The sequence below is a fragment of the Lynx canadensis genome, chromosome C2, assembly GCF_007474595.2.
Source record: "Lynx canadensis isolate LIC74 chromosome C2, mLynCan4.pri.v2, whole genome shotgun sequence".
Taxonomy (NCBI): domain Eukaryota; kingdom Metazoa; phylum Chordata; class Mammalia; order Carnivora; family Felidae; genus Lynx; species Lynx canadensis.
The window spans coordinates 47,627,640-47,699,728 of NC_044311.2; the positions used below are offsets into that span (position 1 = coordinate 47,627,640).

Below are 72,089 nucleotides of genomic sequence, written 5' to 3' on the forward strand. Positions count from 1 at the left end.
TGTGCTGTGATCCTGGCGTCCGTGATTAGAAATGGATGGAGGAGGGCAAAGGGGCGAGGACTGGGGACAAAGCAAAGTAAGGCCGGATGACTCTGCAGAGTGTGTGGTGAGTGGGCACTTTTATCATGTACCCCTTATATCCATGGTTGAGGGTATGTTCTCTGAGTGATGTTAAAATCACCAGAAGGCTGCTAGTGGAAGACAGGATCTATTTACGGCAATATTTTAGTTAGTCGGTAGCCCACTGAAGATATATCAGACACTACAGGTTAGCATTCTGGAAAAGACATTCATTATTAAACACTTAACTAACAAAACCATCCCCGGTGCAGTAGAGTGCTAGGGCACTGCTGTGTTCCACAACATGTATTCCATGCTGGCACGAGGGAGAAACAAAAGGCAGAAGCATTTTTAAAAATTGTGCTCATCTAAAAATAAAAAGGAGTTCTGAGAAGGGTGACCATGTGAAAATGGCTACAAACAAATAATATTTGTTGAGTTTCCTATGTTCTTATGCTGCGGGAACTGCACTGGGCAGATATACCCCCAGTTTACAGATGATGCCATTAAAGTCTAAAGAAGTTGTATTAGTTACCTTTCGCTATACCACAGATTATCCCCAAATTTACCAGCTTAAAATAAGGAACTTTCACGATCTCACAGTTTCTGAGGGTCTGGACTCTGGGAGCAGTTTAGCTGAATGGTTCTGGCTCACGGTCCGTCCTAAGGTTGCAGTCAAGCTGTTGGCTGGGGTAGCGGTCATCTGAATGCTGGAAGAGGATGTTAACTTCCAAGTTCACTTTCTGAGTTACTGGCAGGCCTCAGTTACTCACAGCAGTTGGAGTGAGGACCTCAGTTCCTAGTCCCACAGGCCTCTCCATAGGGTTGTCTGGATGTCCCGAAGATGTGGCAGCTGACTTCTTCTAGATTGAGAAACCCAAAAGAGAACCCAAGCCAGAAACTGCAGTCTTTTATAACTTAATCTTAGAAGATAACTTAACCTTTGAACTTCTATCATGGTCTATTGGTCATACAGATCAACACTGAAACACTGGGCAAAGGGAGTGACTATTCAAGGGTATGAATGCCAGAAGGTGGGAATAGTGGGAACCATTCTGGAGACCAGCCACCACAGAAATTAATTATCCAGTTTCACATCTAGAAAGTGACTGAACCAGATTGTGAAAATACATATGTCAGACTAAAATTCTAATGCTCTTTCTATTTTATAGGAGTTGTTGAACACCAGGAATCTAATTGTTTTGTTTTGTTTTGTTTTTGCAGATTTTTGTGTAAAGTTGGGTTACCCAAAATGTTGTATCATGTACACAACCAGACTTGAAAACCAATAGGCTTTGTAAATGTGATTTTCACTGAAAAGATAAGGGATTGTACTTATCTCTCACCAAGTATTTATTGAACAGGCATGAAAAAATGATGCGCAAATTCAATTGCCTGAAAAATCCTCAGTTTCTGAAGACCGATCTGATGTTGGGGGTAAACGCTGTAGGCTGACTTACCCAACACCATTCTCTATTTATTTCTCTCTTGTCTCCATCACTGTAAAAGGTGGAAAAGTTAAATGAGAAATTTTCCAGGCTCCTTTGCAGCTAAGAGAGCATTCAATGCAGTACTGGCCAAGGAAATTTAAATGGAAGTCTCTTGATGCTTTTGTTTCTTAATAAAACAGAAGGTCCTCCTTGTACATCCTTGGCCCCGCCCTCCCAGCTCCACCTTCTTCCTGCCACAAAAGCAGACTTGATCTCTGTGTCTCATTTCTCCTTACTGAACTATTGAACCAAATCTGGAAGAACTCCAATTCCAGACTTCTTGTTATGTGAGAAATAAACTTTTATTTGTTTAGCCTCTTCATCCCTTAGTTGGGTTTCCAGTTAAGTGCAGCCATAAGTATTTCTAATTCTTTCAGTGTGAGGCAACTTTAGAAGACATTAAAAATAAAATCAGCAAATCCTGAGGGAAGGAGGGGGGGTTAGAAAAGTTTTGTGGTTTGTTAAGAAAACTTAGTTCTAAACAATTTGCCATGTAACCTAAATTCTTACATTATACCAGCCGAGGGGTAGGACAACCACAGTGATGTATCTTATAATTATTATTTTTCCTTAGATTCTAACAACAGTGTGGGAAGTTAATTCTTTGCAGATAGTGCTGTAAACTTCTAGGGGTATCTCTCATGCCCTTTCCCTGACTGCTCTGTGGGTTGGACCATTTCCTTTGCTTCTGTGTCAGCTCACTATATTGAAGTCTTTGCTGCAGCTGCAGCTGCCGATGCCCAAAGTGACTGCTTTTTTCTGCTGGTATCCACTGAGGATATGCGCTGCCATAGAGGTCCATCCCAGGACCCTCTGCAGCTGCCGTAGCCACCAAAACTGCAAGCCCTGGCGTCAAATGTTGCAGAAGCTGTGGGCCAAATGCTGCTGGCACCTTACCATCTTAGTGGTCCAGAGACTTTGCTATTCTATTGCAGTCACTTTCCCCTAGGGAGTCTCATCAGGGCAATCCCAAAAGGCAACCTGAGAGGTAGACATTCTATTGGCCAGACATCTCCCTTTCTGATGATTTCTGCTGTCCTTGAATCATATTTATGAGGCTCAACCATCTCTTCTCTTACTTCAGAGTAGTGCATTCACTGGCCTGATTTACTGTCCTGGACCTTCCTCTCCTGGCTTGCACACACCTTAGGTTCAAGCTATAATTCTTGAAAAAAAGAAGAATAAAAGTCACATAAAGTTGGCCTGATTTAACTTGTAGCTTTATACACTAGTAAAGTGTATCTGAATTAAACATAATAAAAATAGGCTATTTAATATTTGGGAAAGTACATAGCACAGTCCCAAAGCAACCTAGAGGTCACCTGTTGCTTACAGAGCACAAGTAACACATGGAAAGTCAAAGATAATCTTGCTTGTCCAACCCAACCTCTTCACTCCATTTTAATTTACATTTAATGAAGGATCTTTCCAGAACCACAGGCTCACCAAGGATAACAAAACTATTCTGTTTTACAAAATTATTCAGCTTACCCAGAGGAAATACAGTGGTATCTGTGGACATTATTTCTATCTTCCAGCCACCCAATATTAAGCCCCTGGGTCAGCCTATACAAAACGTGTTATTCAAGATAGGGCCTTTTACTCCATATGAGGTTTAATGAGAAAGTCGATTTATCAGACATGTAATTTTCAGAAATTCCTATTCCATTATTACAATGAATATACAATTTTAAATGTTGCTTATGCCTGGTATTCTATTCAATCAAATGCTGAGAAGAGTTTAGAGAATATTTTAGCCTAAAACCATGTCAGCAAAAGTATCTTTTTTTTTTTTTTTTCCTGATAAAGAGTTTGCAGCCTTGAGAATAATTCCTTTCCCAAACACAGTAGGAGACATGGAAAGAGTCAGGGGCAGATCTCTTATAAGCCCCAGGGGAAACTTAGGGGAAAAGAGACAGAAGCCTGGGTGCAAAGTGACAAAGACAGCACAAATGTGTTAATGATGCAGAAGTCACTGCAGGCTTTGAATGGTGCTGACACATCAAAGGGCACTGTTTGCCACAAAGAGGAAGATCATTTCTGGATAGGGACAAAACCATTTGGGAGAATACAGCCGAAGCCCTTGATTCACTAGTTAATTGTGCACACAGGCTGCTGTGTTCTGCCGCCCAGAGGTCATGAACCTGAACATGCTTCATCCCACCTTCTGGACAAACAGGCAAATAACCCCAATCCAGGCTGTCCTCAGGGACTTTGTCAAGAAAGGGACTTCATACATGAGAAACAAAAATTCCCATCAAAACCCACTAAGTAAAAAGAATTCTTTGAGGAATAAATACTTAAGATATTTGTCTCATTCAACTTTTCATTTCTTATCTATAGAACACCAGAAGCCTACATTGAGCTTTAAGTTAAAGGAGCCACGAGAAAACTAGAACTCGTTTTCCACATTGTAAATAATTCTATAATAAAGACAAGAAAACTGTAATAAAACATGAGGGGCTTGGGGGGGCAGCAATTTGTTATTTTTACTTTACTCCTTCTGCTCTTTTATACATTCCAAATTCATTACATACGAATATATAGATATAGAGATATAGCTATATAAGAACATGTATTAGGATGTATATAAGAATATATATATATACACCGCTTATCTAATGAAAATAATAACTGTTTTTCTTTTTTTTTTTTTAATTTTTTTTTCAACGTTTATTTATTTTTGGGACAGAGAGAGACAGAGCATGAACGGGAGGGGCAGAGAGAGAGGGAGACACAGAATCGGAAACAGGCTCCAGGCTCTGAGCCATCAGCCCAGAGCCTGACGCGGGGCTCGAACTCACGGACCGCGAGATCGTGACCTGGCTGAAGTCGGACGCTCAACCGACTGCGCCACCCAGGCGCCCCATGTTTTTCTTATTGTAACAGAACACCCTATACAAGTATAACATTTTCTAGACAAATATTCCACTACTCAAAATGAATCATTTTCTGAGCTTAGGTACTCAAGGTTTGATTTTAATTTAGGACACAATAGAAAGAAAAACTCAAGAGACTACGTAGGTAAGGCAGTTTTATTGAGTTCATTTAATTTCCCATTAGTAATGAAACTTTTAATCACATAAGTCAGTGGTTTTTGTGTGTATTTTCACTAAGGTTGGCATATGGGAGATACTTGGTGATTTTATAATTATTTGTATGTATTGATACAAAGCCCTCAGGAATCTTAACAGAACCTGATCAGACAGACTTAAGAAGAGTTATTACGATCCTTCTTAAAAAAGAAAGAAAAAAAAAAAAGCCAAACTGGCATCTTCACAAATTCATGTAACCCAAATTTAGCAGCCTAGCGAATTCATGCTGTGTAGCTGCACAGTCACTGTTAAAAACAGTTTCATTTCTACCCTGATTCCCAAACCTACACCTGACCTCCCTCCTTTCAGCAGGTGCCTTGCCATTTTTATTCAAGGAGCAAAGGTTGTTTGTAACTTGAACTTTCTCAACTGTTTACACTCTCAACCCTAGTTCAGTTCTCTTGGTTTTTCTTGCCTGTTGGAGAGAAAGGATGTGTCCAGCATTCCCACAAGGGTCCTCAGACTCCTCCTCTGTCCTCTCCTCAGAAACTTCCATTCAGTGGACATCCTATTGCTTAGATTTCAATCTCTCCATCTTTACTGATGCTTCCTTTCCAATTAAAAACTGAAAGGTGACCATAAAAAATGAAACCTTAAAAACTCTAGGAAAAAAAAAAAAACACTAGTTAAAATGCTTACCTATAGATGGCATCGGCTATAACTACAAACATGATGAAATGAATCTCTACTTTCTATGTTAGAGGACAGGTAGGTACTTATGTTTTTGAGGACTTAGAAGGTTCATATTCTAACAAACCATCTAATTCTTTGAAGGCCCAACCTCAGTGTCACAGAAGCTCAGCAGTCCCGCTGTGTGAGCAAAGGCCAAGGAATGGTACCCTTGTTTATGCAACATACAGTGTCAATGGCTAGGCAGTCCCTACCTGGTAACTTTTACATTAGATTGTTTTCTAGAGATGCCTTTTCACATTATGTGCAAAATTAAGTCTTCTTCAGAGAAAGGGCTTATCCTTGGACACTTTGGTATCTCTCTCCAAGATAGCACTGTTTTAGCTCTTCCATCCAAATAAAGGTAGACTCTGCTCATCTTGAAAGTCACTGTTAGGGGCACCTGGGTGGCTCAGTCAGTTGAGCATCCGACTTTGGCTCAGGTCGTGATCTTGTAATGTTGAGTTTGAGCCCTGCATTGGACGCTGTGCTGACAGTTCAAAGCCTGGAGCCTGCTTAAGATTCTGTGTCTCCCTCTTTCTCTGCCCCTCCCCCACTCACACTCTGTCTCTCTCTCTCAGAAATAAACATTTTAAAAACTATTTTTAAAAAGTCATTGTTATGACTCAGAGAGACTGAAACATTAGTATACATTTTTCTAAGGCTCTAGGAAGCATTACATCTCACCAAAGATTAAAATAATCTTTTACTACAAGTGGAGTCTGGAAAAGGAATAAAATGTAATTCATATATTCATCAATACTTATTGAGGGACTCCTATATAGGCACTGTATTGGGTGCCTATATAGACACAGGTGGCTCCAAAGTTAAGCCTGATATGGACTCTGCCCTCAAGGAATTCACATGGTGCTGGGTGACAAGACACAAACATGTAAACAATTATGGTACAAGATAGATAATGATTCATGCTGTGAGGTCAAGACATCTAAGATTTCATAGGAGGAAGTGACCAGCCTTAAAAATGTGTGCATCAGCAATATCCTTACTTCATTTTGAATCCTAAAATCCTAGTGCAAATCTTTCTGTGGAGATCATCTGAATGTAATAAAAATCACTATTGAAGAATCTCTAATAGAAATTATTTGAATTATGGCACCTTTCTGGTACTGGAGGGGCGGCCAAGATTCAATAATACCCGTCCACAAGGCTACCTAAAGTCCTGAGGATGTGGTTTTCCAGATTCTTCTAGATGGGGCTGTCAGGCTACCCAGGGCAGGGTAGTAATTGCCATGTATTTATGGGACACTGCAGCTTTAAAAGCATGTTTCCATCCATTATCTGTTAATTATTATCCCTGATGACAGTCTGGCACCATGTAAAGGGCAGCCAGGACACCAGGGTTCTAATTCTGCTCAGTTCTCTCTGATGCAAAACGAGAGGTCTGGTCATTTGTTTGTCTCCAAGGTTCCATGTGTAGCTAGGCGGGTAGGGCATATTTTATCATCATTTTATAGACAGGGAAACTTAAGCCAGTAGAGCTCAAGGGATCTGCCCAAGGTCCCAGGTAATAATTGATAACCAATTCTTGAGATTAGACCTCAGACCTGTAGACAAAGTATTTTCTACTATATCATGCTCTACTATATCATATCTGTGGGCAAGAGGACAAAGAGAGGCCCACATAGCATTTAATCTATGTATTTAAGTTATAAATCAAGATAATGAACTGTTAACAAAATGTAATCGCTGCTCTCACCCTGACAAACACTTCTTTACAGGGACCTGGATGGCCAGGTGTGACTCATGAATTCCTGAACTCTTCCAAGGAAGAGGCTGGAAAGTGACAGGTACGAAAGCTGACTCCACTGAGCCCCCTTCCTGCACCCGGTAGGGGCCCAAAGTGCCTGGGAGTGCACACGTCAGCCCCAGGTCCAAGCACTGTCCACACCCAAACAAAGAGCCATTCCTGGACACAAGACAGAGTTCAAAGGCCCAAACAAATCCTGGAGGAGGGTTTGGTACTATTTGGCCAAGGGATTCCAGAATTCTGACTCCCTGGAGCATGGTCTAGAAGAGGGTGCAAGCTCCTTGACCCCGTGGGAGGGGGCATTACCAGAGAACCACAGGGCTGCGGGCAGAGGTCCCTCTTGCTTGGGTCTACAAGACAGTCTGATCACACTACCTTAAGATTGAACCTAAGAAAGTGTAAACTCCGAGATCTTTCTTGTGAGAAGGTCGTATGGCCTAGTAGTTACAAACCAAGTTCTGCAGCTGCACACCTGGGTTGGGATCCTAGCTTGGCCACTCACGAGCTGTGACATTGCAGTCAAGTTACTGAACATCCTAGGACCTCGGTGTCCTTACCTTTACAATAGACATAATAATAATTATTATGTAGAGTATACGAGACCTGTAAAACCTCTGGCAGACGTTAAATGTTGGGTACATGTTGCGGGGGGGGGGGGAGGGCGGTTCTCTTCAGCTGCATTAGGTGAATGTGCCTCTGAGAGTTTTTTCTGGAGAATTACATAAGCATACTTACATCCAGGCTCTCCGATTATCAAGGTTAAACCGTGCTCTCCACTAAACAGTGGGGGCCAGGGGCAGAGCGGGCACCACCCACCCCACCCAACGCTTCGGCTGCCGCCCACGTCCCGCCGGATCCGGAGGCAGGGGACTTCAGGCAGCAGACGCTGCACGTTGTGAGCTACAGCCAAGGAGCTCGGGTAACGTTAACTCGAAAACGTGGCCGTGAGTCACTGCGAGACTAAGGAACCGAAACCAAGCCTTAGCACACAGCCTGCTTCGTCCGTCTGATGCGCAGGGTTACACCAGTGGGAAGTGGCACCGGGTTAAAAAAAAAAAAAAAAAAAAAGCAGGGCACGGAGCAGGGGTTGACGCAGCTCAGCCCCCTCCTACCCGCTTCACTTTGGCGCTCACGCAAACTTCGCTGAGTCTTCTGACAGGTCTTGACATCTCTCCTCCGCGAGCAAAGAGGGAGACTCAGAGCAAGTCGAGACATCTCCCGCGCACCTCCCGTGAGTGCGAGCCCAGCCAGAATTGCAGACCGCCCGCCCAAAACGAAGATGTTTTATAAGGGCAAGCCCGGGCATTGCCCCACCCCTCCCGGTGACACCAACTCAAAGAAGCCCATTTCCACACCTAGTCCCCCCACTCCCCTGCCTGCAAAACACTTGCAAACTTTGCCTTTGCTTGTGGACCAAGAACTGTGACCAGACCTTTCTCCTCCCTTAAGGGACGGTCGTGACTGGACATCGAGAAGTCAGACTCTCTCGAAAACACCAACAAAGAACTATATTTAGCTCTGAGCTCTCCGCCTAAATTCCTCTTATTTTTTCACTCAGAGCTTCAAAACGACTAGGTTGGGGAAGTGGGAGGAAGAGGGCGGAGGAGCAGCAGAGAAAGAACAGCTGTGCCTCCGCCTCTCAACTCAATCTCTATAAATAACCAATCACCAGCCTAGACTACTTTTTAGCCAATGAAGCAACCCAAACTGGTAAAACCTTGGCGGCAGCCAATGGAGGAACAGCTAGGGGTGTGAGATTTGCGCCCCGGAACCAATGGGTCCCGAGTCTCGGAGAGGTAATTTGAGCTGGAGTGTGGGTGTGTGGTGCAAAAGCTTCCTATTTCTAAGCCCGAAAACCTGTTCTGCCCACTGAGCATGCCCTGACTAGCTTCGGGCGCCGCCACTTTTGGGATCGGGTTTCAGTCCGACCTCCGGGTTTCCGCCCCAGCCGAGTGGGAACGTGGGTGGGACCCGCCAAGTCCCAGCCCGCTAGGGCTCCGGTCGCCAGAGGCGTATCCTTTCCCTGTTGGGACAGCATTTCCAGCCTAGAGTTCCCGTCTTCTTTGTCCGGGAGATGAAGCGCAAAGAGGAGTGGCCAGAGGAAGGCCGAGTAGTGCTTCAGAGGCGAAGGGTTTAGGACAAGCTGTGCCTTGGGTGGAGGAAAATGCTCCGCCCTTCACTCTCCTACCCAAATGCCCTTTGGCTTTCCGGCCCTGAGACGCACAGCCTCTGGGGCCTCGGAGAGCGCAGTCCATGAGCTTTTGATAACGGGAGTGGGCAAGAGCACAGCGCACCCCATTCCCGAGGCGGCCCACCGCGCCCACACGCCTCTCGCTCCGCCCTTATGCACGCACCTATCCTCCCACACTTTCGTCTTCTCACCTGAGCCTTCCCAGCACCTCACCCCGCAACACCTACACACTCCCACACATCTCTCAGCCAGCTCCTGGACCGGAGCCTCGCAGTCCGCTCCGGCAGACTCAAATCGCTAGCCCCACCCACAACTCCGCCCCCGCCGGGCCCGCAGGAAAACCCGGAGAGGCGGATCCGGCTGGCGCGGCCGCAGGCTCACTGGGCATGCTCGCCGGGGCGGGGAGGGCCGGGCTGCGCGCGGCGAGTAGGAAGCCCTCGCCCCGCGGAGGCTGCGGGAGAGAGCGCGATGGGCCGCGGCGGTGGGCGCACGCTCTACGGGGACTCATGCCACGCGCGTCCCGGTCCGGCGCGCAATTAGCAGCCACCTCCGCAGCCCGCCGCCACCGCCTCTTGGCCCTCCCGGGCGGCCGCGGCGAGGAACTGCAACCATCGCCTCGCACGGGCTGTCGGCATTGTCCTCCCGGTCCGCCGCCAAGGCTGCCGCTGCCGCCGCGGGCTGCTGCGGGGCCCCGGACCCGCGCCCCAGGGACGCGCCGCCGCCTTCGCCGGCCGGCTCCCGGCCCCCCGTTTGGTGAATTCTGAGCCTGGCGCTCCCAAGCCACGCTCTCGTAGCTTTTTCCTGCAGAGCCGAGGAAGAGGAGAAGTCCAGCAGCCGAGCCCAGGCTTTCCCCCGCGCGCAGCCCCGACGGGGCCGCGGCAGGCGCGGCGAGAGCGCCGACGGAGCCATGAGAGAGTACAAAGTGGTGGTGCTGGGCTCGGGCGGCGTGGGCAAGTCCGCGCTCACCGTGCAGTTCGTGACGGGCTCCTTCATCGAGAAGTACGACCCCACCATCGAGGACTTCTACCGCAAGGAGATTGAGGTGGACTCGTCGCCGTCGGTGCTGGAGATCCTGGACACGGCGGGCACGGAGCAGTTCGCGTCCATGCGGGACCTGTACATCAAGAACGGCCAGGGCTTCATCCTCGTCTACAGCCTCGTCAACCAGCAGAGCTTCCAGGACATCAAGCCCATGCGGGACCAGATCATCCGCGTGAAGCGGTACGAGCGTGTGCCCATGATCCTAGTGGGCAACAAGGTGGACCTGGAGGGCGAGCGAGAGGTCTCGTACGGCGAGGGCAAGGCCCTGGCCGAGGAGTGGAGCTGCCCCTTCATGGAGACGTCGGCCAAAAACAAAGCCTCTGTGGACGAGCTGTTCGCCGAGATCGTGCGGCAGATGAACTACGCGGCGCAGCCCAACGGCGACGAGGGCTGCTGCTCGGCCTGCGTGATCCTCTGAGGCGCCCGCGGCTGCCGCGCGCCGGCCGCGCTCTGCGCACAAAAGCCAAACGCACCCGACTCTAAATGTGATTCCTCTTCTTGCTTTGAGATTGGAGACGACTTTGCATTGGCCGGGGTGTCCCGGGAGCCCGGCTGGCCTCTACGGCCGGCGTCCCCTGCCTCCGCCCTGTGTCCGAAGGGGTGTCCCGTCCTCACCATCCGAGACCCGGTGGAAATGTGGCTCTTGGCAGCATGTACGTTTCTCATTGATTTTGGTTGACGCATATTTCCCCCGTTTAAATAGCCGTTAGGGCTCTGTATTATTGGCAGCTTGACACCGGCAAGCGAAAGTTTCAGCCTGGAAAAAAATGGGGTGGGGAGGAAGAGGACGGGGAGAAGGTGGAAAGGGAGGGGGGATTTTTTTTTTTTTTTTCTTCCAACAGCCCTTTTCTAGTTCCAAGTTTTAAATACATGGAAGGAAGTCCGGGAGAACCAAATGAAGGAGCAGGAGGAAGGGAAGAAACTTTTGGTTTTTTTCCTTGTTTTCCAGGAGTAGCTGGAAATTAAGATCGGGTTCCTTTTCTGCCAGCTTGGAAGGGCAACCCTGTGACTGATTGTGATTCTAAGGATGTCTATGCAAAGTTGGATTCTTGTTACAGTGTATCCAATCTGAAGTATGCACATCTGAACTGGGACTGTAAACACTGATGCCAATACAGTGTGGGGTGCCAGAAAGTGTCTGCTGATATTTGTGGAAAAAAAAATCTATTTTGTTTACCTACTGTATCAAAGGGGAGTCTGGGGGAGAACGGTAGTATTTTTTTTTAATCAGCTGTGAAAAAAAATGTTACAGATCTGCACATTTTTTGTGTGTACTATTGTGTGTGTGTGTGTGTGTGTGTGTGTGTGTGTGTGTTTAAGTTTAGCCTTTTGTTCTTTTTGGTTGGCAGTGACAGGTTTTGATGACTAGCTCTTTAAAATACAGTACAAAGACTTCAAAAATGTGATTCAGGGCCCCCAGCACCCCTGTGTCTGCAGAGTGCCTTCAAAACTCAGCTGTTCCAGCCGGTGCCAACCTGTGAACTCCCCACCATGTCCCAGAATCTGCTATTCCCCAAACCACTTCCCAGTTTCCTTTCTGTAATCTTCCTGAAGGAGCCAGGACAATAGGGCCTGTTGTTTGGTGAATTTTAGTATTTCCAGCCTTTAAAATGTAATTTCCATGTCTTGCAATGTTTTTTTTTCCTTTTTTTTTTTTGTTTTAATTTTGCTTCATTTTGTTCAAATGTTCAGGTATTTAGCTCCCCTTTTATATTATTTTTTTAAAAAAATTTTGGTTATCTGTTCTAGAGTGTTCCTCCAGAAGCAAAGAGCAAAGTTTACTGTTGTGATGTACCAAGAGAATTCCAAGTAATTGTAATTTTTAATTCCAGACACGGCGTTTAATCATTGTCTCTTCGTTTTAAGACTTTTAATACAAATGTCATTTCTAAAGAAACAAACCCAAAACTATTGTTTGTGTTTCTGTGTTTCACATTCAGTGATTTAATAGAGGATCGTGGCCGAGGTGGATAGGGGCAGGTGCATGATGTTCCCCCCCCACCCCCACCCCCACCCCATGGAAGTATCTCAGTGACAAGTTGGGTGACATTATTCCCAACTCCTTAAATATGGGAAAAATCATAAAGGTCTAGGAAGCCCTGGGGGTATGGCCATTACCATTTACTATAATATAAGCAGGATATTGCGTCTGTTCTGCTGACATGGTGCAGTTTACCTCACTATAGTAGGGAAGGGGAGAAACCGGCTGCTAATACTGCCTTAGATTTGGTGAAGTCACCATCCACCTGACCAGGCAGGGTAGCGCCTTTAACTTTTCTTTCTTCTCCTTTTCTTCTTTAGCGCTTTTAACTTTTCTTTCCTTTTTCTCCTTTTCTTCTCTTCTTCTTTAATGTTTTGTTTGATTACATCACATACCAAGTCAAAAACACGTTTGAGGAAGAGGACTTCCCATTCTGAAGTCGCACCCAGTAGTGTTTTCCGCAGTACACTTGTATGGGTTGTAGACGGTATCTCAACACTTAAGGTTTTGATTTGAAAATAGATCATTAGATTAAAAAAGAAGATAAAGAAAAACTAAGACAAACCCCTTACTCATTAAACTGCAATTTGTGTACCATTTTGACCTGGTGACATTTTCTAACAGTAGGAGGCAGTGTGAGTTTCTGACTCGAGTTTTGTTTTACTTAAAGGCCGCTTTACTAATATAACTTCTAAAGAATGAAAGATATAGAACTATATATCAAGAGCACATTATACATCTTTGCTGTGTGAAGTGTAGCTGAAGTCTTCTGAAGGGTCTTTTGACAGATTTATACTGTTGGGGAAGCCACAGGCATTTATAAAGCTGTACTAACATCTTGCCTTAAAATGTGCCCTTGACCAGGTGACCTCTCACTCACTCTTCCAGAGTGGAAGAGGAATAGAGAGTTTGCCTGTGATGGTCCTATGGCCATTTTTTTTTTCATTCTTATGATCTCCCATAAGTTTAGAATCAGACTCAGTTGGAAGGCAGTATGTATACTGTAAATAGAAAAGGGAAACAACTCAAATTTATGTATTGCAAATATTAAGTCTTGCATTTGAGTAAATTTAGTTCTTCGATAGGTCTAAAGTGTTGAGATTTCTGAAGACATATACCAAACACTATGTGAAGGAATTTTTTAAAGGCATTTGGTGACTGTTTCTTTTTGTTTTGTTTTTTAGAAGCCTTTTGACATAAAGTGCTGCCAACTATCTAACTAACTTAAGACATGTATATAGTCCTGAAAGGGAATATTTGAACATGGAAGTTGGGGAATGAATTAGCTTGCTGGGTGCATTAATCATCTTCACACAGGATTTAGTCACTTGCATGACTAAATTCTTTATAGGTCTAAGATGCCAGGGCAGAAGATTTTAATATGCTTTTACTGAGTACTGTAAAATAAATGCTTTTTGGATTCTCAATGAAAGCAATTTTGTGTGTGCCTGGAGCAGAAAAGTAGTAGTTCTGAGTTTTGTAGCTTCTTCCATTATTTTCTTGACAAAATCGGGAGACATTGGGGGCATTGTTTTAAAGAATATGTCGGTTTATTTGGCTACCAAGAACCCCTTGTAGTAGTATGGTGTGAAAAGATAAGAGCATTTGTTTCCATGGAAAAGTTGGGCAGCCTTGAGAGTGTTCAAGGAAATGAGGGAGCTTGCTGTGAGGCCATCACCTGCCCAAGAGAAACTGGGTGAGAAAGGAACCTTTATCTTGGAGAGCAAAAGTTAACTTTTTAAACTTGACCCCTGCTGCTTTTTAACAGCTTTTCCTTTTGGTCCCTGTCATCCAAGCTTTATGTCATTTCAAAGTATTATTTCTGTCCTTCCTTGGTAATAGTCTTAGAAAAGTTGAAGGTATCATCAGAAGTCTAACATTGTCATGTTTGGGAGTTACGGTTCCTAAGTAAAACAATTTTCCATGTTGTTAACTGTAGAAATAGACTTCATTGAATCAACGTTTTAGGATCAGATCACTTTGGGGTTAGAATTCTTTAAATCTGTGAGACTGTGCACTTTTAACCTTTCTGTAGGAGGGGACCCTAAAATGCTTCATTTTTTTGGCCTTTTCTGGTAGTTTCAAAAGTGTTTTCACCAACATATTAGTGTGCCTTTTGAGTTATAGTTCAGTATTCCTCCCAGTAGGATGGGAAAGTGAGAGAACACTGCTTGTAGCAGCTGGTCTTGAGAAATAGTTGCAAAATGCCTGGACCTCCACTATCACAAAGTGTGTATTCATTTTTACAATAGCTGGAATGAACCATGTACTTATAAAATAAACAAAGACTTAATTTAGAGATCACCACTGTCATTTAATTGGGAAAAACTTGCTAATACAAATGTCCTTGTGAAAATGTAGCAAAATTTTAAACACTACTAGTAGAATGTGGTATTTTTTATTACACTATTTTACTCAGACTGCTAGGAATAATTGAGTGCATTTGATTGAACATGGTACTAGTTCCAGAAAATATATTTAATAACAATGGATTATGATGGTTTGAGAAGGCTTCAGGACTATCCATCCAGTCCAGAGGTTTTTAAACTTGACTGCATATCAGAATCACCCGGAGGTTAAAACAGGTATTGTTGGGTCTTTCTTCTAGTTTCTTATTTAGTATGTTTCAATATAATCTCATAATTTTCATTTCTAACAAGTTTCTAGGTGATGCTAATATTGCTGTTCCAGGGACCACACTTTGAAAACCAATAAACTAGTCCAAATTCCAAATGAGTGCTACATCAAGAGCCATGTAGACATTTAGGGACAGAGACCCAGGTCATACATTTTAGAGTGCTGCCTACCATAAAGTCACAGAACAATCTTGACTGCAGCTTATAGCTGAAGAGGGCATAGACCATTTACAGTCAGACTGTTAAACTGTGGAGTGTGGAATGGTATAACCACAATGCAGATAGAGTGTGTGACCATTTTCATGTTATTACGTAAACAGTTTGGCTGTGGTTTTCAGTGCTAACCTCAGAAGTTGCCTAAAACAAGAAGGTAATAAGAATAGGGGCATGGCCTCAGTAATCAGGATCAACTTTTCTTCCCCTCGAAAATACTGAAAAGAATGTCTTAGTATTTGTTGTCTCTTTGTTTCAAGATTAAAAAACAAGGCTTTTAACTTTCCACATATCCTAGCAAGGATTCTAAAAAGAAAAAGTGAAAGAAATACTAGAGAATTTAAGTCTTCGTGTCGTGGTGAGCACATGCATGTGTCTGTATGCTTGTACGTAAATACGTGCACTCAGTTTCTTAGATGGACTTTCCAGGAATCTGTTGGTTCATTGTCCTATAGTTGCAGTTATTCATTCTGGGACAGCATATACCATAAACTGCCATGCATCTTGTTTTCTTATGCATCCTAATCTTTTGGAACCGTGACCTGTTAATCTGGTTTGTAAATTGGAGGGGGGGGCGTTATTTGTAGACTTCCTTTGGTTTTAAACAGACACCTTTGAGGAAATATTTTCTCAGAATAGGAGAATAGAAAGTATGTGCTTTTTCGTCCCACTGACTAAACTCAACATTTTTGAAGTAAATCATCTGACAAAATTATATGTGGCTATGTTTATCAGGGGTTTGAATATGTTTAGTTGGTTTATTTGTGGCAATGGCGCAAATGTAACAAAAACATTGCTTTTTTTAACAGAAAAGAGAAAGATTAGTGATGCCTTCAGAATACCAGTGACCAAAAAAGGCCTGACATTATTTCTTGATTGTTAAAAATATCTTTGCAGTGGAAGTTTGTAAACATAGCTGCAACTGATTTATTCATTATTCAACAAGTATTTATTGAGCACATACCATTAGCTGTGGTGTAAGGACTAATGCTTAAATAGGAGGGAGCCAGGCAAAAGAGCAACATAGTCCTTTTATCACGGCCAGCTGTGAAAATAGCATATATTAAACAATAGGAGTATATGCAGAAGTTCAGCTCCACATGCCATCAATTATAATACTGTGAGTCTGTCTGGCAGGCAAGAGAATAGGCAAATTTGTTGAGAATTGGAACTTTCCTTTAAAGGATATATGGATATTGCAAATAAAAATGAATCCCATGAGGTTTGAGTAACTAATAGTTGTTTTGTTGCATGTGGAACTCTGTAATTTTGTGCATCGTTTCCAACTTCCGTTTTGAGGTTAGCTAAATTTGAACATTTAGAAATAGGAGATCAGTTTGCTTCCATATTTTCATGTCAAAGGGAAGAAAGAAAAATGGAACAAAAGACATGAGATTCGTTGTTACTGTTTGTCAAAAAAAAAATGAAATGAGCACACAAAAACAGAAAATACAATTGAAATTATTTTCTTTACAGAAAGAAGAAATTGTTGGCACACAGTCTTTTGGTGTTCTTCATGAGAAGAAGATTCAGGGTAGGGTATCTCTTTTGTAGGAGATAATCTAAAAATGTGTGCCAAAGAATTAAGCTGATGCTTTAAGTTTGCTAAGCGTATAGTGATTTTCTACAAAAGCTCTTGTTCTCATGTCTTTGGTACTTATTGGAAGAAGGCAATCAACTCTGAGAAGGAAGTGTTGGGCAACAAGCTGTAAGAGGTGACAATAATAGCAATTATTGTAAAATCATATAAATTGAAGGGAGTTGTAACTATTAACCTCCTGCAGTTTGCAAGATGATTTCTAGTGACTGTTTTATGTAGACTATCTCCTGAATTAACAAGATACTTTTTCAAATGTGGAAATTTAGAGAATTACAGAGAGCAGAATAGTTCATCTGAAGGTACTTCACTGCGTATTTTTTTAATCTGATTATAGGACCACTTACGAGATGCAAATTTATTACTTATAGTTTTATAGCTAAAGCAAAGGTCTTAATATTTTACATCTGACCATTTGTAAAAAGTTTCAAAATTTGGTTTTAGTCATGAACTCAGAATATTTTAATGTTCCTTAATATTATACATTTTAATATAATATTTTTAAACATTCTCTTCAAAGACTAACCTTATATTGAATTATATCTCATTCAAGAAAAGAGCCTCCAAGGAAATCTGTACTAGCATAATTCTATATGAACATACATGTCAACAAAATATGTTTTAAAATATATTTTAGACAGTTTTTCATTCTACATCCATTGTAAGCGGGTAAGGGAACTGCAGAAGTATATTTCTAAGTTTGATTTCAACATCGTCTATCCTCTAGGAGAAAAAGGCTTGAGTTTGGAGTTCTTTACTCTGAATTTGGCTATCTTAGTTTTACTTCATCATAGTACTTGCTGTTTTTCTTTGTGTATACCATTCCATTCATCCACGTGTGATTCGTGCAAATGGTTTTCTCTGTCACAAATGTAATCTGTATCAATTGATATAAAAAATCTAAGAACTGATTACCTAATGACTATATAAATGTGTTTTCTGTGTAATAGTGTAAAGAGAGAAGTCTTTTTCACACTATGTAGTCCAGACTGAAACAGATCCAACGAGTTAGAAAAAACTGCCCACTAAACAGACATTACCTTCAGGTTTGGGTATAGAGCCTGTGTTTCGTTTTAAAAACTAATGAAGGAAGTTTTTTAAAAAATGCACTCAGTCATGGGAATGTTCATTTTAAGGTACTTGGGACTGCCTAAAAATATTTCCAGACTATCTCTTCTTCGTCACTGTTGGGCAGAGGTCAAAAGATGAGAACCCAAATGCATTCTCTTATTTAAAGGGAATCTTTTACCTTGAAAGGCAGGGACAACAATAAACAAAAACCTAACCCAAAGAACAAGACTTTTTCCTACATTTTTGTATAAACCAGCACTTATTTTATTATTGAGGAAGCATAAATAGTGGGAAGGGTGATAAAATATTTTCCTCAGTCATTTTGGTAGCCTTCAGCAGATGGTTTGGTACCCTTGACGTTAAGGCAGGAGAGTGTGATGGAGCTGAGAGGGGAATCAACCGCAGGGCAGGCTGATATGGAAGTGTTCCACATCACACCCGCACTCCTGCCTGCCTCCAGTGCAGAGCATTTCCTCCTGTTCAAATTTGTGATTCATTGTGACTCAGGATTTACTGAGGCTTAGTTCTGCTACTAGCCAAGGGTGAAGAAGTCTATGGGATGGCGTGGTAATGCTACCGTAATAAATTTGACTCTAACTCAGGGTTTCTCAACCTCAGGACTATTAACGCTTTGGGCTCGATAACTCTTTCTGTGGAGGGCTGCTGTCCTGTGCATGTTAGAATGTTTAGCAGCATCCCGGCCTCTACCCACTAGATGCCAGTATAACCCCCGCAACCCAGCTGTGACAATCAAAAATAATCTGCAAACATCGCCAAATCATTCGTTGGGGCCAGGGGCATAAAAGCCCCTGGTTGAGAACCATTGCTCTGAATTTGTCCACGTAAAAATGGAGGAGGCAGGCATAAATCAGAGGAGAGAAAGGTTGGACCTATAGTAAACTTAGAAGACTTTTCTTTCTCCAAGAAACTATTGTGAAATCCAAGATTAAAAAAAAGGGGGGGGGGATAATCACTTTGATCAGCTCATTAAATCCATATGAAAGAGACAAACACAGTATTCGGGGATTAAGATTTATCGGGCATTTTACTTACCTGGAAGAAAGGTTTGCTCTGGATGGGGTGATAAACTTGGATGGTCAGAGAGCACCTCAGGGCATGCTGACAACTAAGTAGAGGAACCTGGATGTATAGGAGGAATCCTGAAAGGGAGATCAAGGGCAACAGTGTTTCAGTTTTGTTTGGGGTCCCTTAAACCTCCATCGGGAGACATCTGGGAGGTTTTCAGCCTTACTCAGCTTCCTCCACTTCACCTCACAATCTCTTCCCTGTTTATCCAGGCCCCTATTCAACATCTGGACTCCTCACTTTGGGGGAGAAAGGATGTGTTTTATGCATCCTGTCCCTCTTTATTTTGCCTTACTATTCCTCCCTCCCTCCTTCCCTCCCCCCCCTCCCTTTCCTTCCTTCCTTTTTCTTAGCTACCTTCAGAATAAATGACCGTGTGTCCAGGGTGGACTCCTGCTGGTTAACTGCACACACCTACTTGTGTCCAAACCCCTTAGCCGGGCTGTCAGGAAGGAGACAGCAAAGGCAGTGGTGATTGCTTTGTAATGAAGTGCCTCTGGAATCTGGAGTCTCAAGCCAGCACATGTGCTTTGGCTGCCAAACCCTGAAACACAGCGTTAAGTATCCTGTCAGCAAGTTCATTAATGTGGAATTAACTCAGTGACCACGGATATTTGATTAACTCTGAACCAGACATGGTTGTTTTTGTTCTTAAGTTTTAAGTGAAATAGGTATTTTCAAACCTGTGCAATATACCCCTAAAAACTTTAAGCAGCCAGCCAATTAGACACCCTACCTGGTGGGACAACTGTGATTCTCCATTTCATAGCGGGCACACTTGGAAACCTAACATTCCTAGTAAGTAGGAGACATAACAGTTTTGTCACTGAGCGAGAACAATCTCCAAGCCCATCAAAAGGCTCCAAGCAGCCAGAAGGGGCTCTGTAAGAAAGGTAGGCAGTAAATGAAATAATTCTGTACAATAAAGTACTGTTTGGTGAGAGTGGATGAGTGATTTGGATGCTTTACAAACTTGCTTCCCAAATTTAGGAATAATCTTGTATCAGAACGAATGGTGTTAACAGAAATCCTTCATTCTCTGTAGTATCTTTGTATTAAGTCGAAAACGGAAACATCAGATTTAATTGGCAATGTGATCACAATTTAGATAGAACAGATTTGGTTTATCTAAATTTCCTGTTTTTCTTATACTTGGTTTTCCTCTTTTATAATCATCTGTGCTGTTCTGCAACATTTTTTTTTCTTATCTCCAGCTTTTATTGGCTTTGCGGAGTGTTATGTTTTCTGTCTAATTAAAAAGTTTATAATGAGGGGCGCCTGGGTGGCGCAGTCGGTTAAGCGTCCGACTTCAGCCAGGTCACGATCTCGCGGTCTGTGAGTTCGAGCCCCGCGTCGGGCTCTGGGCTGATGGCTCAGATCCTGGAGCCTGTTTCCGATTCTGTGTCTCCCTCTCTCTCTGCCCCTCCCCCGTTCATGCTCTGTCTCTCTCTGTCCCAAAAATAAATAAACGTTGAAAAAAAAAATTTTTTTTAAAGTTTATAATGATAGAAATATTCAGTTATGAATCATTATAGCCAGTAGCCAAGAAAATATATGTGTTCATAAATTTAAACACATAAATTAATTGTATAGGATCTTTTTGCAATGTCATTATTTGTGTTTACCTTTTATAGCTTAGAATGATTTTCCAATGCGATGCTTTCCATGGAAAGGAAATTCTCCCTTTTCTTTGATTAATTACCATTTGACTACTGTTTGAAAAAAAAAGTAGTAATTATTAAAGTACTATCATGAAGGCTCTCTAGTTTACATTTTGTAGCAAATTACTAGCAACTTTTCTTTTTAACCTTTTCCTCAAAGAAGTATCATTTATGAAGAGGAAAAAAAAAGCATGAATGGAATTACCCAAAAGTCATACAGTAGTTGTTTGGATTTATCATGGCGGTGGTGATTTTGGCAAAATATTTGCCCTCTTAATTACAAGTAACATAATTGATTTGTACTAGCCTATAGGGAAGCATCAAAAATGCATGCACAGTGGGACTATAGTGCCATTTTGCTGTTAACAATTTTGGATGCTGTATAGAGTAATAGCACACTAGAAATAAATAAACAAAATGTTGGCTTCCTAGAAAGTATTTCTGTTTAGTCATTTTAAAATGCAATTTAAAAACTCTATGATGAAAATTTTTCAGCATGATATCATAGTGCCAAACAGTGAGAATTGCCAGTTTTTACATTACAAAAATTTTCCGACCATCCAAATTCTTTTTTTCCCCTTACTTCCCAAGTATGGCTCATTTTGACTATTAAACACACAGTCTTTCATTTGCCAGAGAATCTGAACAGATTTTGTTGTCTGCAATTAATTCAAAATGTCGTTTAAAGTATTACATACCCGGAACCTGATTTTTACATTTCTACTATCAGCATACAAACTTTGTATAGAGTCTGGCTTCACTAAGCAGTAGGACATTCTATCAAAATAATCAAATAAGGAATATAGTAGAGAAAGTGAGCGAATTTTATGATTATTGTCCATACCAGTGCCACTGAAATTTCATTTCCTTATTCAATTTGTGAAACAGGTATTTTCTTGGCTATTCTTTATATGCATTTTAGAACAAAAATAAACTATCTGTAAGCTTGCTATTTTAAAAATTGATCTTTCAGAGTATTTTTCTCTTGGTATTATTCTTTAAAATATAGTTGACCTGATTAGAGCTAAAGCTTTTGCCCAAAATACTAAATCATAGTTCCTATAGCAACCATAATTTACTCTCTTATATAACTCCCTGATTCATGCCATGGTTAATATATGCAATATAACTCTAATTAACTTTCATCTTTCTTTAGATTAAGTGTGTGGTTTCCAGAAATAGAAGGTGGAGGAAGGTGGAGATTGATGCTGTGTTTGTAGAATCTGCAGATTGAGAACAGGAAGATTGCTAAGTAATAGAAGGAGGGTTTACTTAGGATTTCAACCATAATATTTTACATTTTGAATCGTGAAAAGAAATTATATTAAAATGCACATTTAAATTCATGATGTGTAGTGCGCATGAATGAAGTTTCTTAACTGATATTATAGATCTTGAATGTAGAGTCTCAAAAAATAATTATCAGAAAACATAGTTATAATACTGTATTATATAAGATGATGAAGTGAAATATATATTTAAGTAGTTATTTTATTTTCGCTACCTGTAAACCATGAAGAATGCATTCATGTAGTCAATTACATATGGAGCACCAAATAAGCACTGTTCCAAGAATAAGATTCCATCTATGCCTTTAATACATGTAATATGTTTATATACTAAATTTCATTGATTTCCTTCACTAGAAGTTAAGTCTATAAAGGCAAAGACTCATTCTTTTATCGCCACTGCCTAGAAGAGATGCTGGCATTCAACACTCAGTATTAGTTGAAGGAAGGAAGGGAGGGAGGGAGGAAGGAAGGGAGGGAGGAAGGGAGGGAGGGAGGAAGGGAAGAAGGGAGGAAGGAAGTTAGGAGGAAGGAAGGAAGAAAGGAAGAATTAGTCACAAGGGGAAAGGAAGTAAGTTTGACTAGAACGCTAAAAATAGGTTACAATTACCAGAAAAGGTAGAATACTTAAAAATTCTGCATCAACTGTGGACATATATTATAGAATGAAAACGTGTGGCCTGTTCTTTTATTCATTAACCCTGAAAACTTATAGCTTGGAATAAGAATGCTATTATAGTGTTAATGGGACTCAAATTGTCTGTAAAGTTGTCAGGAGCAAAGTCAAAAGAGTTCCAGACAGAACTTTTGGGAAATTAGTATATTTTGTTATAAACCTGTGCCCTGCTTTGCATTCGTTTCCAAATGCAGGTATGCCTTGGTTTATGCAGTGGATATGATTATCAACGAACTATATATAAATTTAATCATATTTAAGGTAAAATTAAGAAACTTACTTTTTAGTGGACCCACCTCTGAATCATTTGAAAACAGATAAATTATTCTAGAATACAGATAACCACTAGCTAAAAATTTGAATTTCTTTTTTTTTTTCCAACGTTTATTTATTTTTGGGACAGAGAGAGACAGAGCATGAATGGGGGAGGGGCAGAGAGAGAGGGAGACACAGAATCGGAAACAGGCTCCAGGCTCTGAGCCATCAGCCCAGAGCCTGACGCGGGGCTCGAACTCACGGACCGCGAGATCGTGACCTGGCTGAAGTCGGATGCTTAACCGACTGCGCCACCCAGGCGCCCTAAAAATTTGAATTTCTATTATCACATACTGGATTTTTCTTATGTTAGACATTTGTTTCTTAAATTACTTTATCTTTTTATTTGAATACCTGGAATTTTATTTTTCAGAATGGCAGACTCTTATTATTAAACTTAGTAGAGTTCACCCCAGTCATGTTTGCCTGGATTTTCTCTAATCATCTCTGTGTCTTCCTAAGGCTAAGAAGTTTGCTGAAACTCAGGTCTATTTGGACTTATTTTTGAATACCCGATACTGAGTGGAATTGCTTTCTAAGCAATAGTTTCAAAACTTTTCAAGAGTAATTCATTTGAGAGAAAATCTAGAAATATGCAAACTAATAGAAGCAAATTGAATTTTCATACTATAACATGCTAAAAATAATTTTATTTATTACCATTTAAGATTTTTAAGATGTTTCTTTGTTTCTTTGTGTGTGTCTGTGAAGCTGGGGAGATCCGAGCCAGGTTGAGGACTTCAAATCTCATTGTTCTACCAGCCATTTGCCCCCCCTGAAACCCCTCAGTAAAATGGTTTGATTCCCCTCCCACCCAAAAATATTTCTCTGTGGGAAAAATATGCCATTTAGAAAAAGAGTAATAAGAAGGATATGCTATGTTGTGTCTACCAAAGACTGTTAGTAGTAAGTGTTCTCATTTAGGAAAATAGGTTACATCTAAATATTGTAAATATTATAAACATACAGGTATATCTACTTTATACTTGTTTTAGGCTTCTTGTTAAATTTTAAAAATACCGTATAACTTAACTGATTTAATTCCTTACTCCCAGCAAATACTATCAGCTTTCTGTTAGCTCCACAAGAGGTCATCCATGTGCCCGGTAGGCTTTGCTCTGTGCCACTGATTCTCAAAGTGAGATCCCCAGACCAGCAGCTTCAGCATTCCCTTCCTAAAAATGCAGGTCCGACCTCAGGCCTACTCCATCACAAACTCTAAGGTTGGGACTCAACAATCTGTGTTTTAGTGCACCCTCCATATGTTTTTATTCCTGGTGAAATTCCAGAACCACTGCTCTATGGGAAGGAAAATCTGCTATGAATTGTGCCTGCTTTATAGAAAAGATAAGACATTAGGGTGCTTGGGTGGCTCAGTCAGTTAAGTGTTCGATTTCAGTTCAGGTCATGATCTCACAGTTCATGGGTTCAAGCCCCACGTTGGGCTTGGTGCTGACACTCAGAGCCTGGAGCCTGCTTCAGATTCTGTGTCTCCCTCTCTCTCTGCCCCTCCCCCGCTAGTGCTCTGTCTCTCTCTCTCTCTCTCAAAAATAAATAAACATTAAAAAAATTCTTTAGAAAAGACATATACACAAGTGAATAACAAGTAATAACAAGGCAGCAATAATAAAAGGATGACTTTTGCCATAAAATAGTCATAGGTGTAATTGGGATTTCCGGGGAAAACAGATTACTTTATTATGGAGAGGATATCCCCAATCATTCATCCACTCATTGAAGCATTCTAGATTCTGGGGCTAAGAAAGACAAAGTCTTCGACCTAACTCATTAAATCTTTGACTTAATAGGTTATTCTACTTACTAATTCACAGCTAGAAAAACTTTTGAAATCACAGAATCCAACACTCTCCAATTTGAGTACATCAGAATCATTTGGCTGGCATATTGCTAAAGCCCACATCCAGACTTTCTAATATAGTCAGGATAGAAGGCCTTGGAAATAGCATTTCTAACAAATTCCCAGGACATTCTGTTGCTGTTTGTCCAGGTTCTCAACTTGCAAATAACTGATGGAATCGATCCCTTCAAGTTAAAGATGGTAATACTAATGCCCTGAAGTATCATTTGACCAGCAAAGTTAGCTAATGGCTAAAACGGAAATAAAACCAGGTTATCAAGTCTCAATTCATCATAACCTCCAATGCAGACTGTCTCTACCGACGCCCTGAAAGAGGATGCCTGCATGACCTTGCAGTGATTCTAAGAAAAACTACAGGAGTAGAGAACTGATAATTTGGTGATATTTCATCCAGCTCTTGTTTATACTGTATTTTGACTCCTTATCCAAAATCAGCCATGTTATTTACACCTACAATCCCAATTTTGAACCACCAAGCATTCTATTTTGTGTATAAAGATCTGATCTGTATATAAAATCAACATTTCAGACACAGTATCATTTTTAAAAGGCAATTCTAAAACTTACTAATATTATCTTCCTGATAATAGGAGGTTCCCCAGAACAAAGGTCTTCTATTACAAAAGCACTTTACTCTGTAAGTAGTACCTCTTTAATAGATGACCAATTATGGAGCTAACAAAACTTACCATGTTGGCTAAGAGTAAAGGATTAAAATATGTACTGGGAGACAATTAATGGAGATCACCGGCTGTGAGTTCTTGGACTGCCGATAATTCACTTCTATTTCAGAAGCATGAGTGCTTTATCCATAAATCCACGATTAAGTTCTCTAATTCTGTAAATTAGAGAAAATATATTAATCTCCTTTTGAGTGGTGATAAGGATAGGTCTCCCCCAAATTTAATTAATCTACTGTGCATTCTTGAATGATTACAAGAAAAACTCAGACCCCTCAGCACAAATCATGTAATTGCATTTTAAGTGATAATGTGGAAAAATTGAGCCTGGATGAAGATAATCTATTTTGAATTGTAATACGGCTTCCTCTGAAAACTTCAAAATCTATTTTTAATTGTATTCACTTTAAATGAAGTCTTGTAGGAAAACTCTTTTGATTACCTGAAGGTTAGCACTGAGGAAGGACTAGAAATGAGGAAGAGGAAGGGCAGCCAGATGGTAGGGCAGCCTCAGTGGATGAATCCTTGTGGATATTAGAGGGATGATTTGCTTAATCCCATTGTGATTAATGGCCTATCAACAGATGAGAGCATGTTTTAGACACTTGTTTCACATATACATACACACACACACTAATTTCCTACTACTGAATCAATGTTACACACAAAGGACAGAGGAAATACCTCTGTCTCCAAGTCTCTTCTTCCCTGTAGTTAATATCTCCTTTCTCCCATTTTGTCAAGTCGGGTATAGAAAATATTCAGACTCCAATGCAGTTAAATCTTAGGCACTTTCACTTGTCACAGTCATCATCCAGTCCCCCAAATTAAAGAACAGCTGTTCTGACTCTCATGGGTAGGACATGATGAGCCTTATTTCCTACTTCCTGTGGAGCTCCGTTTGAACTATTTCTGATTCTCTAAAACTTCGAGTAATCATCCACTCTTTAAAAGAAGACAAAACTCAGTATTACTTTCTTGAGTAATTTGGATGACCATTTACTGCTTTCATGCTGAGGAGAACAACTGGTTTCTTTTGTCCCTAAATAATGCATTCTTAGATTTACCTGGAAAAGTTGGTTCAGTGTAGATACCATGTGCTCAGAAATAGCACAAAGTTGTTTCTCCCTCTGTGGAATAAAGCTAAATAATTGTGGTATCTCTTTCTTGAAATAAAGTGTTAATGCCTTCAGTAAGCCTACTCGGTAGAAAGCTAGCTGTTTTCTAGTGCAGTTGACTCAGTTTCCTGAAATTGGCTTCTTGGGCTCCAAAACAAAACAAAACAAATCAAAGAAAAAGAAAAAAAGAGAAGAAGAGAAAAGAGAAGGTAGAGTGGAGAGAAGAGATAGTTTAAACTAAAGCTGTAACAGATCTCTAATAGGATTTATTTTCTTCTTCCTATTTCTTCTAAGGGTGGAGGTTTAGGGGAAATTACAGTTTTAAAGTGCTTTTCAAGCTCAATTTCCTAGCACTTAAGTAGATAGAGTAACTTCATCACTGGACAAACTTAATTTCATTATTGATAATCCTAAGAATCAGATGTTTCTAATATCAGTGTACCAAGTTGTTTTACTGTCATGGCTCAATCTTTACTATGCACATAAATCACTCTTACCACCCTCGGATCTTACAAACAAGCAGGTTCAGAGTGAGTAGGTCTGAGATTCTGTGATTCGGACAAGTTCTATGATGATGCTAATGCTCTGGCCATGGATCCCACTGAGCATCTCAGAGTATGTACAGAGCAACACACGAGTGACTTTTATAACTAGGCATCTTGTTCTTTTTCCTATCTGTTTTGATTTACATGCACACAATTTCTCAAGATAAAATAATGTCTCTGGAGTTCACAGGTTGCATTGTAGTAAAAAGGATTATGAGAAAAAGCCTGAAAGAGAATTGTTTTTCCCAGTAAAAAATTTGGACTTAGGTGATACAATTCTTTTCAATAATGCGAGCAAGATACTAAAAGCCTGGCATCTCTTAAATTAAGAAGTTTGAAAATGTGTCTAATTCCTAATGATTCATTTTGACTATCCTGAATTCTTCAGTTCTCATTGAGAAATAAATGTCAGTACTTAGAAATTTAGTGTCACTCAAAAGCAGGTTCCATTTTATGAATATTAGTGAGTGATTTTCAGACTAAATTGAATTTTAGAATGTTATGTTTTAAGTGTCGGGATATCAACCAAATATGCCACAATTCAATGCCAGCTTAATTGTTATAATATTCTTTTTTTTTTTCCTCTTAATAAAACATCCACTTGAGAGGCACCTGGGTGGCTCAGTCGGCTGAGTGTCTGACTTGGGCTCAGGTCATGATCTCATGGTTCCTGAGTTCAAGCCCCACATCGGGCTCTGTGCTGACAGCTCAGAGCCTGGAGCCTGCTTCAGATTCTGTCTCCCTCTCTCACTGTGCCTCCCCTGCTCACACACTCTCTCTTAAAAATAAACATTACATTTTTTTTAATGTTTAAAAAATTTTTTTAAATCAATTTGAAGAAATATTAGGCGCTCAGGAGATTTGGCACACCAGTGAAGGAATGGCATATTTAGCATCTAATTTATAATAAAATTGTTGGCCAAAACCTTACAGATGAGAGTAAGTCATTTAGGTTATGCTGTTCATATCTACATGGTGATTTACGTAAAGGTAATAAGCATCAATGAAATTTTACAGTTCTTTTAGGATTACAGATAGAATTTTGAGCATTACTGATATAACACAATTTAAGCCAGTAGAGCTATGGTTATTTTTCATTAATAATTTACATAAACTTTAAGTTTTGAATCTAAATTTAAAATGCTTTGTAATTAAGGAAGTTAAATTTAAAAATAACTAGTTTCCATAATAGTTCAGTCTCGCATGGTAATACATAAGTGATACACTGCTCCTTATATTCTCATTGAAAGATGTTTACATTGTAATAGAAAACTAAAAAAAATCTCATTGCTGCATAACATAGGTTTTGCATACAATTGAAAGACACATTTTAAAAGATTTTAATTGTTTTATTTGGGGCCTATTTGAATATTCATGATTGAATTAAATCTCTCTTAATATAGATATATATTTATATTTTCAATGAGTTATGAAAATATTCATTTCTCCCTATATACATGTCTCAGCTTTTTATTGAATGAGAAGTTATTTTGTATGTCATTTAAACTTTGGGTGGCTCCTGTGCTGCCTTTGCTAACATTTAAGTGGTCTTCTATTGGATTTCTGGCTGATTTACAGACATATTTATTTATCAACTGCAACGATCAGTTGCAATGGTTTATTTAGCACCCACTACGTGCCAAATAGTTGACATATATAATCTCCTGTAAGTATCAGAATAATTCTACTTGTAGGTAACATTCTTCTTTTTCAAACCCAGAGAAGTTAAGTAATTTATGAGGCTGTCCAGATAAAAAGACACTTAGTTGGTTTTCTAATATATCTGTTCTCTGTCTTCCAAGATTATGTTCTTACTCTCAGGTGCCTCCCGTACTGATGCTCCTGAAATGCCAACTAATTTTAAATATTTACCTACAAAGAATACAAATGTGATTCGTGTCACTACTATTGCAGGAAAAAAAAAAGTTATATTACATTCTAATATCAGATCATTGGTATGTTGTGTAGTTTTGATTTTCCCATTCTATTGTTTTATTCTGTTAATGAAAGATACTTATTTTTATTTTTTTTATCATTATGCAATCCTCATAATAATTGTTTTAAAAATTCTAATCCAATGGTGGTAGTTCATTAGAGGCAACATGAATACTGCCTCTGAGTCTCTGCCTTGGATATAGTTACTAGCATTTCTTCATGATTTTATTTTTTAGTTTTTTTTTTATTGTAAGAGCAAAGAATGTTCATTATAAAAATAATTCCAACATTAATTTATAAGTAAATAGGTTCATTTGAAGTATAATTTCTCAAATGAAACCACTATGTTACAACTAACTTTTTTATAATTGTTTCTGCCGTTTCCTCTTCAATACTTTCTTTTTTTTTTAAGTTTATTTATTTTGAGAGAGAAAGAGAGAGAGACATAGCATGAGTGGGAGAGAGGCAGTGAGAGGGAGAGAGAGAGAGAGAGAGATTTGCAAGCAGGCTTTGAGCTATCAGCCTGATGTGGGGCTCAAACTCCCCGACCCTGATATCATGACCCTAGCTGAAATCTAGAATACAACACCTAACCAACTGAGCTACTCGGACACCCCTCCTCTTCAATACTTTCTAAGGATAGAGTTTTTTTATCTTGTTTATTTATATAACCAAGGGTGAGCACAGAGTGGCAAGGAGAAAGAATACAGATTATAGCTGATGAAGCTGCTTCTATTTTCCTGTTGATTCCTCCATTCTGTTCATCTCCATTTAAAATCTAACTCTAACTTGTTACACAATATACTCCAGTGAATAAGGCCTTTTGTAAAACCCTGCCACCATGTTTGGGTAACAGTTGAGAAATGGTGAATGAATTAATTTACCTATGAATTAATTTCTAAATAAATGAGTTTCTACTCTAACATAGATTTTTTTGAAGCAAACAAATCACTTGTCCAGAAAGGCATCTCTATAATTTTTTTTTTCCTAAGGAAGTTTTCCACATACTTCTACAACTCTTATTCAAGTAATCGTGGCTTAAAGCATAGCTAGAATATTTACCCAGGCGTTATGTCTGCTTTGCAGAAGTAAAACAATCACCTAGCATCATATGGCTGTGAAGGAGAAAAAGGGGAATGCAATCTAGTCAACATTGTTCAGCAAATTACTTTGTTTACTGACTATCAAACACATTAATCTGATATGCTTTTATTCTTTATTCCCCCATTAGTTTGTTAGACAATTGGTGTCATCATCCTGATTGAAGGAAAATAATGTTTGTCCTACGTTCACTTAGGCAAGATGCCCCAATTCTGGCTCTTAGTTTAAATTTACTTCACTGCTTAGGGATTTCTTTTGCATTTATTAGTGGGGCTTTTTACTTTTTTTAACTTTTATTTTTTTAAATTGTTTTAATGTTTATTTGAGAGAGAGAGAGAGAAAGAGTGTGAGCAGGGAAGGGACAGAAAGAGAGGGAGACACAGAATCTGAAGCAGGTTCCAGGCTCTTAGCACAGAGCCCGACGCGGGGCTCGAACCCACAAACCGTGAGATCATGACCTGAGCTGAAGTCAGATGCTTAACCGACTGAACCACCCAGGTGCCCCTAGAATTTTCTGACCTATATCATCAATGGAGTCACTGTTAGTTTCCAATAATTATTTCAATGCAACAGAAGTGTCCAATTGTTAATGCTTCAAGCACAAACCCTTTCTAAAAATGAAATTGAGGGGGTCACCTGGGTGGCTCAGTCGGTTGGACGTCCAACTTCGACCCAGGTCATGATCTCGCGGTTTGTGCGTTCCAGCCCCGCGTGGGGCTCTGTGCTGACAGCTCAGAGCCTGGAGCCTGCTTCGGATTCTGTCCACCCCCCCCCCCACCCCTTCCCTAGTCATGCTCTGTCTCTCAAAAATAAAAATGAACTTGTGGGTGCCTAACCATCTTTAACAAAAGTGCTTCCTTGGCCAGAGTTAAAAGATAGAAGTCCAATTTTTTAATAAATACATTGGTAGAGATTTGTAAATGTGATTGGGATTTTTAATTTTATTACAGGAAGCTTTTCATTTATTCTTCTGTCGAATCAAACTGTAATGTGTATATTTTAATTAGAGCATAGCATCAGTTATACTTTAGGTTTAAAAGAGTAACAGGAAGTAGCTTATAAAATATTAATTTTAAGAACTCAACCCATTCAAGCATTTCCGATTTTTAAATAATTGCTGTCAAAGTCAGATAATTCTGAAAGATTGCTGTGCAAATGGCAGACATAACCTGAAATAACACAGTAAGATGAATACTGCAGTTCCAAATACTGGGAAGTACAACCAAATGCATTTTCTTAGTCTGCATGGAGAAATTGTTTCTAATAGCTTTAAAATAGAAGTCTGAAATGCAGGTATATTTAACAGGAAGAGTGGGGTCTAGCTTTTGGAATTGAATGTTCACAGGAAAATCTTATTTTACAAAATCTAAAATATGATTCTCCCCTGAAGGGTTGTAATACATCAGTGTATCCTACCTAATTATTTACCATTAGTGGTTGCAATTATAACAGTTTGAGGAATGGTTACTTTGTTTTCCTTACAAAGCTACAAAGCGAGGATGGGGGTGTTGGGGGGGGTGATATTCAAGGCTGGCAATTCTTATTCTCACTCATTTGCATTCTGATGGACTCTCTTGAGAGGAAAAAATAGGAATAGAGTTAGAATGAGCATTCCAGGAACTTAACTTAGGAGTGTATCTGCTGTGGGAGCATCATTACTCCTCAGAGTTTCGGCAGAAAAAGGGCAGAGAACTATGGTCACAGTGAAAGTTGCTTTTTAAGCTTTATTTATTTTTGAGAGAGAGAGAGAGACAGAATGTGAGTGGGGGAGAAACAGAGAGAGACACACACAGAATCCGAAGCAGGCTCCAGGCTCTGAGCTGTCGATGTGGGGCTTGAACCCACCAACTGTGAGATCATGACCTGAGCTGAAGTCAGACACTTAACCGACTTGAGCCACCCAGGTGCCCCAAAAAGTTGCTTTTTAAATCAAAATGTCCTATTGTGCAGAAAACAATGGGAAGTGGGATAAATTTTACATGGTAAAAATAAATGCTTACCTTTCCTTTTGATTTAATTACCAAAAATAGGCTTGAACCATCCCCATTTGGCTCAGAATAAAGAATGGGCCTTGAATAAAAGAAACGCCTCAAATTTTTATATACTTTGGGTGAAAATCAACAAAATTTCAGAAGGATGAAGAGGATTTTTAGATGTGCCTTACGCATGCTGCTAAAGATAACAAGAAATATTATCCTTAGCTCTGAATTCTTTACTTTTGAATATATTTTAGAATTTAAAAATTGGGGGAGAATTGTATTACAGACATAGGAAAAATTATCTGGAGTTAAAGACAAAGGAATGGGGCTTTTTATTGTGTGCTTATGAGGGTATGTGTCCATGAACCCACAACTACAGTATCTGAATTAGATTTCTGGAAAAAATGGAATGTGTAGGAGGCCGTTATAACAGTACAGTGACATGACCTGTTGCTTTCTTTTATGAGAAATGACATGTAATTCCAGGCTAACTTAGGGAATTTAGAGCATTATCTTGAGCTGTTTTACTGCTGGAATCTTTATTAATAAGCTTCTCCTTCTATCGTTTCTGAAATACTCAGATTCAGTAGGTGCAGAAGGGTATAGCCCTCACTTTGACTCCATAGGAAGGGCCCCAGCAGACGTATTTCAAATCAGGAAAACCCAAACCTATCCTAACAGCTGGTAGCAGGGTTTTCAGAAAAGAAGCACACATTATTTAATTACAGAAGATGATTTATTCATAAGCATTAGGAATATGAAATAAATTCAATTTATGAAGATTGGTTTCTTACTCGGTGCTGTTATGTGCAATAAGATATAAGGTTAAGTGGCTTATCCGCAGTGACTTGACCTTTCTCTTTATTTTCATTATCTTAACGATTTGATTTCATTAAGGAAACATTAAACAAGGCATTTTATGGTGAATACCTCAGGCCTGGCACTTCAGAATTCATCTCTTTGGCTATTAGTTGCAAATATATTAAACCCTACACCAATAACTCCTACAGCATTTAAAATTTTCATTCAAAAATTCTTGAAGGTTAGTTGCAAATATATTAAAACCCTACACCAATAACTCCTACAGCATTTAAAATTTTCATTCAAAAATTCTTGAAGGTTCACTTCATAGCAAAGTCATTTGTACTTTACAAATTACGGAATTTTATCAATATGTTTTATTTTTGTGGTGGCAGAGGGTAAAGGGTTTAGAAACCTGATTTATTATCCATATCTTGTATTCGTCACTAAAAGCAAGAAAACACATAACATGATCTTTGTCCTTCAATGTTACAAAACAAATGATGTATTAGGAGCGCAGGTGGTACTACAGTCTGTCTTTGTTTTAAAATGATTTCCTACCTAATAACTTATTTGAGCAGAGCTCCTAAGCAAATTTATTTAACACCAGATAAACCCTACCCTAAAGTTTATAATACCTACTTTGATTCACTTTTTTTCCTCCAAATATTCCTTTTCAAAAATTTTAAATAATACAAGAATAAATCTGGTTGGAATCTAGGACTGAGATATATAACCCTTAACATTTTATTAATTACTTGTGTTATTTCCCAGGTCTGCATTGACATAGACACCAACCCATCTGCAAATTGGCAGATGATAGCAGCAAGAAAAAAAAGTTGATTTAGGGCTTATAAAGTCATGATGTTAATTTAAAAAAACTGAAATATTTATTAAGCTAACATAATTTTTAAAATTAAATTAGTGTCTGTGGTGCCATCAAGTTTACATATTGCGTTTTCAAGTTTTATTAATTTTTAGGTCACTGCTTTTTAAATTAGCCTTGAGAAAATAATTTAACCTCATAATTTTGTTGGTTTATTTGTTTGGCCTTGACCATAGCATTGCTGACAGTTTGCAAATGACCTCTCTTTTTTAAAATATATAATTTTATCAATATTGAATAAAGAAGCAATTATGGATGACTCATTTATCTATACTATTTTTTTCCCTTAACATTTAAGCTGTGACTTGGCATTCTATTATATTTAATTTTAAAAATACCTTTTTTCACATGGATTTAAGTATTAATAACTGTGTTTTTCCAAAATTTTTAATTCATTGGACTGTGACTTATGATAGAGTTCATATATTTAAGTATCAATAATTTATGTCAGCTCTGCAGAAAAGTGGCTTGAAATAAGTGATGTGGCATTGTTCTGAGTTGAATTGTATCCTCCAAAATTCGTTATATTGAAGTCCTAACTCCCAGTACCTCAGAATGTGACTGTATTTGGAGATAAAGTCTTTAGAAAGGAAATTAAGTTAAAAATTTGGGGCGCCTGGGTGGCTCAGTCAGTTGAGCGTCCGACTTCAGCTCAGGTCATGATCTCACAGCTTGTGAGTTCGAGCCCCGCTTCGGGCTCTGTGCTGACAGCTCGGAGCCTGGAGCCTGCTTCAGATTCTGTGTCTCCCTCTCTTTCTGCCCCTCCCCTGCTTGTGCTCTCTCTCTCTCAAAAATAAATAAACGTTAATTTTTTTTTTTAAATTAGGTCATTAGGATGGGCCTTAACATAATTTGACTGGTGTCCTTATGAAAAGAGAAAATTAGGACACAGAGATGTGAAGACACCGAGAGATGAACCTTGACAAGCCAAGAAGAGAGGTCTCAGAAGAAACCAATGTTGCAGACCCCTTGATCTGAGACTTCTAGCGTCTGGAACTATGAGAAGAGAAATTTCTGTTGCTCAAGTCACCTAACCCATGGTACTTTGTTGTGGGAAACTGAGCGAATTAATACAAAATTTTAAGACCATCTTTAAGAACAAAAAATAAAAGATGAGTCACAATGAGAACTGGGATTACAAAGTTTAAACAACATCATTTCCTTGTTTGTTGCTGTTACCTGCATAACCATCCAATGTGAGAGTCAAATAATTTGAAACCCAGATTTGTGTAAGAAGCATTGAGGAAGAATACGAACTTGCTGAAAATGTACACTGTAACCCAGTCAAAACACACATAGAAGTTGAAATCAGAGACTGATGTAGTGATAATAAAATAATCACTAATGTGTATCATCATGTGTTGCCATGTGCCATGTACTTTTCTGAATAGTTCACATGTATCAGGTCTTGTAACCATCACAAGTCTATGAGACCTACATATTACAGTTATCTTCATTTTACAGATGAGGAAACTGAAGCCAAAAAAGGGTAAGTGACTCACCAAGGCCATACAAGTACTAAAGGGCAAAAGGATTTGAACCCAAATAATCTAGTTCCAGGATCAATGCTCCGTTCAGTGTCTTGTGTTTCTGTTGGTTCCTCTTGTAGTAGTCTCTGCGAGCTGTGATGAAGTGCCATGACAGAGACAAAGCAACTGCAGAGGAGGACACCTGAACTGTAGCTGTATATGCCCTTCTGTCAGAGAAGACTAGCGAGCCTGCATCCCCCAAGGAATGGTGTAAGTGAGGGGTGGGGCAAGTAACAGTGTCCTGTGCTACCAGGGTCCTTGGGAAAGGTTTCATTTAAGGATAATACAGTCCTACTTACTTCTCAGTGTGGCTAAGTTTGAGAAGGTCACACTAAGGTAGGGAGGTGAATCACAAATTGTTACATGTGGCCTGAACTAGTGACTGAGTCACCAAAACTAGAAGCAATGATGCTGAGAGTTGATGAAGATGGCTTTCAAGCTGGCCAGAGAAAAGCAGTGATTTAATCCTTCCCAGCCCCACCATGAAATGTACAGAATCAAGAGCGAACCCTAATGTAAATTATGGACTCTGGATGATAATGAGGGGTCAATGTACATTCATAGATTATAAAAAATGGACCACTGGGCAGGAGGAGCCAAGATGGCAGAACAGCATGGAAGTTTTTTGTGTGTCTCACGTCCATGAAATACAGCCAGACCAACACTAAACCATCCTGCACACCTAGAAAACTGATCTGAGGATTAACACAGCAATCTGCACAACCTGAACCACAGATATCAGCAGGAAGAGAAAATATTCATTTTTATTTTCAATTTTTTATTAAAAATATTCTTCTTTAATTTTTTTCTACTATATTTTTTACTTTTGTGTAATTTCTTTTCAATTCTATTTTACTTCTATCATTTCATTTTAGTCTACTTCAATGTATTTTTTCAAGTTTTCAAATAATTTCCTTTTTTTTTTCTTTTTCTCCCTTTTTTTCGCTAATCTATGAAGCCACTTTCAACACCTAGACCAAACACACCTAGGATCTAACATCATTTATTTGATGTTTTTGTGTGTGTGTGTTTGTTTTTAATTTTTTAATTTTAATACTTTTTTCTTTTTAATTTTTTTCAATTTTAATTTTTCTACCTCCTAATTCTTTTTCTCCCTTCAAAATGATGAAACAAAGGAATTCACTACAAAAGAAAGAGTGGGAAGAAATGACAGCTAGGTAGTTAAGCAACACAGATTCAAGCAAGATGTCTGAACCAGAATTTAGAATCACGATAAGAATACTAGCTGGGGTCAAAAATAGATTAGAATCCCTTTCTGCAGAGATAAAAGAAATAAAAGCTAGATAAAAGAAATAAAAAATGCTATAACTGAGCTGCAATATAGATTGGATGCCATGGCGGCAAGGATGCATGAGGCAGAACAGAGAATCAGTAATATAGAGGACAAACTTTTGGAGAATAATGAAACAGAAAAAAGGGGAGAGATTAAGGCAAAAGAGCACAATTTAAGAATTAGAGAAATCAGTGACTCATTAAAAAGGAACAACATCAGAATCATTGGGGTCCCAGAAGAGGAAGAGAAGAAATGGGTAGAAGGGTTATGTGAGCAAATCATAGCGGAAAACTTTCTTCACGTGGGGAAAGACACAGACATCAAAATCCAGGAAGCACAGAGGACCCCCATTAGATTCAACAAAAATCGACCATCAACAAAGCCTATCATACTCAAATTCACAAAATACTCAGGCAAGGAGAGAATCATGAAATCTGCAAGAGAAAAAAGTCCTTAACCTACAAGGGAAGACAGATAAGGTTTGCAGCAGACCTATCCACAGAAACTTGGCAGGCCAGAAAGGAGTGGCAGGATATATTCAATGTGCTGAATCAGAAAAATATGCAGCCAAGAATTCTTTATCTTACAAGGCTGTCATTCAAAATAGAAGGAGAGATAAAAAGTTTCCCAGACAAACTAAAGGAGTTTGTGACCACTAAACCACCCCTGCAAGAATTTTCTTAAAATTTTTTTAATGTTTATTTATTTTTGAGAGAGATAGAGCACAAGAGGGGGAGGGACAGAGAGAGAGGGAGACACAGAATCTGAAGCAGGCTCCAGGTTCTGAGCTGTCAGCACAGAGCCTGACATGGGGCTTGAAATCACAAGCCGTGAGATCATGTCCTGAGCTGAAGTCAGACACTTAACCAACTGAGCCACCCAGGCACCCCAGCCCTGCAAGAAATTTTAAGGGGGATTCTCTGAGGGGAGAAAAGATGAAAAAATAAATAAATAAGTAAGTAAATAAATAAATAAATACCAAAAGCAACAAAGATTAGGAAGGACCAGAAAACACTACCAGAAACTCCAACTCTACAAGCAACATAATGGCAATAAATTCATATCTTTCAATACTCACTGTAAACATCAATGGACTCAATGTTCCAATCAAAAGACATAGGGTAACAGAATGGATAAGAAAACAAGACCCATCTATATGCTGTTTACAAGAGACCCACTTTAGACCTAAACACACCTTCAGATTGAAAATAAAGGGATGGAGAACCATCTATCATGCTAATGGTCAACAAAAGAAAGCCAGAGTAGCCATACTTATATCAGACAATCTAGACTTTAAAATAAAGACTGTATCATGAGATGCAGAAGGGCATTATATCATAATCAAGGTGTCTATCCACCAAGAAGACCTAACAATTGTAAACATTGATGCACCAAATATGAGAGCACCCATTGATAGTAATACCATAATAGTAGGAGACTTCAACACCACACTCACAGCAATGGACAGATCATCTATCAAAAACTCAACAAGGAAACAATGGCTTTGAATGACACATTGGACCAGATGGACTTAACAGATATATTCAGAACATTTCATCCTAAAGCAGCAAAATATACATTCTTCTCCAGTGCACATGGAACATTCTCCAGAATAGACCACATACTGGGACACAAATCAGCCCTCAGCAAATACAAAAAGACTGAGATCATATCATGCATATTTTCAGAACACAACACTATGAAACTCGAAATCAACCACAAGAAGAAATTTGGAAAGGTAACAAATACTTGGAGACTAAAAAACTTCTATAGAATCAACAGGCCAACCAAGAAGTTAAAGAGGAAATTAAAAAGTATATGGAAGCCAATGAAAATGATAACACCACAACCCCAAACCTCTGGGAAGCAGCAAAGGCGGTCATAAGAGGAAAGCATACAGCAATTCAGGCCTTCCTAAAGAAGTAAGAAAGATCTCAAATATACAACCTAACCTTATGCCTTAAAGAGCTGGAAGAAGAACGGCAAATAAAACCCCAAACCAGCAGAAGACAGGAAATGATAAAGTTTAGAGCAGAAATTAATGCTATAGAAATAAAAAAAAACAAAAAAAAAAAAACAAAAAAAAAACAGTAGAACAGATCAATGAAACCCCAAAGCTGGTTCTTTGAAAGAATTAACAAAATTGATAAACCACTAGCCAGTTTGATCAAAAATAAAAAGGAAAGGACCCAAATAAATAAAATCAAGAATGAAAGAGAAGGGATCACAACCAACATAGCAGAAATAAAAACAACAATAAGAGAATATTATGAGCAATTATATGCCAATAAAATGGGCAATCTGGAAGAAATGGACAAATTCCTAGAAACATATACACTACCAAAACTGAAACAGGAAGAAATAGAAAAGTTGAACAGACCCATAACCAGCAAAGAAATCAAATTGTAATCAAAAAACAAGAGTCCAGGGCCAGATGGCTTTCCAGGGGAATTCTACCAAACATTTAAGGAAGAGGTAACACCTATTCTCTTGAAGGTGTTCCTAAAAATAGAAATGGAAGGAAAACTTACAAACTCTTTCTATGAGGCCAGCATTACCTTAATTCCAAAACCAGACAGAGACCCCACTAAAAAGGAGAACTATAGACCAATTTCCCTGATGAACATGGATGCAAAAATCCTCAACAAGATATTAGCCAACCGGATCCAAGAATACATTAAAAAAATTATTCACCATGACCAAGTGGGATTTATACCTGGGATGCAGGGTCGGTTCAATATCTGCAAAACAATTAATGTGATTCATCACATCAATAAAAGAAAGGACAAGAACCATATATGATCCTCTCAATAGATGCAGAGAAAGCATTTGACAAAATACAGCATCCTTTCTTGACAAAAACCCTCAAGAAAGTAGGAATCAAAGGATCACACCTCCAGATAATAAAAGCCATGTATGAATGACCCAGTGCTGATATCATCCTCAATGGGGAAAAACTGAGAGCTTTCCCCCTAAGGTCAGGAACAAGACAGGGATGTCCACTCTCACCACTGTTATTCAACATAGTATTGGAAGTCTTAGCCTCTGCAATCAGACAACACAATGAAATAAAAGGCATCCAAATGGGCCAAGAGGAGGTCAAACTTTCATTCTGCAGATGACGTGATACTCTATATGAAAAACCCAAAAGACTCCACCAAAAAACTGCTAGAACTGATTAATGAATTCAGCAAAGTTGCAGGATATAAAATCAACGCACAGAAATCGGTCACATTCCTATTCACCAACAATGAAGCAACAGAAAGAGAAATCAAGGAATCAATCCCATTTACAATTGCACCAAAAACCATAAAATACCTAGGAATAAACCTAACCAAAGGGGTGAAAAATCTATACACTGAAAACTGTAGAAAGCTTATGAAAGAAATTGAAGAAGACACAAAAAAAGGAAAGATTCCATATTCCTGGGTAGGAAGAATGAATGTTGTTAAAATGTCGATAGTACTCAAAGCAATCTACATATTTAATGCAATCCCTATCAACATAATACCAGCATTCTTCACAGAGCTAGAACAAACAATTCTAAAATTTGTATGCAACCAGAAAAGACCCCAAATAGCCAAAGTAATCTTGAAAAAGAAAACCAAAGCAGGAGATATCACAATCCCAGACTTCAAGCTATACTACAAAGCTGTAATCATCAAGACAGTATGGGACTGGCACAAGAACAGACACTCAGATCAACGGAACAGAATAGAGATCCCAGAAATAGACCCACAAACGTATGGCCAATTGATCTTTGACAAAGCAGGAAAGAATATCCAATGAATAAAGACAGTCCCTTCAGCAAGTGGTGCTGGGAAAACTGGACAGCAACATGCAGAAGTAGAACTTGGACCACTTTCTTACACCATACACAAAAATAAACTCAAAATGGATGAAAGACCCAAATGTAAGACATGAAGCCATCAAAATCCTCGAGGAGAAAGCAGGCAAAAACCTCTTTGATCTTGGCCGCAGCAACTTCTTACTCAACACATCTCTGGAGGCAAGGGAAACAAAAGCAAAAATGAACTAGTGGGACCTCATCAAAATAAAATCTTCTGCACAGCAAAGGAAACAATCAGCAAAAACAAAAGGCAACCAACAGAATGGGGAATATATTTGCAAACGACATATCAGATAAAGGGTTAGTATCCAACATCTATAAAGAACTTATCAAATTTAACACCCAAAAAAGAAATAATCCAGTGAACAAATGGGCAAAAGACATGAATAGACACTGCTCCAAAGAAGACTTCCAAATGGCCAACTGACACATGAAAAAATGCTCCACATCACTCATCATCAGGGAAATATAAATCAAAACCACAATGAGATACCACCTTACTTACCCCTGTCAGAATGGCTAACCTAACAACTCAGGCAACAACAGATGTTGGTGAGGATAAGGAGAAGGAGGATCTCTTTTGCACTGCTGGTGGGAATGCAAGCTGGTGCAGCCACTCTGGAAAACAATATGGAAATTCCTCAAAAAGCTAAAAATAGAACTACCCTAGCCCCAGCAATTGCACTACTAGGCATTTATCCAAGGGATACAGGGGTGCTGTTTCGAAGGGACACAAGCACCCCCATGTTTATAGCAGCACTATCAACAATAGCCAAAGTATGGAAAGAGCCCAAATGTCCATTGATGGATGAATGGATAAAGAAGATGTGGTATATATATACACAAAGAATGAAATCTTGCCATTTGCAACTGTGTGGATGGAACTGGAGGGCATTATGCTAAGCAAAATTAGTCATTCAGAGAAAGCCAAATATCATGACTTCGCTCATATGAGGACTTTAAGGGAAAAATAGATGAACATAAGGGAAGGGAAACACAAATAATATAAAAACAGTGAGAGGGACAAAACCTAAGAGATTAAATGTGGAGAACAAACAGGGTTACTGGAGGGGTTGTGGGAGGGGGGATGGGCTAAATGGGTAAGGGGCATTAAGGAATCTACTCCTGAAATCATTGTTGCACTATATGCTAATTTTGGGTGTAAATTTAAAAAAATAAAATTAAAAGAAAAAACTGCTGGGAAGTTTTCAAAAATAAAAAAAGTACCACTTAGGTACCAAATGTACGTAGTGGGGGAGACTGCATATGTGGGGATATATAGGGCAGGGGATATATGGGAACTCTCTGTAACTCAAAAACATGATCAATTTTGCTGTAAATCTAAAACTGTCCTAAAAAATTATACTGTCCTAAAAAATATATATACTTATATGTGTGTGTGTGTGTGTATATATACATATATATGTATATATATATATATATATATATATATATGTATCTCACTGATTCATTGTTTTTGTATTGATTCATTAGTTCCACAAATATTTATTGACTGCCTACTATGTGCCAGGTACTGTTCTAAAACTGGAGGATAAAGCAGCAAATAAAACTTATCAAATCCCCATTTTCATGGAGATTATGAGGAAGTCAGACAATAGCAGATACATATGTGACACTGATAGCAGTAAGTACCATCAAGAAAAATTAAGCGTCTTAAAGGGATGGAAAGGGATGTGGGTGGTAAGGAATCTTTTGGATGATTTTCAAGGATCTTCTCTTTTGGATATCTTTTCGATAGGTGTTCAGGGAAGGCCTCTCTGAGGTGAACTTTGATAGACACTGGGGAGAAGTATGAGATGCTGAGGCACACAGAAATCTGAGGACAGAGAAATTTAGGCAGGAGAGAAAATACCCTGAGGCTAGGAAAGGCTTGGTTCCTGTGAGGAACAGCATGGAAGGCTTATGAAGCCTGCAGTTCTGTGAGTCATGGGAGAGCATGGGAGACAAAGTCCAGATCATGCAGAGCCTAGCCAGCAGGGTGAAGATATTGATTTTATTTTGATTGTGATAGAAAACCACTGGAGGGCTATGAGCTAGAAAAAAAAAAAAAAAAAATGATCTGACCTAATTTACACAATGGGGGACAGGAGTAAAAGCAGGCTGGCTATTAGATCCTGATGGCTTGGAATAAATTGAAATTGATGGGAAGTGAATTGAACCCAAGATGTACTTTTAAGGTAGAACCAAAGGGTTTTGCTGATGAACTGGACAACTGTTGAGACAGAATCAAGGATGAGACTGACGGTTGGTTCAAATAGGTGAATGGTGACATGGGGAACACTCAGGGACAATTAAGTCTGGGGGGGGGAAACTAGGAGTTTGGCTCTGCTTTAGGTCAAGATGCTTATTAGACATTCAAATGGAGATGCTGAGGAGGCAGCTGGCTGTATGGAGTTCAGGGAAGAGGTCAGGCCTGGAGATAGATAGTTGAGAGTCATATGTGCATCCATCACCCAGGCTGGGTGAGGGTGTGAAGAGGTGAGGCCTGAACTTTGGGTTTCTCTAACCTTGAGTGGAGAGTGGTCCAACAAAAGAGACTTAGGACAGAGACACTAGGAGATAAGAGGAAATCCATGTACACATATGCAAATCACACAGCAGGTCACCTGCTTTAAAAAAAAAGTCCAAGTAGCAAATACCATAGGAAAACCATTAAAATTATTAACACAAGAGACTGGGATATGTCAGGTTTTGGTGTATCCAGCAATTAATTTATACCTGAAAATAGGCTCTCCAACCATCCTTTTTTCCCCTGTTCTGCTCTAGGACATAATTAAGCTGCCATTTTTTTCCTCAGCTACTAGAGAAACTATCAAAACCTGAACCGTTTTCAGGTTTAACCATGGATAAGAAATGCCAACACAAAGAAGAATTTATGAGTATGTGAATATGACAAGTTGTGAATAAGTGAATGTATAAAAATGAAACATGTCTTGACTTACTGGGAGGGGCTTACTATTCATTTTTTTTCTTATTCTAAAATTTTATTAATGGTTGCACATAAGAATCACCTAGAGAGCTTTAGAAAAATACCAATGACCATCCCAAACCAATTAAATCAGAATTTCTAAGACGTCAACACTTTTTACATTTTTAACAACACTCCCCAGGAGGTTCTAATATGGAAGCACAGTTGAGAATCACTGTCTCCATCCATATATCATTTTATATAGCTGTAATTATTATAATAAGTACAATGTTTTTTATCCTTTTTACTTAATATTATATCACAAATATTTCTTTTTTTTGCATAATCTTTATAACTTAAGATTTGCATAATATGGTATTAATATACTATCATATGTTTATTTATTGTGCTATAGTTAAGATTTAGATTGTTGCATTTAATATTTTGAGGCATATTACACTGCATTTAATAATTATTCACCTGCCATATTGTATTCTTAAGCAAAATACTAGAACATAATATGTATATAGGTCATTATATTCATATTGCTTTCCAAAACTTTAAAATGATTTACAATCCCCTGGAGTATTTGGGGAATCAGGTCCATCACAAACTCATCTATATAGAGTATAAAGATTTTTTTTTTATTTTTTTAATGTTTATTTATTTATATTTTATTTAAAAAAATTTTTTTTCACGTTTATTTATTTTTGAGAGAGAGAGAGAGAGAGCACATGTGGGGAGGGGGCAGAGAGAGAGGGAGACACAGAATCCAGAGCAGACTCCAGGCTCTTAGCTGTCAGCACAAGGCACATGGGGCTCAAACTCACAAACCACAAGATCATGACCTGAGCCAAAGTCTGACACTTAAACAACTGAGCCACTCAGGTGCCCTGAGATTTTTTTTTTCTTCTTTATTTTTTTTTTATAAAAATCTTTTTTAACGTTTTATTTGTTTTTGAGACAGGGAGAGACAGAGCATGAACAGGGGAGGGTCAGAGAGAGGGAGACACAGAATCTGAAACAGTCTCCAGGCTCTGAGCTGTCAGCACAGAGCCCGACGCGGGGCTCGAACTCACGGACCGCGAGATAATGACCTGAGACGAAGTCGGCCGCTTAACCGACTGAGCCACCCAGGTGCCCCTTTTTTTTCTTCTTTAAATAGCTAGAGTAATAGATCATGTTAATGAGGGTGCTTTGCCTTGCAAACAGTAGAAACCAACTTAAAGTCCCTTAAAACACAAAAGAGAATTATTTTCTTATGTGACTAAAGAAGTTCAGAGGTGATTTGAATTTGAGCAGTGATAAATCTAGGTCCTCAAATAATGGTTCAGGATTCAATTTCTCATTCTCCAGAGGTCATCATTGCATGCTTCTTGATTGGCTTTATTCTTGGGCAGGGTCATTTATCCTGCTACTGTAGATTTTTTCATAATCCCAGCCAGTGATTGGGATTCATTCTGATTGGCTCTGGCTAAATGCATCATTCTGGCTTTTGCTACTAGAATTTGGAATTCTCACATGCCTCTTTTGGATTCAGGTTTGAGGTTACCACTCCAGAAGGACAAAGATTCAGAATGGCAGGGGAGAGGAGCTCTGGAGACATGCCAGGCTATAAAAAACATGTCTGCAACATAGATTTAATATGATATTTAACTTTTCTCTAAACATCATTCAGGTCAATGTTCTTATATTGTTTTCACACCATGTTTAGGGTGTTGATATAGCAATATGTATGTCATTCTTTTTGAAAATTCATTTATGTAACTAAAGTACTAGAGTAATAGAGTATTTATAAAAAGAAAAAGAAATGATTTTAAGAATCAGGCCTTTATTTTTTAAGGAATATATAGATACTCCTTTGATATCTGCAGGTCAGGCTTTGGCTCAAATGCTTATTTGTGAAAGTTGAAATGGAGACTCCTACTGTTCCATGTGATAGTTCTTTGGAACATCTTGTGCTTCCACTAGTCATGTCTCTGTTGAATTTTAGGAAGGGGGAATATTCAGCAGCTCCCAAGAATGTTGCTTTTTAATTTGTTAGCGGTTTTTGGCAAAGATAAGCCATAACTTTAAACAGTTCACCACCGTAATTTTAAAGTTTGCAAACCAAACGAGCGGTCATCAATAACGGAAGTTGTTTCAGTAACGCTGAAAATTATTAATCATTTATTCAAGGTGACAGGGTGTAACACTCAGGCCTAAAATATGCTCATCCAAAGGAAGGATGAGAAAGCAATATAACAATCCCCCCCCCCCCAGAACCAGCTTATCATTTATATGGTGTATACAAGGTACAGAGCAGAAAGATGGAATTTATGTTCATTGCTGAGAGCAGTGCATATATGTTATAATCTAAAATGTGATAAGGTCAAGATTATATCAAATTTTATCTATAGTGATACTGAAACATTTGGTTACATAAAAAATATTGTATACCAAGTTTTATATGTGCTTCTTTTTGTTTTCACCTATTAAAATTAATGTGATCTCTAATAGCAGCATGCCATGTTCCTATGATACAGAAGGTGCATTTTAATGTGCTATATTAACAAGAATACTGCCTAGGAAAGGTTTTTGTTATGTTTTTCTTTAGTGTTGACAAATTGAAGTCATTTGGTAAGACAAAGAGTGGAAACATAGCAAGGTAGAAAACACTTATAATATGACACTGTATAATACTTTGAGATGACGAATCATATTAATTTTTTATGTAGGCTGAAATTACCTGATAAAATATATCTGCTACAGATAAATACACAATCAAATGTATAGATTGATATTCTTAAAAATTGATGTTCATAGTAATTTGGCTTTTTAACTCATAAAGTTTACCTTTAATTCATTATATATTAAAGGTAGTCCAGAGACTAAAATCTCTAAAAATAATATTGGTATTCATTTACCTAAGAATGAAGACATTCTTCACACTTAGAATTTGTAAAAATGCTTTTGCAACTATTGATTAGATACAAACTTCTCATTACATATTAATTTCTAGATCTTCAAATCATTGGGCCCTTCTACACAATCTGTCCTTGCAAATGTCCCATAGTGGACATAATATTTATAGATGATCTCTACATTTCTATAATTCAAATATGGATTCATTCTTGCAAGTTGTGTTTTCCTTAATTTATTCTTAAAATAAGAGCTAGTACTTACTATTTCTATATGCCACTATTCTTCCAAACAATTTACCTGGATGTTGGCGCTATTTTACAAATAAGTAAGCTGAGTCAAGGGAAGTTAAGTTGACAAACACATAGGTCTTAAGTAAAGGCATTCTGGCTATGGATGCAACACTGTATGACCTCTCACGAAGCCTTATGTAACCTGAAGAGTAGAATTTCTCTCTCCTTTGTAAGAGTTAAAGTGTTCACCTACAGTGATATCACAGAGTGGTAAAAGAGCTGTCGAGGTAGCTGAAGCTTTTTTCTAGGACCCCAATCCATGAACTTTGAAGGAGATGCCAGGAAGTAGTGAAGTTTTGACTAAATTTTCCCATAAAATGTGAAAACCTTAGAAATTTGTCAATGACTGTGTCTTTTTAAAAGTCAAGATGAAAATTAATTTTAGTTATTTTTATTGACTCAACGGTAGTAAATCTTACAAAAGCCTTTGAAAATTTCTCCTAGCATGGTTCTTACTTTGTTGAAGAATCACACAGATGTTATCAAATTTCCTCTGTCTCTCTTTCTTTCTCTCTGGTAGTATGAAATACAATGACTACTAGTAAGCCCAATTTGGTGTCATTGCCTTGATTTGTGTTAAGACACTAGCACAAAATTTTTCCCCAACTATTTTTTTTTTTATTTTTAGCACCTTCGGTTTAAATATTGACATAGTAAAAAGGCAAGTAATGTTTTAGTATTATTATAAAAATAGTTTTGGCTTCATTGAGGCCCTGAAAGGGTCTCAGAGACCTGAAGGCTTTGAAGATCTCACTTTGAGAATCATTGCTCTAAGGGAATATTGTTTATATCATACACATCACAGATATTTGATATTAATTCCTTTAAGTAAACATTACAACAGTGCCTACTTTTCTGCCTTTCACTTACTGTCATAAAAGTTAATATTTACTTTCAAAACCATATGCATAACTGGAAGAAGTACTTCAAATAACTGTCCAGTTATGCACTGAAAATCTTTTCTTGATATGAAGAAGAGTACATTTTTAAAAAATATTCATTATCTCTATGATCTTGAGCAAGTTGCTCATTTATCTGTGGCTTAGTGAGGCAGTTGGCTTAAATTAGTGATTGGCAGTTAGGGAAATACTGTCTCCTGAGGGGTTGTGCAAATATATATATTGTGGCATTTTATTCTACTGAATTTGTTGTTGCAGTTGGGAAGGGGGATCGCTGGCATTCAGTACCCCAGGGTCAGGGTTGCTAAATAACTTCCCAGCCAGTGAGTCCTGCTTAAATAAGTCCCAAATGCCAATAACGATGATACCATCTTTGAGAGAAACACTGTAGCTTTCTATAGTCAAATGGCAAATGCCTTACTCCTCCAGGTGGGATACATTTTAAGGAACAGTAAGTGTTGTGTCAAAGGAGAAGGGAAATGACAACATATTGCTAGAGGGATATGTGCTAAATGGATGAGCCTGAGCTTGCTCTCTGTCCTTGATGGTAGAAGAGTTGAGAATGGAAGGAGGCGAGATTGATGGCATTTGTGAGAACACCAGGCCTTCCTTGAGGCCTTTCACTACCCCAAGTTCTGGGTAGTATATCAAGATGATAAAGTCCATTTTCAAATATGTGATAATATAACTGAATTAAATGTTCCAAAAGATATTGTACTTATGTTTCTTTATCATGCAATAGAATGCAGTATGAACAAAGTTATGGAACAAATGAAACTCTTATTTTTTTTTCCATACACTGACATAGAAAATCAGAATAAAAGAGATAGGTTTACTGTTTTCAGATTCATTGAATTTTATTTATTTATTTACTTATTTATTTATCTTAAAACAATCCACATTGTTTTAAAATAGGAAATTTATATTCCAGAAAGGGAATAGACTTTGGAATAGATTCCAAAAAGGGAATCACATACTTAGTGGCCAAATGAAATGGACTCCCAATAAAAACAAACAACTGGAGTTTAAAAGAGTATGGCTGGACCAGATATTTGGAATTTATCTGCATTTTAACATTTGAGTCACATAATACTTCTTAATAATTGAGAACTTATATGAGTGAAGCTCAAGTTTTGTTGCCGTTGTTTTTTAGTTTCAGTGTCTTATAAAGCCCAGCTTTTTAAGTTGAAGTGACTATCAGAAGGGATTATTAATTAAAGCAAGAGGTGTTAATATTTTGTGCAATTTTATCATGCAACACTCTTAATCTATCTTTGTGTGTGTGTGTGTGTGTGTGAGTTAGCTAGTTAGCTGGGAGCTTAAACTCCAGCCTCTTTTCTGCTCTAGTATTGTGGGTTCAAGATCCCTAAGACATTATTTACCAAAGGACAGAGAAAGGCCAAAACTACTCACTTAGTTTCTGTTTCTTTGGTTGCCTTGGTAAAAGAAGTGATTGAGGAAAAAATTTTAAACCAGAAACTTTTCCCTAATGATTATCGTTTCTACTTATCTAGTATTTAGTACTTTAGATCATGCCCCTCTTACTCCTCATTTTATTAGTTATAAGAAACTGACCAATTCAGTTTGCTTTTGAAATCAGAACAAGTAGATTATAATCCTAGCTCTGTTTTCATCAGCTCGGTGATGTGGGCAAGTTTCTTAAGCTTTCTGGGACTCTGTTTTTTCATTAGAAAAATACGTAATGATGTATATTACACAACTATCGTGAGGATTAAATTATTTTCAACTTATAAATTGCAATGCTTAATGCCTGGCAGAAAGTTGATACTTAATAAAAACTGTTCTCCTTTTTTTAGTTCTTCCTTAAAAAAGTAACACTAATAAACACAACACTTCTGGATACATACTTATTTTAGATTATTTTTACTTTGCTTTGCCCTAGTTTTGATCTAGCGTTCAATTCCTTTGGAGATCTTATTTTATATTTTGGTAGAGGCTTTCATAGATTTGAAGTTTGGGTCTAGGTAATAATTACTGATGTTGTTCCTCTTCTGAGGGGGAAAAGCTGTGGAAAGAGAGTGTTTTCGAAAGAGGAGATGTAGTTAAGGTGGCTCCATAACTACCTAGGACTTCACGCAGCATCTGACATACAACAGGGCTCTTAGGAAATACTTGCTAAATAATGTGTATATTCCATGTCTGCTGTTCTTTGCACGGGGAACCTCTAAATGTGCTCATGGGCAGGGTAAAGCCTCTTTTCAGGGTTTGGCTCAGCACTGGACATTTTTTATTAACATATTTTTATGTGACTATATAAATTATAAATGTATGATGATAAAACACAAGGAAGAACAAATAAGAGTTTAAAAATAATCTACAGTCACAGTTCTCAGTGTTGTAACTACTTTAACATAGACATGATTTTTAAGCAAAATCAGGACCTGAAGTTTAACATCATATCCCTACATGACTACTTTTAGGGACAAATATATGAGAGCTGGCTACATTAAATCCACATTTTGAAATTCACGTTTTAGCATTAGTGAGACAAAATGAAGTTTAGCAGAAAATTCAAAATGGAAATTTGGGCAGTTTTAAGCAAAGAGAATTCTTGAGAACCCAAAGTTTTCAAAGGATTGACTATTGTTTTTAATAAACAGTAACATTTAACAGTATCTTATTTATAATTTCTTCAAGTCCATATTAACACTACTTACTAAACTATTATTATTTTTATGAACTATGAAGTTGCCTAATACTTTGAGCCTATTTATCTGGAGGACTGGTTTCAGTTTTCAATCATTCCTAACCTTGAATTGAAGTCTAGAATCCCTCTGCCATAGAAAAGAAACAGAAGGCAACGGACAGGACAGCAAAGCTTCACTTGCTCGGCTCCCAGCTCTTAGCACAAAATCTCTGTCTACACAAGTGGTGTCACTCTTCCTTTCACCTGCTTGTGAATGTGAAGACAGACAGGACCACACCAGGTCAACCTGGTTATTGACTTCGGGCATCTCACTTCAAAGGTGACTGGGATTCACCAACTGTCTCAGAGATGTGTGAAAAGTTTGCCCTAAGGAACTCTGTGGCCAATAATAGGTTGAATTTGAGAGCATTGCTTTGAAAGTTTATGAAGACTTCCCAGGGCAAGGAGAGGTTGAGCTGTGACTCCAGCCCTCTCCACTAGCATTTGTAAACATTCTTTTAAATCCTGTTGTCAAAATTTAAATATCACCTATAGTTTTTCTAACAATAGTAAATTATGAGAAGGAAAATCTTGCCTTTGACTTTCCAACAACACATATGTACCTTTAACATTCTAAATTTGGTTCCACCCTGGTAAGGTCTGCTTGGTTGAATCAACTAAAAACTTGCACCTCTTCACATATTGACTTCTAGAACAGCTTGCATGGTTGTTGGTGTTAAGTGCCTATGTATACACAAGACTCAAAGAAGAGGTAAAAGTGTAATTAGCCTTTATTGCACTAATTCTGTGATTTAAAATTTGCTTGGAGGTTCTCTTAAAAGTTTTCATACAATTGGTAGCTATTTAAGAAAAGCGCAGGTCTGTAATTCTATGCACTAGGCTTAACGTTAAATTTTCATTACTTTCTGATGCCAATATTGACTATTTTTGTAATTAAATCCAGTTTTCACTTCCCCTTCCAAGCCGGGCAATCAAGCCAGACAAGTTTAGCCTTCTCTTCCCTTACTTTGAAAAAGCATATTTGGTGATCCCTCAGTTTACTCAATTATTTTCAAATGCTACGGTTGACTCTCATCCCGTCCCTGTCTCATGAGAATATATACAAAAGTTAATAATGGCAGCAAGAATTGAGGTTTATAATTATAGAGAGTACTGACCCTTGGAACAGCATTTTCAAAATGATCGTTCTTTACTTTTCTTCTAAAGTTAAAGATTCAAGTAAAGAATGAGAATTCTGGCCTTGCTCATCCACACAAAGACCTCAAGAAGAGCTGCTCTGTATTCATCCTATGTGTAAAATAGCCCTCCCAAAGGAACTCCAGACCATCATTGTTCTCCCCTGTTTCTTCAGTAATTGATTCAGGAAGCTTACTTGAAGAATGGGGTTTTCCACTCTATTATCACTACCACCGAATATGTTACACATGGATTGTCAAAAATTTGAATGCAATAAAATGAATAGCAATACATCTACAATGAATATAATTTAGTCCTTCATGATGTAGAATTTGCAGTTGTGCAGACCTCCATTATGAACATCAAGGATAATTATGTTATAGCTATAAAAAATATAGGAAATGGACTGAAACAGCCTTCGTCCTTTAATACTCCGCAAGTTGTTTGAAAAATGGAACGCTTCTCTCACTCATTTACTTGTCTCATATATAGGGGAAGACATAGGGGAGTGAGGAATTGGGAGATGATGAGCTGAGGGCGGTGGGTGTGTGGGATGTAGATTTTATTTTGTAAATGTATTACAAGTATAAAAGAAATAGCGACAGGAGCCAGCCTCCACAAGTATCCACCATAAATGTAATCAGAGGCAGGGACAGAAAGCGTGGCAGTGAGTCGTGTTATATGGTCTCTGTGATGAGACAATGCCAACTTGTTCTCTGCTTTCCTAGGGAGTTCGAGTCGAACAATAAGTGGAAGACTCTCAAGCTTACTCACCAGGTCATGACTTGACGGTTAACTTGATCTCTCTTGTCACTTCCTTCCACCCCACAAGGATTCCCTGCCTCCCTTGGAATTTCGTGCCGGCTAGACTATGCAAAGATAGACACTTTGCAGGGCTATGGTGCAGGGTGTCAGGTCATCTTGAGTCATCCCCAGCTTCCCTTCAGGCCCGCTGATTCTCTTGGGAACGTGGCAGGTGATGAGCCAGTGTGGCAAGGTTTCCCTTCTCTAGATCCCCAACTATAATTTTTTTTAATGTTTATTTATTTTTGAGACAGAGAGAGACAGAGCATGAATGGGGGAGGGTCAGAGAGAGAGGGAGACACAGAATCCGAAAAAGGCTCCAGGCTCTGAGCTGTCAGCACAGAGCCTGACTCAGGGCTCCAACCCACGGACCGTGATATCATGACCTGAGCCGAAGTCAGACACCCAACCGACTGAGCCACCCAGGGGCCTCAACTAGATCCCCAAGTATAGAGGGGAGAGCCAGCCTTGCAGCTTCTGGGCCCCGCTTTGCTCTGGGTTAATTCCTCCCCATTCCGTTTCAAAATGTAGTTAGGGTTTATCCGCTGTGTTGCCAGAATTACCACTTTTGGGGGGCAGGTAAATCAGGTATTTCTTCTCACAAGCTGCAGCTTCCTGCTGGGTTGAGTCCTCCTGGAAGGCTTCATTTCCTGCTGAATGCCTGATGAGAGGTGCTGCTCACAGTGAGTCCAGTTAATAAATAGCTCCTCCAGCTGAGACCATTTGTCTGAGGGATATTTCCATCAGTTACAATTGGATCCTGAAATATTTTCCTGTCGTATGCTACGGTCTCCTTGAGCACTAGAAAAAAAAAAACTTTTTTTAAAGCTCTGTAGTTTTACCGATAGGAGGAAGCCTCCCTCTAAATGAGCAAGACTCAGCAGGTCTGGCAGAGCTAACCTTGATCCTTCCTAGCTGGTGTCTTATTGCTGCTTCTTGCCCAGCCTCCTTTCTGTTTTTTAACCTGGTCTCTTCTTTTATGTTCACTTATTTCATTACTTGAAAGGAAATAGCAGGACCTGGAAACTCCAGTCCAGTCATGCTCTTGGACTCCTGTCTTGCCCTGCGGTCTCTTTTGATCTAAATTTCTTTCTCACTATTACATGCAGTAGCTGAGAAGCCTGGGGACTCTGAAATAAACCGAGGGAGTGTATGAGGACGTGTTTGTAAGTGCGTGAAGCCAGGTATGTCTCCCATATCGCTATCTGATCTCAGGCTGGCTAACTGCAGATCTTGAGGCCTCCCTCCCCAAATAGAGGTTTTATGGCCACACAGAAGTGTGAGTTCCTACATTTAATTACCACATATGGTGAGTTAGAACATGCTCAGCGCTGATTTCACACTTGCGAAGCAATTGAAGGATGGTCCATTCTTAGATATTTAATTGCCTCACGGCTGGAGAATAGGTATTGCCACAGGCTGGTTTCACAAAGAAAAGCCACTGCCCGGATGCTCTGGTTTAGGCTGGCCTCCTTTTCTTGAGCAAAGACAATGTGAAGTCCAGCCTGCTTTTGTAATACCATGTTTGCTATCATCTGTATTTTTTGCTTTCTCCACTGCCTGTTAAAACACACACACACACACACACACACACACACACACACACACACCTCAAAATCTAAAAGAAATGGTATTTACGTTGGAAATTGACCACACAGTATTCAGGTAAGGAGGACATATGTAGCATTCTACTACAAATACTTATGCAGTTTTATACTTTTCATATGCATGGTTTTATTTGGATTCTTATGAGTGGCTATCTTTTTCTTAAATCTCTTAAATTCATTCAATAAAAATGTTGGCAGCTATAATATGCCAGATACTAGAGTTTTAAATTTCATATCTCATAATTGTTTTTTTTCTTATTGACTTTCATATTTTGTATTTAAAATCATATTTTGAGTTTGTGCTTATGTACTATTTTCAAGCTGAGCAATTTTTACTTTCTTGAAGAATTCCAAAATACAGCTTATATTTTTATTTGCAGTATTCAATGGAATCAGTGATTTCCAACTCACTTAAAATGCTAGGTTTCTAATCAAATTGATTTGTTTTGTAGTATTTTATGTGGTAATTAAAATGTTTCTTTGATACACACTTCAGTACATTTTGTTGCTATGGATTCATTTCTCACATTTACTTCCTAAGCCTAAGAAAAAAAAATTAAAAATCAAGCCCAGAGTATTTCCATTCTGGATGAAACCTAATACTTTTTAAGTTCTAGCTTTTTTTACTTAAACCAGGAGATGAGTTGTTAAAGGACATGATTGACCTCCATGATGTCAACTTCAAAAATCAATCAGGCCAAATACCATTCCCCATTAAAAGAAATGAGGACTTTTTGAGAATCGCTGATTCCTTGACAGCAGCAGCAGTAAAGGTACAAGATGAATGGGAGATTTTTTTATGCCAGAAATAGGGAAATTCTCAAAAAATGATGAAATATGTCAAAGGTACAAAAAGACAGTTTGAATGAGTTCCCACAGGCCCCATCGAGGACAATTTGGGCATTAAAAAAAAGAGGGGTGCTTGAGTGGCTCAGTCAGTTAAGTGTCTGATATTGGATTTCAGCTCAAGGGGTCATGATCTCCCAGTTCATGAGTTTGAACCCCGCAATGGGCTCTGTGCTGACAGCTCAGAGCCTGGAGCCTGCTTCAGATTCTGGGTCTCCCTTTCTCTCTCTGCCCCTCCCCCACTCTCGCTCTATCTCTTTCTCTCTGTCTCTGTCTCTCAAAAATAAGTAAACATTAAAAAAAAAAAGAAAAAGAAAGGCAGAGGTGCATTAAATTGAATAAAACAAGAATTCATAGGTCCAAACTGATAATAAATACATAAGGAAAAATACAATGCTATTCCTTACTACCTGGTAAACAGAGAAGACTAATAAATAAAACAGAGTTAAAAACTTGCCATTTTGCAACCTTCCCAGTAAAATTGATTCAAGCTAGGATAATCAATAGATTAAATCTAAGGGAAGGAAGTTTGATGAAGAACGAGATATTTACATAGTCTCAAAATATCTCTTCACAAATTACTTAATAATTATAAAGGAATAAAACAGTGTATAGTGGGGAAACAGGATGCCATCTTAATCAAGTGGATTGACATTAACATCACCAATAGGAGGCGAAGTTACATCCAGTGTTTCCAAATGTGAAACCATGAGAAAGACACATCACTCGTGTAGCAATCCAACCAAAAATGGCTAATCTGAATTCAATCATCAGAAAACCAAATCCTTAATCAGTATATTAAATGAAATAACTGGGCTGTATTCATCAGAAGTACCAATGACATGAAAGACAAAAAGAGGCTGAGGAATATTGCTAAATTATATGAGAATAAAGAGACATGACAACTAAACACTGTATGTTATCCTAGACAATATCCTCAATCGAAAAAATATGTATAAAGGAGATTGAAACAATTGATAAAATTGAAATGTGGGCTTTAAAATGTTGTATCGATATCAAGAGTCTTAAATATAATAATTGTACTGTGATTATGTAAAAAAGTATATAGGATATTGAGAATAAAGGGGCAAGACATGTGACCTACTCTCACAAGAGTCAGAAAAAATATGTATATTTTTTAAAGGTTTAATATGTAATGTAGATGGGTGAAAGAGATAAAGAAAATGTTAAAAGTTGGTAAATCTCAGTAATGAGTAATCAGGTATTTTTGTAGTGTTTTTGCAACTTTCCTGTAAGTTTGAAATGATTTCAAACACAAACTTAAAAGGAAAACAAACAGAAGAGAAACAATAAGCCAACCCATTTTTTATAGAATGCTTACTATTAGCCCCATTACTCTAAAAAACAGAGGAACTAAGAAACATCAAAGTCTCCATTAGAATTTTTAAATCAAACGTGAGTAAAGTATACTTATTACCTTAGCACATAAAATTATTAATCAAGTAACTCTTATGTAATAATATAGTAAGGTCTGTATTCAAGTTATGTAATAAACCTTCATAAGATAGGAAGGCACATTTATTTATACCATGGACATTCTCTGATCATATGAAACTACAGGGTTCTAAGTTTTTCCTAAAGTCCTAAAGAATCAAATTTATTATCTGGACTTATTATTACTGTATTAGGCCATGTATCTATCTATGTAGTAGGAAAACATTGCCCTAGAGCTCGTGACACTTAATTTTTGGACCAGTTCTGTCATTTAAGAGCTGTTTGACTTAATCAAGTCAGTTAACTGTGTGTGGCCTCCGTTTCCTCACCTGTGAAAGGAGGAAGGTGAACTTTAGGATTGCTGAAAGCCTTTTCACCTTGAAAGGCCTATGATTCTACACAGAATGGAAACTATAAGAGCTGATGAAAATACTGGATATATTAAATATCCTTAGATAATCTGCAGTTAGAATGCAAAAGCAAATGGTCAGACTTCTATAGAAGTTACCCATTTTGATGCTAAAAACACTTTTATTTTTCCAAGTGCTCCCATACCTTTAATTTTATATGACATTCATGGGAAAGCTGCTGTGAGATACATAAGGCATATTTCATCAATCCAATTTTTCAGGAAACAAAACAGGCCCTGAGAGGTGACCTTTATATCTGTAAATAATATTAATATTTCTTTCTTGGTTTATCAACTTTAGAAATTTGGATTCACATAAAATGAGACAATTAATGCCCCATATACTTCCCTGCATCTCTGCCCAATTACATACCCCATCTTTTTACATTGTCAATGTTTGTATCACTTGCGTTCTTCTACATGGTTGATCACTCTGTGTTTTGCCAATAGGTTCAGTCAAAAACAATTTTTTTAAAGTAAAAAGCTTTTGGAATGCTATAATAATGTGAGTATTATCACCTAAGGCAGAAAGTAGCATGCTTTGGCCTATAAAGGAGATCTGAAGAAATGGGTGATTTTTGTTTGTTTCAATAAATTGAATTATTTTCTAAAAAAATCACTGTAAGACAATTACAAGCCAATCTTAAGAGAAGTCATATAGCATTACTGTGTTCGAAAGTGCTCATCAACACGATCAGGAAATGTGTTTATATTAATATTTGAGATTTATTTAATTAAAGTCACATTATTTCAAAATTCTCCAGAGAAATTATGGACTACTGAGAATATATCCATACCCCCTAAATATCTGCAAATGCCACTTTGAAAAAAAAAACTATCCTAAATCATCCAGCATTTTTTATTATTTATGCTTTGTAAAATCCCTTAGCATAAATCTCCAATTCCCACAATATATTCCATTTGTGTATGTGTGTTGGCGGGGGGGGGGGGGGGGTTATGCTTATATTTGGTAACAGTGAATTAGAATAAAGTAAATAAGTGACTTCAATATAGGAATTCTGATATCCTTTAATATGCCAGGGCATAATTTGTCTCATTTGTTTCTAGAACATTTGTATTTTTCCCCCTTTGGAGTAAACCACAAGGGCTAGTAGTTTATATGTTGTGAAATAAACATTCCTGTCTAATACAGTGTGGGGGTTGGGAAACAAGGCCAATATACAAAATAAATCACATTTGTCAAATGAACATTTCAAATAAAAAATTAAAAAAAACTATCACAAGCATGGTGGATATATCTGGCACATAGAGGATGCTCAATATTTATTGAATAAGTCTGAAATTTGTCTTTCAAATGCATTCTTTTTGTTTTTCAATAAATTTACATTTCGAAATTAAAAGGATACATGGAGATCTAACTTTGTGTTAATAAATCTGTATTCTTTGAAGAAGAATATTCCAAGTATTAAGGTCAAATTGATTCTTCTTTTTCAATTTACTAAATATCACACAATATTATAGTTTGTTTCCTATTTGGACCATGATTTCTTCATGCATCATGTCAGTTATTTGAAATTTCTAATTAATTTTCTTTTTCTTGTGGATAGAATTAGAATATGTTTAATCTTGTCAAATATCATCCAGTTTATCAGTAAGAATATTTCCTACAGTAGTATTTTCCACTTGAGGACTTATTCTTTAGAACCTTCAGATTTCCTGTTACTATTTGGATTGTTGATTTTCTAAGCTTGCTGAACAGCTTTCATCCAATAATTATTTTTCATAAATTTCTAAGTCAAGTTCATTTTTTTCTTGGCTGCCATGGCCTTATTTTTCTTGGATTACTTTTTCTTTTGCTTTAATATATATCTCCCAATATTTTTCCCCCAGAAAGTATGCATAGGAGATAAAATTTTCTAAGCTCTCGCATGCTTGAAAATGTCTTTGGACTGGAAAAATAATTTAGATAGGTATATAATTCTAGTTTCAAAAGAATTTTTCCTCAGAACTTTTAAGGCATTTTCCATTATCTTCTAGCAACTGATTTTGTTGGGGAGAAGACTGACACCAGTCTGATTCTCATTTCTTTATAGATAACCTGTTTCTTCTCTCAGAAAATTTTTGGCTCTTATTTTTTGACATGGTTAAGTTTCAGAAATAGTGCCTGTGTGGGGATCTCTGATTTTTCATCACATGGTGATCCTTTTAAGTTAAACCATTCATTTAGTCAGCAAAGTAGAGAGACTACCTTTATGTACCAAGCAGCCGCAACAGGAGCCTTAGCGCCTCAGAGGTGAGTTATTCAACTTCTTTAGAGAAAACAGCTTTGGTTTGAGCTAACTTAGGGTACACATCACCCCTGCACGTGGATGTGGGAGTAGAGAATTTTGGAAGATGGACTGAATAGCTTTTCTGTAGCTATTAAACCAATACCCTTGATTTCTGCTTCACTTTCTTCTGGATTCTTGCCAATTCCCAGCTTGAACTTCCAACTTTCTTCCGTGCAATTTCTTAGTTGTAAATTCCTTGGCTTCAGTTTATAACAATTTAACTGTTATTGAGCTGTGTTTCTGGAAGTGTTGTAGGTGCTTCACATGACTTGGCCAATCCACACAACAACCGTATAAGGGAGGTCCTATAATTATCTACATTTTATAATGAGGAAACAGACTTGTTCAAATTCATACAGATTATGACTGACCGAGATGACATTTGAATCCAGACGGTCTGTGATCCCATCCCCCACACATCTTGGAGAAATATATAGAAATCTTTGAGTCCCTGATCCTGGGATTTATTATGAACTTCTTTTCTTTCACATAGTTTTTAAAATAGGCATTTCTGTGGAATGTGAGATGTGAAGGCCTCAAAGAGAAGGCATGTGTTCCGTCTGCAACCTTTAATTGAAATCTATCCATACTTCCTGAAATGCTAACTATACAAACCCTGCTGGCCAATCTGGGTCTGTGTAGTTGCTCTGGCTGGGAGTTTATGTAGCACCACAATGGCGGACAAGGGGTAGCCAGAGGCTTACTTCTAGAGGGAACACTGCTTTGGCCACTCATTCCCATTGCTTTAACTACCCTCTTCTGTCATGGCTGGAAAAACCTCGTGTTGACAGAACCTAAAGATGCAGAAGAATTTCCTTACTCCTGGCCCTGCTCATTTCTCTGATTGGTCTGGTCTAGGCCTGGCAGGCAGAAGGCCGATCACCAAGGGAAAGTAGCACGAGAGCGGAAGGAAGGCAGGAGTGAGAAATGGAATTTGTGTGGGAAGCTAGGCTTGGCTCCTGTTCCCTAATGACTGAATGCCCCTAATATGTCATGTGTTGCTCTAGGTATTCTACATCTATCATTCTATCTAATTTTTATGATAACCCTGCAGCAAAGGTATTATTATGGCAGTTTTATAGATTAGGACACGAAGGCTTAGAGAGATTAAGACATTTGCCCAAGGTTACACAGGTAGTATGTGCATCTAGCTTTAAAGTCTGTGTCAACTCCATTCTGTCATGTTTTCTCTTGACGCCTGAGTATTTGGAATGGAACTGGTGTTTGTGCATGTTCACCCTCCCTCCTTCTCTCTCAATACACTCATACACACACACACACACACACACACACACACACACACACATAAACACACACGCACATATGAATTAACCAATTCAACTAATACTTATTGGACAGTTATGTCCTAGGTTATTTGGTACAGTCACATGATTGATATACTCCCTTCCATGTGTCAAATCATGCCTCTCAAGCACACCATGATGTAACTGCCTAGGGAATATGGGGACCAGGTATGGGATCTATGCTCAGGTGGGTGGCTGCCTGTAGATCAGGCCTGGAAATGCTAGAGAAGGGTCCTTTGCAGAAGAATTCCTCCTCTGCTACTGGGTCTACAATTCTGACTCAAGGTTCACACTCTTGAGGCGAAATATTTTGCCACATTCAGAAGCACAGGACCTTGTTAGGAGCCCTTATCACCTTAGTGTGAATGAAATTATGGGATTTCTTCAAAATGATAGTGCAATGTATCACAAAATGGTCACAAATTACTTATGTCCCCACAGGCATGTCCCTTTACAAGGAGACTTTTACCATGCCTCTCATCAAAAGGCTGAGTTTATTTCTCTCTACCTTGAAACTGAACTTGGCCAGGTAATTTCCTTTGGCCAGTAGGACATTAGAAAAATGTAGTGCAGAGGACATAAAAGCGCTTGCAACTAGAATTTGCCTACTGCTGCAGGGAACCCTTCTGCTCCCATGTGAATAAGCCTCCTTGAAGATGAGAGGCTATGTGAAAAAAGGCCTTTGGTGTCCTAGCTGTTCTTGCTGTAGCCTCTGACAAAGGGAGGAGACCATTTTAGATCACTGAGCCCCAAATGAGCTAGCTTAATGCAAAAGAACTAGCTAGATGATTTACAGGATTGTGAGACAGAAATGGTGGCTGTTTCAAGTCACTAAGTTCTGTGGCATTTTATTATGAGGCAACTGCTAACTGATTGTATGTATAAAGATAGTCATATATATTACATATAGTTTATGTTATATATTACACCACATATATAGTCATATTATATTGTAGTTATATATATGTTTTATGGATAGATTATAGATATACAGATTGATCTAGATCTAGATCTAGAGTTGAAGTAGGTTGGGGAAGGGGCATGAGACACCAAGGGAAAGACTGAAGGAAAAAGGCCTTGATTAAATTTGTGCACCCCTGAGGGCTCTGAATGGGTACAGGCAGAGGATCCCTTGAGGAGAGTGACATACAGAAAAGGAGGAAGGGAATACATTAAAAACAAGCTTCACCCTTCCTCATGATTGATCTTTTTATAGCTTGAAAAAGAAACATTTAGAATGTCAGCACTTTTTCTCAGTGTTAGGGTTTTGCTGTAATTTGAACAATCTAAAAGCAATTGGACACTTTTGTTTACTTCTTATTTAATAGTCCAGCACAGATAAATAATTTCTCAATATATTCATTGAGTTTCATCTTGACCTAGAACCCTGAGTCTAAATACAGCCATTATCTGAAACTGTGAAATATCAGAAGGGAAAGCTGACTCGATTTGTTCTCTGTCAAACTTCTGTCACCTTGTTTTAACATCCTACTATGTTAAAGAACACCAGACCCTAATGTTCTGGTTCAGTATTATACCTTCAGTTGGATAATATGCTTTTCCCCTCCTCTGCTCTGGACTGTAATGCTTTCTATTTCTTCTGCAATGTAAATAATCTACTTTGCAATCTGATCATTTGAATAGATGACTGTTGTCTTCAGAAACTTTAAGCTTCAGAGGCTTAATTTATTAATTTTTTCTTTGTTATTTTTGTGTAATGATGGTTCATTCCTACTTTCAAGTATCTTATTGTCTAAGTAGAGGAGAAAACACATACATCAGTTTTTAAAATACGTGTAACATTGAGTCTTTACAAAATGCTGTGTGAGCACAAAGAGAGAAGAAAGAATTGCTTTGACTCATTTACCTGTATCCTCCCTTGTCTTCCTGCTTCCACATTTGACCTCCTAAACTCCAATGTGCTCTCAATAGCCAGAGGGATTTATTAGAATATATTAGATCATATCAATTCTCTGCTTTAAATTTTCACTTTGAACTACTGACTGGTATTACAAAACCAATGGAATATGGTGGCTGCCTTTCTCTGTGACTGCACCTCAATCACGCCAGCTCCTTTCAGTTGGTTGGGAAACCGGGCTTGCTCTCGAGAGCTTAGCACCTTGGAACTAGTGGTGTCTACCTCTGTCTGACTGTCTCCTTCTTGCCATTCAGAGCTTGTGGCTGGATCCCTGACACCTGATATAAGTAACCACTTATCACCTAATGTCATATGGCTCTGCATAACACAAACCAAGGTAGGTAGGTACCTCCCTCCTTCCCTCTGCCTTCCCCCTTTTCCTCCTTTCCCTTGTTCCTTTCCTTCTGTTCTTCCTTTGTTTTTCTTCTTTCCTTCCTTTGCTTTTTTTGTTTTCCTTCCTTCCTTCCTCCCTCCCTCCTTCCCTCCCGCTCTCTCTCTCTCTCTCTTTCAACTCTGTCTCTATGCACTAGAATAAAAACAGTCAGAACCTCCTTCCTACCCCACCTGGTGTCTGCCTTGCAAGAGGTGTTCAGTAAATACTCTTTGAATGTATGAAAAGATGGACAGAATTCTGAATGTTGGAGGATTCACAGGGTGGAATGGGGGAGCAATGGCTTTTCAAACAGAGAAAGCAGCCACTTATTCAAAGGCATACAACAATGAACAATTCATTAGAAGTATTTTGGCGTGGCTGCAACACAGGGTGTGAGCTGAGCTTGGAGAGAGCAGGAAAATAAAAGGAGGTGAACTGAAAGGTTATATATATGTATATATGTATATATATGTGTGTGTATATATATATATGTATGTGTGTATCTATATATGTGTGTGTGTATATGTATGTGTCTATATATATGTATGTGTGTGTATATATATATGTATGTGTGTATATATATATGTATGTGTGTGTATATATATATATATATATATATACACACCCCAATAAATGGTTTTTCAACCTGAGACCTAGTTTCTGCATGAACACACAGGAATGCATACTTCTGACACTTTCTGACATTGCTGCCCTGTAGGAAGAGAGGGAAGTGGTCTTGAAAAAGATAACTGCATTTTGGGATGAGCACTGGGTGTTGTATGGAAACCTATTTGACAATAAATTTCATATTTTAAAAAATGTATCTTTATCAGAATTTATCAGATGTTATCACTTCATTCCAATAAAATATGAAAACTTTGCTCTAAAAAAAAAAAGATAACTGCCAAAATTGGTCTGCTGTAACAACTCATTTCAGAGTTTTGACTTTGGACGTTTTTTAGGATAATGTTTTTACAGTTTAATGAATGAGTTGGAAGTATATTGCTGAACTCGGCCAAATATGGGAAACATGTATATCACCATTTTGTGTCATTTATTCATTTGACTCTTATAACAAATCCCTGCAAGAGGCAGCTTAATTTATGATATTTATGATATTTTTTATTCATTTATGATACTGTATGTTTCAGCTTCATTTGTTCACTATTTGTGAGGTTCAAAAGCAATTTTTGGAGACAGGGAAGAGGAATTCATTTGCTGTGATAGCATCCTCATCTGGAAATTGGGAACAACAACAATACTTATCTCAAAGGGTAGTGGTAACAGTTCAATGACTCAAAAGGTATAAGGTGCTCAAAGCAGTTCTTGGCATAACTCTTAGCCTTTACCATCATTAGGATTATTTGCTGCTCTCATGACGAGAAACATGGTATAACTTTATTGAAAGAATTTTACACTGGGTTCAAAAGCCTACTGTAATGTGTTTACATCTTGCTGGAGAGACACATTCTGCCATTTTGCCACTGTGGAGACATTGCTTGTAATGATGACTAATGTCATTTCTTGCATGCTTTTAAAACACAGTGTAAATGAAAACCACTCAACTGAGTTGTGCCAAACTTTGTATTTATATTTAAAAACAATACAAAGGCGAGATAATACCAGGGAGATGTGGCGTAAAGGGGAAAAGAGAAATCTCAACAGAAAAAGCATCCTTGAGGATAAAGAGAGTGTACCTTCCCTGCAGCAGTGTGACTGTGGGGGGGTCCTGCCTTTTTGATCTATTAAGGGAGCCTACTGCACTGGCCCAGGATCTGCCCACTCCGGCCCTTCCCTTCTCCCCAATGCTCTAGGCTGGCTGAGGCCTGTGGTTCTGCAACCCAGCTGGTCTGGAGGGCAGGAAGGAAGGGCGGATCGCTTGAGATTTCCTGTCTCGCTGTGAGTCACTGATACCGAGCACTTCTTGCACTTCATTGCCTACTAATCAGAGAGCAGGAATGTGCTTCAGAGTCCAACCCCAAGCATCTCTCTGCATTGTGATTGATAACTGCTCTCCCCCCATAAGCAAGCCCAAGCAGGGTCTGCATGTACCGCTTCCGCATGCACTCCCCTCACTGTGGAGGCAAGAAACAAAGGCTCTTCATTGTGCCTTGAAAGAAGATAATGAAGTCTCTGATAAAGAACATCGTATGGAGCACTTAGGTGCAGTGAAAAAGGACACTCATTTTGGAGACTGAAGGCATAATTTCCAATTCTGTCTGGGCTGGCAAAGATTGTAAGCCCGTCTCACACCTACTCCCCTTCCATCCCCTGCCTGCCAACATCACAAACAAACTGAAGTTGAATATGGGGTTTTGAAATTCTTGTAAGTAAATGCCTTGTAAATAAAAACTTTAAAGTTATATTTGCTTGTGAAGCATAATGTGAAATGGATTAATCTTTGTAGAGAAAGTCTGTCAAGAAGGAGTGATAATAGCTATGCTACACAACTTCTAAGCCTGCTGGGAATAATAATAATAATAATAATAATAATAATAATAACTACTGAGGACTCGTTTTACACTGACATTATACATTAGACATTATTGCTAATCCTTACAACAACCCCCACATGTCCTCCATTCTACCAGCTGTCTTGAAATGGATCATGTATGTGAGCATGTATGTGACAGTGCTTTGAAAATATTAGTCATTAAACAAAGTTAATTTTATATAAAGGTATAACTATAATTAACCTTAATAAAAATTCCAGGAATATTATTTTTAATTTACAAAGATCATGAGCTTTGGAGTTACACAAAATAAGGTTCAAATAATATTTTTGCCCCATAGTATCTGTAGGACTATTGCTAAGTCTGAGCCTCAGTTTCCTCCCCTGTAAAATGGGTGCAATAACCTAACTCTTAGCATTATAGCATTAACAAGGATTATGTTTGGGGACACCTGGGTGGCTCAGTTGGTTAAGCATCCGACTCTTGATTTCGGCTCAGGTCATGATCTCATGGTTTGTGAGATCAAGCCCCACATCGGGCTCTGTGCTGATAGCACAGAGCTTGCTTGGGATTCTCTCTCTCCTTTCTTTCTGCTCCTCTTCCTGCTTGTGCACTCTCTCTCTGCATCTCTCTCAAAATAAGTAAATATTTAAAGCAAACAAAAAAAACCCCAAACTCCCCCCAAAGATTATGTTTAAAAATTCTACAACTCTGTGTTTGCTACATAGTAGGTTCACCACAAATATGGACTCCCTTCTCTTTTCCATTTTTATTAGAGATAATAGAACCTAGACAAAGATCTTTAGGATCATTAGTTAGGTATTTGATCATTTTTTCTAAGTGCCTGCAGAAATACTGAGGAGGAAGAAGAGCAGGTATAAGAATGAGGAATCACAGAATATAACGGAAGAACGAGTCTGTGGCCCATTTGGAAAATAGTCTCGTTGTTCTCATAAAGTGTTTGTGTTAGGGACTTCAAAAAATGTTGTGAAAGAAGAGAAATAATTAAAAATGCATATTCTTTTCCTTTTCATCATCTGATCACAACAATATAAGTTGATTCTAGGCTTGGTAGAGGTAGATTCTAGGGCTTGCAATGAACTCACTGGTAATACAAATGAATTTCAATCACGTGCCAGTAAGTGGCAGCCTGAGAAAAACAGAAATCCAGCCTCATATATCAGGTTATTCATTAAAGGACAGAGATTAATTTGCACAGTGGTCACCACAGTGCATTAAAGAATTAGATACTTACAATATTTTACTTTGTTCACAAAATCAAACTTTTTATCTATAAAAGCTGGGGCAGCTTGCAAAATAATTATTTTGGTAAAAAGAGCCCCTTTTCTCAGTCTCTTCCTAATTTCACATTTGAGTGCAGGAAATGATAGTAGTGCCTTTTTTTTAAATATATATATCAGTGCACTTTCAATAAACTTCATGAAATTCTGTACTTTTTGTGGAAAATTTTATGAATGTAGAGTTTATTAGTGCATTGAAAAGGCTGCTTGTGCTCAGCAATCTTAAGAGCTATCTCAGCAAACACTGGCACCACCTGGTATATGCTGAAGCATTACAGTTTCCTTTCAGGCGAGCTTTGTGTTGACGGGAGCACTGGGTTGTTGTGTTAGGCCTCAAGACCTAGTAAATAAGTACCATTCTTTTCTACCGTTTTGGAAACCTCCAACACTGGGTTCTAATTATATCTGCATGACTAAAAATAAGATATACTTTGCAAAGGAAAGACACAAAAGGCCAGAATAAACATTCTTAAATAATAATAAACTTTTTACTACAAGGGTTTTTTTTTTTTTTTATTTCACTGCATCTCCTAACAAAATTCTTACTCTGTCTATACTGTAACCTCTCCCACTGAAATGGCTCCAATGATGGGTGCTAAATAAAAAACCATCTGACAATGAGTACACAGTCCTGCTAATTATCTTGTATATTATTGTTTCAGGGGCTGTGAGAGTTGCATTTTTTTTTATAGTAGTTGACATTTACTCGGTAAGTATTTGATAAAGAGTTTAAAAGGCATTGTCCAGGAGTATGAGTCCGTGTCTTTAGAAAAGGAGGGTAAAAGAATGAGATGTAGTGTCTTCCTCTTTAAGGAACAGTTTATAAGATCTTAACTAATGACAACAGTGTTGGTTGTAGCTTTTATTATTCATGGATGTCCTGAAGATACAACATGAAAGTATTTTAATGCTACTAATATTGCTGAGCTTAACATGAGTTTTCAATCATAAAAAGGGGATTTTCTACTCGTTAGTTCCTTGTGATAGAATTATTCTTAGACTAAAAAATAAGCTGTACATTTTTTTTTTACTTTAGTTATTTGATATCCTTGATCTACACAATGTAGGACCCACATCTGAGGAATAGAGATTTGGTAGTGAGTCACATGGAAAAAGGCATTTGAATGTTTTTTTTTTTTTTTATTTTTTTTTATCGTTTTTTTCATTTTATTTTTTGAGAGACAGAGACAGACAGAGTGCTAGTTGGGGAGGGGCGGAGAGAGAGGGATACACAGAATCCAAAGCAGGCTACAGGCTCAGAGCCATCAGCACAGAGCCCGACGTGGGGCTCGAACCCATGAACCGTGAGATCATGGCCTGAGCTGAAGTCGGACGCTCAACAGACTGAGCCACCCAGGTGCCCCATCACTTGAATGTTTTTAAGGACAAAGAAATTTAAGAGTGGTGATATAAAATAGGCTAACTCAACTTGGTCTCACCTCTAAGAAATACTCTTTTTCCTCTCTTCCTCTTAATCTTCCACATGTTATAAAAACTAAATCTAGGGGCACCTAGGTGGCTCAGTCGGTTAAGCGTCTGATTTTTTTTTTTTTTTTTTAATTTCAGTTCGGGTCATAATCTCACGGTTCATGAGTTGGAGCCCCACACTGGGCTCCGTGCTGGCAGCACAAAGTCTTCTTGGGATTCTCTCTCTCCCTCTCTCAAAATAAATCAATAAATACCTAGAAGCTAAATCTAGAGAGGTTTGTCATTTTCAAAATAATTATGTTTAACACAAGAAGCCACAAAGGGTAACTGTGAAAAGTACAATTGTTTTCTTCTACTGGTTTTCCTTTTAAGTTTCCCAAATATGCAGAGCTGACACTTTTTCTGAAGGAGTTAAGATGGCGGCAAGGCCTGGGCCATAACAGACCTGGTAGTATTTAGAGAACTGGAGATCCCACTTTGATCCTGAATTCGGGATCTCCCTTCTACTAGTAACCTTCTACTTCTACCTTTTATTCCAAAGTCCATCTCCCCTGTCAGAGTGAGCCCGCACTCCATATGCAAATGCTCCATCTTCATGCTTGGCTTTCTGACCACACAGGTATAGTCTTGGTTCCAATCAGCCACATATAACAGAGTCACAACGGGGTGCGTCATTTCTCACACTTCAGTGTACGTCAGAACCACCAAGAGGGCGTGTTGAAACAGTCTACTGGGCCTCAGTCCTGGAGCTTCTGATCCATTAGATCTGGGGTGGTGCCTGACAAGTGGCATCTTTAACAAGTTCTCAGGTGATGCTGATGCTTCCAGTCTGGAGAGCACCCTTAAGCACCACTGCTGTGGAGCAAAGAGCCTGTGGTCGAAAGCTATGAAATCTTGCCTTCATCTGATTTTCTATCTTCCCTCCACTAAAACACTAAAGTATGGTTTTTGTGTGTTGTTTCTTCATTTGTAAAATAAAAAGGGTTGAGTTGGTAAATTCTTGCTCAGTACTTCTCATTTTTTTCTGTCTACCTCACCTGAAAATTTATGGCACAGTCCCATCGGTACAAAAGACTCATTCCAACATTTCAAACTGTGAACCTCTTCTCTGACAACATATTCTAGTTTTGTTGAAAGTATTGGGTGGAGGAAGAGGTTGGAAAAAGCACCTTGGGGGGCACCTGGGTGGCTCAGTTGGTTAAGCGTCTAACTCTTGATCTCGGCTCAAGTCATGATCTCATGGTTCTGGAGTTTGAGCCCCGTGTTGGGCTCTGTGCTGACAGTGTGGAGCCTGCTTGGGATTCTGGCTCTCTCTCTCTCTGCTCCTCCCCCACTTGCTCCCTCTCAAAATAAAGAAACTTAAAAAAAAAAAGAAAAAAAAGCAACTCAGTTATTTCTGAATATGAAATCAAATACTTCACAATTAAATTCTTAGATCCAGAGCTTCCCAAATGATGTTTATGAGGGGTTACGGGTATACTGAGATATTGGTTCCCTTGGACCTGAGGCATCAGAGCCCCCCAGCAGTCCATCTTCAAAGGTATTCCTTTACCCTAGTACTCCATTCAAGTATCGTGACTTTTTGTGTACCATGGTATGATAGAGTTTGGGAAGCACTGTTACATAAAATCGTGGGGCGCCTGGGTGGCTCAGTCAGTTAAACGTCCATCTGCAACTCCGGTCATGGTCTCGCAGTTTGTGACTTTGAGTCCCCCATCGGGCTCTGGGCTGACAGCTCAGAGCCTGGAGCCTGCTTCGGATTCTGTGTCTCCCTCTCTCTCTGCCCCCTCCATCTCTCTCTCTCTCTCTCTCTCTCTCTCTCTCTCTCTCTTTCAAAAATAAACATTAAAAAAATTTATGTCGCTTTGTTCCTTTACCTGTTCTGTAGATCTGACATTTTTCATTAATGAGGGAATAAGGGCAGCTATGTGAAAAAAAAAATCTGATTGCGGTGTGCTAATTTTTAAAAAAAATGTGAGCTGGAACACTGCCATCATTATTGATACATTTCACTTTGATACAGAAAGTTGACAGGGTATGGAAGAGATGATTTGATTTCCCTGAAGCCACCTGCGCTAGAGCTCTCCAGTCTGGAGCTGCATCTTTTGTGTGGCATCCTCCAGCTGCACCCTGGGCTTTGCCCGGTGCATAACAAAGAATCGAAACACCACTGTTAACAAAAGCGGAGGCCCCTGTACAAGCATGTGCATGTGCCGTGGCTGTAGTTCAAGGATGGAGAGCAGGGAATGGTTAAGTCCTTGGGTAAGTCTTTCACATCTCCTGAAAGTGTAGGCAAATCTGCCACCTGGATCTGCATCTTCACTGAAAATTCCATAGAACCCTGGATGGATTACATCATATCCCACCGTATCCTCCGAGACTAGAGTAGTTCTTGGAGCAAAACGGGTGCTCAGAACACGGCTTTGAAAGGCTTGACAAGGGACCTCTACTGTCTGGGAGCCTATATTATTTACACAGCATATAGAAGGAGCCCTAAAATGGGAAATAGCATGGAATAGAAGGAAGTATTTTACTCTCGAAACGGAGCCAACTCATTATTCTAACCAGTTCTACCTCATCAGCTTGCTACAACTCGTTTTCTAGGTGATTTACTTCCTGATTGTTTTTAGAAAAACTGTATTCTGTTATCTTGATTGCTAATGAGCCTTCACATGTTTGTCACCCTCCTTTTATATAGATTTTCACAGCCTTTCTGCTTGCTAAAATGTTGTCTAATTTATTGCTTACAAAATAGTTAAAGCTGACCCATGAGCTCCTTAGAGAGCTGTTCTCCAAGACCAATTGCCTCCCGCAGCATGAGAAACTACAGTAAAGCTCTGTAGTATTTTATATTAGAGCCAAAATGGTTCTCACGCAGCATGAATAAAATTAATTCATAAAAATTTACCATTTTTCTAGTAGTACCAAACTGATTTTCACTTCCAGTTAGTCAATCAATCACTTTTAGCAGAGGAAAAGTAGGTTACAACATTATGCTTAGTCTTCGCAAAAAAATAGACAAAATCCAGAAGGGACTGAAGGCTGCTTTAGCTCTGAACTGAAGAAAAAATTTCACTTCCCTGCAACTCAATTCCATTTTATACTTCTCCTTCAAATTTCATTTCTCAGTTTATTACTCATTGCTGATAATTCTGTGTTTGACACTGGTTGGGCAAGATTTTGAAATGGCCAACCATGTATTATTTTCATTTAAAATTGCTTCAGGCTTAAAAGTGATCACTGTTCTTTGACAGAGGAATCTTCCAGATGCACTTTTCAACAGATATGGAATTCCTTTCCTTTATTATCCACATCTGCTTTATGTAAGCCGGCCCTCTGCTAGCACTAGGAGACAACCATCAACTGATAATTTATAAATTTCTACTCTGCAGATACTCATTTGCTTGAGTATTCCTACTGTTATTCTCCTGAGTATTAAAAACAAGTGCAGTACACGCAAGACCACTCTTTGCTAGGGGCACAGTGCCACCAGCAGCACCATCATCCCCAGAGCTTCACCTATAGTGTCCCAGTACTCCATCTACTCCTTGTCCATCCACCTGTCAACAGGATCTTCTGCTCTCACAGGGCAGGGATCCTGTCATGCATTTTTGCATCCTTCCTAGCGTCCACTAGTGTATTGAGCGACACGTGGGTATTCAATGAGCAATTGTGGTGTCATGTTGAATATTGAATTAAATATCTGCATATTTATTGTGCTAATGAAGGAAGCAGCCGAATGTGTCCTGCTCTCCACAGTCTGAGAGCCATCCTCGAAAGGAAGGTAAACAAAGATTGCTGGGAAGAAGAAGCCAAAGACCAATGCAAACTAGTACAAAAAAGGATTAGAAGAAAAATGATTTCTTTTTAACCTAGTCCTATCTCTGCTGCAGACAGAAGACGTTTGGTAAATGTTTGGTAAAAGTTACAACAAACATGGTATCATGTGATTGGCACATGTACCAGGAGAATGAAGGAAAAGAGATTTTTTTTTTGGGGGGGGGGTTGTGGTTAAGCTTGAAATTATAAGAAAAGGTCCCATGCTTATTTCATATTATTTCTTTGACTTTGGGACTAGTAAACTTGTATATAAATGATGAAAAGGATTTCTCCAAGCCCATGACTAATTCCTAATATTAACTCAGACACTAGTTTTTATGCACATTCTCCCCTGTTGTAAACCTTGTGAGTGTCATGTGCAGGAAGTAAGACACGCAGACAGCGCACAGAGGTTTTCTGTTCACTTGAGAACTATCACATGGGCTTGCTACAGTTCTGTGTGCTTGGGCTCCAGATGCTACAACCATGACCTCATATCCCTCTATATGATGCCCTGAATAGCTGCTGGGTTTTTTTTTTTTTTAACGTTCATTTATTTTTGAGACAGAGAGAGACAGAGCATGAGCAGGGGAGGGGCAGAGAGAGGGGGAGACACAGACTCTGAAACAGGCTCCAGACTCTGAGCTGTCAGCACAGAGCCCGACGCAGGGCTCGAACTCAGGGACCGTGAGATCATGACCTGAGCCGAAGTCGGCTGCTTAACCGACCAAACCACCCAGGCGCCCCTAACTGCTGGTTTTTAAAAGCTACTTTTGAAT

At 38.7% G+C, this 72,089-nt stretch overlaps 1 protein-coding gene across 3 annotated transcripts; it reads left to right on the plus strand.

The window, feature by feature from the left end:
* Window positions 1–10,066: 10,066 nt before the first annotated feature.
* RAP2B (RAP2B, member of RAS oncogene family) lies at window positions 10,067–34,715 on the plus strand. 3 transcript variants are annotated; one of them, XM_030329050.1, is made up of 2 exons: window positions 10,067–10,967; window positions 34,590–34,715. In XM_030329050.1, the coding sequence occupies exon 1, from the start codon at window positions 10,181–10,183 to the stop codon at window positions 10,730–10,732; it is 552 nt and encodes a 183-aa protein (XP_030184910.1). In that variant the 5' UTR covers window positions 10,067–10,180; the 3' UTR covers window positions 10,733–10,967; window positions 34,590–34,715. The 3 variants fall into 3 exon arrangements, with proteins under 3 accessions (XP_030184910.1, XP_030184911.1, XP_030184909.1); XM_030329051.1 differs by lacking the exon at window positions 34,590–34,715 and adding an exon at window positions 16,621–18,032; XM_030329049.1 differs by lacking the exon at window positions 34,590–34,715 and adding an exon at window positions 11,264–17,652.
* The last annotated feature ends 37,374 nt before the right edge of the window (window positions 34,716–72,089 follow it).

Excerpts from the sequence above, each read along its gene's own strand:
- RAP2B (XM_030329050.1), top strand. The coding sequence starts at position 10,181 with ATGAGAGAGTACAAAGTGGTGGTGCTGGGCTCGGGCGGCGTGGGCAAG.